This window comes from Glossina fuscipes, unplaced genomic scaffold (genome assembly GCF_014805625.2).
Source record: "Glossina fuscipes isolate IAEA_lab_2018 unplaced genomic scaffold, Yale_Gfus_2 121, whole genome shotgun sequence".
In the NCBI taxonomy this organism is placed as follows: Eukaryota; Metazoa; Arthropoda; class Insecta; order Diptera; family Glossinidae; genus Glossina; species Glossina fuscipes.
Window position 1 is genome coordinate 6,148,678 of NW_023998464.1, and position 71,613 is coordinate 6,220,290.

General features: G+C 34.4%; 1 protein-coding gene across 1 annotated transcript; it reads left to right on the forward strand.

The window, feature by feature from the left end:
- Positions 1-32,752: 32,752 nt before the first annotated feature.
- LOC119640552 (carboxypeptidase N subunit 2) lies at positions 32,753-60,730 on the forward strand. The gene is made up of 12 exons (XM_038038650.1): positions 32,753-32,894; positions 42,666-42,863; positions 44,838-44,965; positions 46,757-46,900; positions 46,979-47,083; positions 47,169-47,295; positions 47,457-47,653; positions 49,258-49,413; positions 53,255-53,401; positions 53,550-53,712; positions 58,973-59,104; positions 60,009-60,730. Exons 1-12 carry the CDS (start codon positions 32,753-32,755, stop codon positions 60,728-60,730), a joined length of 2,361 nt encoding a protein of 786 aa, XP_037894578.1.
- Positions 60,731-71,613: the final 10,883 nt, after the last annotated feature.

Below are 71,613 nucleotides of genomic sequence, written 5' to 3' on the forward strand. Positions count from 1 at the left end.
CTTGATTTCTCAATTTAAAAGCATGTGGGTTCGCGAAGACGGCGTTAGTTAATTTTTGTCAAACAAAACTTAGCAGTTGTTATGTTTTTGGTAGTCGTTGGCAAACAATCTTGATTGCTTTTAATAATATGTGTGTAACAAACATTTTCAGCCACAATATTAACAAAATTGGGTTAGGATTGCTTGCAAAGTCATCATCATCGGGGTGGTTTACATGATTGGGTATTCACGATGTTTACTCGAAATTTCCAGCTGGTAAAAGGGCCTCTTGTACAGAACACGATATCATCTTTACAAATTTTGTTCAATATTTTTAAATTATCAAATATGCTTGAAAAAGTAGAGTTCAGTAAAAGAACACCGAAATACGACAACCCAAACTAAAAGTATAGGCACTGTTTTCACGAACAACAATCTATTGCTCTTTAAGGTTTTCAACCGTTGGCCTTTAAGTACATGACAATGAATTAAGCCTTTCTTAAGCCAGGAGTCCAACATTGCCATCATTAGCTCTATTCTTTGTGAAAGTTCCCACTGAAGCACTGCGACGTTCGTTGGGATCATCGGGCCAGTCTTCAACCTTTTTTCGATCGGTCGCGTATTTTTCAAAATTTGGAAAGGCCTTAAGTGAAATTTTGAAAGTTACTTGCGTTAGGCAGTCCTTCACAGGACCCCTTCTTATACGCCTCTCTTAAATTTCACACAGCCGGATTAAGTACGAAACGATAACCCGCGCCTGCCACTGAATTAGACCATTTCCACCAATGAAGAGATCAAACTACTTCTGGACTGATCAAATAAATGGGCATGGTTCGTTTTTTGTTCAATTTTACACAAGATGTGACCCGTCTGAAATCTCATTATTTCGGAATAGTAGCAGTCATAACGAAACTGCTGAACGAGACATTTCCAGAAATCAAGAAAGAGATAACATGACCAGATTTTCTGCAAGGTGCCAAACTGTGAGCGGTTACTCTACGCGGAGTAATTCTCCTTGAAGTATCTAAGTAACATAATTTAAAAGAGTTCGATCTATGTAAAGTTGGCGTGAGTTTTTTGCAGCTTAGAGTTACTTTTACGTTTGCGTTAACCAGCTTCTTCCTGGGGTCCAAATCAATTTTCTGTCCATAAAATCAGACGCATTCTACAGTTTTCAATAATTCCATAATTATCAAGGAAATTATACTTATATAGCTTCCAATACCTTTTACACATTCATAGCTGGATACGCCAGCTATCAAACGAGGCTTCATTTCTTTTTATATACATTGCGACGTATAGTATTCCAAAGCGGTCCCTACCCGAAAGGTTACTATTTTTGCATCCAACGAGCAAAGTAAAGTACCAACTCACAAGTCAATATTCTATGATATAATTAATGTAGCATCGCACTGCTTTATCTTTAACATATTGCGTTGCACATATCAGTACCGGTTCGCGAACTAAAATGCCCTTCCACCCAAAACTTAGGTCACTTCTCGGCAAAGCTTTCTTCATGAAAAAAGACACTTGTTTTCCATGAGGGACGAGATCAACGTCTCTCGCGTTAAACAGGAAACCTCTTTGTAGTTTCTGCTTACCTACCCTCTGCTGACTCCTCCAAGACAACATACAGACGGCAGGGCGTACTGAAATATATTGTCGTTACATTGCACTACAGCGTAACTTTTCACAATCTACTACACAATCATGCACTGAAGATGATGCAAGCTTTCACGTAAAATCAAACTTTTCTTTTGTAAATTAGAAGAATTTTTCCACCTATACTGACTTTTTTATGGTATCATAATTCCGCACAGTCTAAAAACATACTTACACAATACACATTGCTATACCACATATTACTGTGCATCATACTTTATTATGACATACTAGAGCACGTCATATTGCGAATCATCAATGTTTTATTTAGACAGACAGGTAGACAGATAGCTTTGTATTAGGAGGGAAAGTGAAGTTGAACATTCTTATCTTTCACGGCGAATCTTAACACAGCTTGAATGTTTTCCAAAGTGCCCTTTCATTTTAGGAATCTGAAGATAATTTAAATAATAAATAAATAAAATAGGTGCCGACTATTTTGAAGATTTTCCTATGTGAATTCTGACGGGTGTTCCTCAGAGATGGTATTACTTTCTCTGTCAACATTTGTCAAACCGAGATCTTTCCGTAGGAAGTTCAAAAAGAACTTATTTCATAAAAGTGTACGCAAATTAACCTTTTGAATGACAAAAAATAAAAATAAAAAAAAAAACAATAAAATCATTGCAGCAAGCGGTCTACTGACATCCACGATAAAACTAAATATTCATGGTCGGTTGTCTCTATGGAATGTTAGGAACAATAATTGACATGACTGGGAGTCAAAAAGCCGGCGAAAATAACAAAATGTCAAAGATGCTCATTTTGGTTAAACATAAATTCAATCAATGATTTGTTTGCTCGGCCAAGACTTACCTTCTTATTACGATGCTCAAAGTATGGATAATCTCAAAACAACAATCGATCTTCCACTACGAAATTTACATTCTGCCTGAGGAAAGCAGCGGTGGGATAAACTTTGAATAAAATCCTTTTATTATTCAATTGAAATGAACGCTTTTTTTCATAAAGAGTCCGGCCAGGTTTAATGGTGTTTTTGCTCTTGTAGTAGATTTGTTAATTTTATTATTACTCCATTGATTCTTAATAATACAGGGTTTATTGTAAACCCAAAGCTCTTTTTCGAATCTCAGGACACTTTATATAGAACCTAGGTTGGCCTAGAACAACTTTTCATATTTAAGAGTGGAAGAGGAATATATTCGCATGTTTAAAATTTTTAATTGTCATAATGATTTTTCTTAATTTATTGTAATTATTTCTGGAAATTTGCCATAGTGTCTTGTACTTCAAAACACTACAAATTAGTGCCCAAAGAAAAGAACATTTGGCTTTTTGAAAGTAAAAAACCCCTTTGACATGTGTTAGGGACGAAGCAAATAGAAACAGATGTTTAACGAGAAGTCTCAGAAATCTTTATAAAAGACAAAATTTAAATAAATAAAAGCATATGTAAGTAGGATTCTATGACGTTGTGGTTTATATCACCCTTTATGTTTTTCATGGTGTGCGCAATACGCAAAAGGAAATTCTGGATGCGTATGTAGTCAGCAATTTCCTCGTAATAGTGGGACGGCTAAAAATAAAATAGCAATAAAACTTTACGCATACAAATTCTATGTAGCAATGTAGAATTTTCCAAGAATATATGAATGCCGTAAAATAACAACAAATGCCAAAATATGCATAAAAGGATACCGCAGTTGCATGGCATGATAATGCCTAAATGGTTGACTAACGCAAGAAGGACATATAGCATGTATGCAAAGACATATACGCATACAAGCATGCATGAATTAAGGACTGAACAGAAACCTCAGACACATCTGTAAGCTACAGTTAACTTTTCTGCATGCTTCTTAGTAATGCCAACAACAATGTTGCCAACTCAACAAGGCATGTCAAAGAATTAACAAAAATCAAGGAAGAAAGGCGAAAGTGAAGACGAGAGAGATGCACGGAGTACTTGCTATACTTTATATCGTCGTCAGTATATGCATGTCCTTACTCACTACATTGTGGAAAATCACTTAAATGCTTTCAAAATGTAAAGAATTTCTTACTACACTTTCTACGCTAATCGTGTTTATACGTATCTCCTTAAGACATTCAATGGCTTCAAGGTAAACATATATTACGCTTACACACGCATAAATGTAACTTTGTGTTCAAAAAATAAGGGGACTTTTAACTTTTGAAATGCGCTTGTTTAAGTTTCCAATAATTAATCGACAATGGCCGAGCAGGTCGTTGATTTTATTATTTTTTGCAGTCGTTCGGTTTGACGATTTTCCCACATGTGCTATGAATTCAATATATTCTCGGGTAAATATTATTCGGAAATCTGACATAACTAACTCGAATCAAATTGAATGCCGTCAAATAGCCGTCAGATGTCAATGACAATTGTCCCAAGCTAACAGGTATATTTATTTTTATATTTACGTTTACATTTAAAGTTTATAAAATTCATTTTTCAAAACACAAATTCTCCTTATTTTTCGAACTCTGTATCATGTTCATTTTATATAATATAAAATAGTCTTGCCGAGTTGTCTACGCCCAATTTGAACTTTCGTTTGTCTTTCCATGCAAACAACCACGTAGTTGCATGCAGAGAGTGAGGTGAATAATGTGAAATGAAATTATTTTGCTTTTTAACAGATCACATTACTAGTTAGTTAATTAGTCACCACACTCGATAAGCCTGCATACAATAATGAGTCATAGTGAAAGGTTGCCGCGGTTTTATCCGCGAATTCGAGCTTCTTTTTGTAGCCTGCTCTTTGCAAGTGATTCCAAACTTAGTTCTTAGAGCAGACAGGGCAATAATAGGAATGCACGTAACTACGCATCGAATGTACAAAAAGAAGGTTTAATATTTTTTAATCTTCTGCATATAAACTCATCTTCTTCAGGTTGAAGATTAATTTAACCGTCTATGACTACACGTCGAATATTTGTCCATACATTCGGGTTTTTTTCCTTCTTTCCCCTAAGGTCATCATTACTCAAGGCCGCAAGGTACGTTATATTTCGCAAATCGACAACAGTGTGCTGGGTGCACAAGGTTCAATGTGAGCGCGTAGTTCTTTGTCTGAGCCTTAATAAAGCTAACGATTAGCTTTAGTTGTAGATATATTTTCGCGTCTCCTCACGCGCCTCACACGAATGCGATCAGCTTATGAAAAGAATATTTTTCGCTTATTTTATTAGGTCTGAACCATCATTCTCATAAACAAAAGCCCGCCAAAGCTAGAAAACTATTTTCCCCTCGGTGAAGCCGTAACTAAAACATTTTCATGCTAGTTTCCCATTAATTTATGACCTGCAGAATATAGCAATGTGTAGCGTCCATATTTACCGCCAAATACCGAAGGTACCGCCTCGGGTTTATTTCCTATTTGTACTTCTTAATGCGCGACACGTCTTGATTAATTTATTAAATTATGAATGGTTCATTAGTTTGTTTATTTATCATTTCTCGTTCATTAAACTTGCGTAATATTGTTCAAATTAAAATTAATTTTTTTTTTAATACAAAAACAAATCAATAAATTTGCTTTGTTTGTTTTCGAATGCCTTTTTTCGAAGTATGCAGCGCGAGAGAAAAAAGCGAGTAAGTCTATTTTTACTTCTTTAAAGTAGGACTTAATGCCGTACATTCAAATTGATTTCCTTGCTTGTAAGGACTTTCTTATTATAAGACTTAATCAATTCAAATTTATTTACTAACTGCTTAACCTGTTTAAGCTCCTATGTAAAAATCTCAAAGATATCTATAAATTGATCGCATAATCGGATTTTTGAAATACCATAAAAACTATTCTTCGCATTATCTGCAAACTTAAATAAAATTTTTAATGTATCAGGTTGCATATGGTTTGTTTGTTAATGCGCACGTGCGAATTTTATTCGGCGATAAATTTAATATAATCGGTTACCAAGCCAAAAGCTGTAAAACTAAAGGCCTACTAGTTAGTCACTATATAAAGTGCTCTTCCCGTACACTAACATACACTTCCTCTGCAACTTGCTATGTGCATAAAGAAAACTTAAAATTTTAAAAATATATATGTGAGCGTGATTTAAAGGCGCGCTGATATTGGCTAAATATCGTCCCCGCTAACAAGGAAAAGGACGTTACGATTGACCAAATGCTGACTTTTTAAGATATTTTTGAAGGCCAGTTTTCATTAACTAACTTCGTATCAAGCAAACATACTCAAGGAAAATTCTGTAAAATATTTATAATTTTGAGAAGGTGAGAGAGCACATGCGATCGTGTGTGTTCTTTTCTTTAATCTATTTATAAAGTTTTCAAAGTCGTAGATATTAGAAGAGAAGGTGAAAAATTTATTCTTATGTTCTTTGCGTGGATCCATAAATTGAATCGAATCTCAGTGAAACGAGTCATAGTTCTATTGGTAAAATCCAAAAAAAAAAAACTCTAAAACTAAAGTTGTTAAATTAAAATTGACAAATGTCTTAATTGATATCATCCAGTACTCGTTTCAGAATGAAAGCAGTTTTTTATACATGTATTTTTTTTATTTAATATATAGGGTTTTTTTTTTTTGACTTGTATGAAATCAAAGAAAAAACCTTGCAAAGTTGTGTCAGCTTATTAGCATCAATATGTCCTTTGGCTTGCATGATTTTAATTAATTAAGATTAAAAAAATTTTCTGATATCTGATATCTCCGTTTTGTACGCATACTTTCACGTTGACAATAGCGCGAGTGAAAAAAAGAACACTAAAGTTATGGTCGCCTTCCAGAGATCAGTACATAAAAAAGTAAATGTTTTTTTAATGGCGAGTGCGTTATTTAGACGGTTAATTTGCGTTTAGCGTTTGGGTGAGTCTGCGAAAGATTTATACCGATCATTGTCAGTTTCACTTTCTAGTTCAATTTTCTCGACCGCAGGCATTCAATGAGCGTACGCATGAACGGACAGATGTACTTAATTTGACTCAGAGTAAATACATGCGTGGATCTGTTATGCGATATCCGAACTATCACATATCACCCCCATTCTCCATCCCCTTTTAAATGATGGATGCAAACGTCGAGTTACCTAAGTTTCGCTAACCAATATCTACCTTTAAAAAATGCACATATACGTATATACAAATGCATAAATCCAATTGACGCATTAAAATTAAATGAGATTTTCTAAGGTAGAATATTTTTTGTAACCAAAGGTAAATAAGCTCCAGTTGCAAATGGTATAAGTTGCCCTACTTGCGAAAATAATTGAGGGACTTTGTTTATCAAAAATTAAATCATAAAATAAATCAAACCCACTGTGATACTTAAAACGTAAGCCCGCGTCACAATGTCAGCTGTGCTTCAAAGTAACGGTTACTTTATTATTCTCTTGCCCTTATTACGTGTATAAAAAGAGAATCTAAAAAATGATTTTTTTTGATTAAAATAAATTAATTAAGTAAGAATTCAATGAGTATACAGGGTGTGACATAGAAAATGCCAAATTTACATACATTCCTGAGGATAAGTCTGTCACAAAGAACTAAGTATTCACAAATGCAAGAATTATGAACTTGTCTTGTTTTTCGAATTTTTTCAATTGCGTTATAAGAGGGGCCGATGGACGGACGGACGGATAAAAAGACAATCATATATATATTAGCTTCGAAGCCCACATTAATCAAGAGCACAAGTAGCTGATACACTTACTGGATCCTTACGTAGGAAATTGTTCGGCGGGTAATACTCATAGATCGAATTGATTTGATGATATTAGCTAGAATCACTTTAGTAATGTGAAAGAGCGAGAGAAATCAATCAATTTCTTAAATTCTTTGTTTTAAAGTGGACTAACAATAAAGTAGAACAATTTCGGCGTTACGATCACTCAGTAGTCAGTCACAAGCGATACCAATGTGTTTTCTTGTCAAGGTTTTTGTGACTTGGTATCAAATTTGATATTCCCCAAGCAATAATTACAATAAAACTTTGAAATCGAAATTTAGTTAAAAAAGAAGTCCTTTAGAAGACAAGCTTGTTAACTCACAAAAACCACAAAGAAATATGCTTGCTAGCTGTGACTTCTCGGTGATATTTCCCAGAATGCGGATATGATGATGATGATGATGATGAAAATCTCAATTCTACTGAATGGCTTATGCTAAGAAAAAATTCAAATCCTGAAATAACGAATTGTAAGTTGCTCAAATAAAAGAAACGAAAGAAATTACCACTTGAGAAATAATATCTCGTCTCGTTCGCTGAAAATTGGGCTGTTTTTATAAACTTATTTTAAAAATACTTTTTTTTTTAACACTTGAACTGCTGAGGACGTCATCTTGATGTTTTTTAATTTGCAATCCCCAGAAAAGCGGTTATAAAGCATGTAATGTCCCAAAATTTACTTGAGACTTTTTTTTGGACTTGCCACAGGTCAAAAGATGGCGTGACGTCGGCAAGACAGAAGAAATCGAGATAATCTCGGAAAGCTTAATTCCGATTTGTTTCGAATTTATTTTCCGTTTATTGCAACTTACATAAGCATTTTTTCCAGTCCATTGAAAATTATTTAGAAATGAATTGGAATTAAAATTTCATTTTTAAGTCAAGCTTGCGTATAAATTTGGTAAGTACTTGGGTTTTTTGAAATATCATAATATGAACGAAAGTTATAGGCAAAAATATGAAAGAATGACCATTTCATAAAGTTGGTTTCAGTTTCTCATTTATAGTAAGCGTATTCCTTACAATGCAATCTCAATCGACAAAGAAATGTTTCTGTCAAACTTTCACTTCGCACCTTCGTTTTTACGATAAAAATGTGGGACCAAAAGGACGCCTTTTGATACAAATAGGTACATATGTAAAACATGGGCGATTCTAGTATTGATACATTGATTTTTACATCTGAAAGCACGAGGCATAAATTACGCACGCAACAGGAAGACGAAAGGTAGACTGGACGAAAAGTCATATACTTATGTATATATAACTGACGTAAACATTCCAATATTTTAATGGATGCCGTTTGTCTCCCGTTGTTGTTGTTGTTGTAGCGTCTTGTTTATGGTAGCGCCTCTCTACATATGTATACCGTTAGATGACGCCTGTATCATTGGAACGGAACGTGCTATCTCCTCGCTTCATTCGCCGTATGGTGTTCTTTCTGATTAAGATTGATTTTGAGCAGTGACTTCTTGGTTGCTCGAATGGAACTTCAATTCGTATGGGAATACACAAAGAGTGATTTCTTTCGAGAATACGCCATAGAGATCAGTTATCCGTTCCGCATAGAACTGATATACGGACGCAAAGGCACATAAAAGTAGTTACATTTCCTTTTGAAAACAAAAAAGAGCTTATGCTGGCGTCTAATAAATCACTCTCAACATATATTGTTGTTGGCGCAATCCGTTGCTTCAATTGCTCCGACGGGCTTTGAAAAGCAAAAACCCAACGTTCCGCTCAAATTATTCATTTTGCTCCAATGAATTCCGAATACATAAAATTGTTTCTTTACACTTCATGCTTCGGTACAATATTCTTCTACTATTTTCTTCATAATATCTATACAATGAGAAATTCAAAGTTTAGGATGACGTCTTTATGACTATTTACAAGTTTGGTAATTGAAGTGCACACTTCCTCGGCATATGCACCTAGAGAGGCATTCTAGGGAACAAAATCTTCAAATAAGGCGAATAAAGCAGAATCTTTAAACATGAAAGGGCTTTGTAAGAAAGAGTTTCGAACATTTATTTATTTATTTTTAACGTCATCAAATTACTTAGCAGATATCCCCTATATGTGTAATAGGATGATAAATATGCAAATATAGATAGGAAGGAGCCGCAACCTAGTGAGTACGTTAATTGGCAGGTGTCATGCTTTCACCAGCTGGGTTAGTATAGCTACGATCATGTAAGATCTACCACATTGAGATTTGAGCGCTCAGACTTCATAGCCCCTACTCTCTTCCACTCGATTACTCGGTGCGGGCGGCAAATAAAAAATTTATTAAATTAAAACAACATGTCAAAACTTTAAACTGTTGTGACAATTTTTCCAAAAGGGCCTACGGACGAACTCTCACAGTTTTCGTTCTTTTCATCCGGTTATTTTACAGTAACTGCGAAATGAGATTAAGTTCTCTATAGAATTCTTCGATAGGTTTATTTGAAAATGTTTTATTAAGAAAAGAACGTGCTTTTCCAATCGAATGTTAGCCAATCATCAATCGAGTTATGGGCATGTCAACGAAATTATTCTTTTTTCTTTCCTCTTTTTAATTCAAATTAGCACAAAAATAGGTGTAGTCCACAGAGCCCCTTTAACGAAAGTTGCCTAACATGAAAGGTGCCGCTTTTAAATATTTTCCGAAGTAACTTTTCTAATACTTAATACTTATGGTATGATAATGATGAACAATTGTCGGTCATTCTGATGGAAGCAGTGCTCAAGATAAGACTTGTTCTGAACTGAAAGTATCTGTAAAGTATAAAGAAACGAAATTTGGTATTGGTTTTAGCTTAGCTCCTGCAATGTAGATATTAAGGCGGGAATATCAGAATGCAGGCAGCAGTCCGTGACAATGAATTGAACAGAGACAGCAATCTAAATTTTTGTCATTATAGGTAGTGATAGATATTTGAAAATTGAGGAAGACATGAACATGAATATTGAACTCTTAGACCATGAGGTATTTTAGGGAACTGATTCGGACGATTGCAGTGAAAATGTGATAAAAAGTGCAGAATTTGTGGCAAGGGTTTAACGTGGGTTCCTGCCTGAAAGGCTTAACCCCACGGTGGCCCAAGCCATTTTTAAGAGTACTACGCCCCCTGGCGAGTTAGACAATCCCCACAGAGTAGGGGCCTAAACAGCACCAGAGTCCAGAACAGTTTATTGTGTATACAATACACCCCACTCTGGTCAATGGCGAGGCCTAGCTGCACTCAATTGTTCCATTTTAGCTAGGAACTCGCCAACCACAACCATCACGAGTACTCCCCGAAGGGCCGCACCCAAGCAGTCAGGACTCACAAATTGATCAACTGACTGCTTCCGCCATAAGGCTTCCACTGTGCTGTTGATCAATTACCACCATTACCCGCAGGCATCCGTGACATGTGTTCAAAAGTAAAAATAGGTAAAAGGGGAAAACTTATTCGTCATATCCCTTTTCCATTTTTGCATGTATTAATTAATTTACCAGACATTTTCTATCAATCGGCCAAAGGGAAGGCCGTCCGTCAATTCCTTTTTGCATTAATAGTATAATTAATTTATTTATTACGACTTAAGGACAAAGTCCATCATATACCCGCAGGCATACGTGGCTTTGTGAGGCGAGCTTCCTGACCCCCGTGGCTCCCAGTTTGTTTTGCAAAGCCTTACGGCATACTTTGGGCGGTTGTTAAAAACAACCGTACTTGCTTCGGATTCTCCATACTTTCCTGGTTGCCAGCCCCAAGTGAACTACTTTTCTTCAAGATACATAGGTCTCGGGTATTGCACTGAACATGGTAGACTAGTCTAATGCACTCTACCATGCACTCGCTAGATTACTACCTTCATTGTACTTAAATACCATTCAATATATTTCCTCGGTAGTAACTAGTTTATTGAGTAAGAGCTCTTCTTCCAGCCAACCCCTCCACCATCTCTCAGAAACTCGTCGCCGAGTTAGCAGCCCAAAACCTTAAACTCTTCTTAGCCGGCCGAAGCCGTTGCCCGGGGATCACCGCTGGGAGGTGAGAGTTTCGGCACATCTATGCTTCCCATCAAAGCATAGTTCATCTCCGCCATAAGGCAGTTGGAAGTGAAATTGAATAGCATTAAAGTGAACTTATTAAACTTACGGGCATGTAGAACGATAACGGTTATCTTACAAAAACCGCCAACAAAATTTGCCACCAAAATTTGCCAAAAACCGTGATTCGTGTGACTTTTTCATACGTTATTTCACAATTACACTCCTGTCCTCGTTATTGGAAGGAGAACAACGAATTCATGTTATCTAAACGTTTTTGAAATACATTTTTTCAATTTCAATGACGATTTTACTTTGCACCGATGGTGTTCAATCCACTCCTCGCAATAAATTTTCTGAATAGCGAGCTGCAGGCACGGTGTGCACTCAGATTATTTGTGCGAACGGAATGTTAATGAGTCAACGAATTCTACAATTTTTGTGAGCTCGAATTTCTTCAACTGACCGGAACGGCATCACATCAAAGGCTACCAATGTTACAAAGAGAAAAATTAAACTTGATATTTTACATTCGGCAAATCTTAACCGAACTCAAGCTACATTCATTCGATTCAATTGAGATTATGCTCGTGGCAGCAACATGTGTGTTTGCGCCAAATTTCCTTTTACAAGTGAAATATGAATGCATTGAAAATTCTATTCAAGGCCATCTCTTTTTTTTGCCTATTGCGGGCACACCTTCAATCAAGTGCAATCTAGAAAAGCTTGCTTCGATTTGGGTGAACGTTCAATTTTTCAATTCAAAGTTTTACACCTCTTGCGAATTTCCAAAAGGTAGTCATTCTTTAAATCATGCCCGTGTAAAAGTTTATAATTTGGCATTGAAATGTCTTGACGTCAAAAATTGTGCAGGAATTTGATTTTAATTTGTTGTCTTCATTTCTGAAACAGAGTTAAGCGTAGTTTTGTAAATTCTTTTGGTTTTCTATTTTCCATGTAGTCATTGACCTGAATATTTTGATTTGTTTGTAACAATTTGTGCCCGCACATTTTTTACCGCAACTATGTTGCAAAAATTTATCGAAGAATAAAACTAAAAATCTTTCGTTCGTAGTCTAATAACGAAGCCATATGAAAGTACTTTAAATTTCTTATAGCGCTTGCAACGTTCAAAAGAGAGATGCAGCGTAAACAACATATGTCCTAGTTAACAGCAAATATTTTATGGTAGGAATTCAAACGATTTTAATACATGTCTTTCTTATGTCTGCATGACTCATACGCAGCATTTGCTCACACACTCTTCCCCCTCAATAAGTTGCGGTTCAATGCGGAATATATGGCGTTGGGTATACAAAATTCGTCCTCAGGCAAATTTAATTTTCTATTTGTTTGTTTGTTTGTTTTTTTTTTTAGATTCTGTTTTCCCTTTATTATTATTACTTTTTTTTTTTTTGGTTCGCAAAAAGCATTTGTCAAGCCATCACCGTAATTTATCATTTCAAAGGCAAACTAACATAATCGAAATGAAAAACTTTGATGACATTTCTAGAAATAATTTGTTTAAAAGTATATGGAGAAGAGCGGGGCTACGTATGGATTTATGTCTGTCTGTAACATTGACTGTTTATTTTCGATTATAGTAATTGATTGAAAGATTTTTCATTTTTTGTTTTCTCAATTTGAATCCTTTTTTGTTATTATTTATGATCGTACGTCGATTGAATGCTTCGATTTATGGTTTCCGTGTAAAAAGAGAAAAATAAAAAATAAAATGAAAAGAGGGGTAAATATAAAGACCTAGGAAAAATCATAATAAAGTAGAAAATTGGATACAATTTTATTGTTTTGTTTGTAATTAAGTGTAATGCAAACGTCGATTACTGTCGCTACTTAAATTTTAATTAATTTCTGACTTTAATAAACAAATTTTTTAATAAAGACGGGTAATGACCTGGACAAGCGTCAGTAGTTTTCATTTGAAGTATCGTCAATTAAAGAAAATACCAAGTGAAGGGAATAAACAAAATTTGGCTGTTGACAGCAAAACAGCGCCTACCTAGTGTTTCATAGAGAGAACACCACATAATGTTCATCGCATGTAGACTAGCACATCGGACACTTTTTCACTATTAAACCTAAACCCTCGTGTTAAACGTTCATGTTCGCATGGGTAACTTTGCAGAGAAATAGTCTTGTAATGTGCCTCCTGCAGAACATTTCGCCACTAGTAAGAATAAGTATATGTCAAACATATCGAGAATACAAACTACGATAGATTGCTCCTATAAGGTTCAAAAATGATCAATGCCGCGTCGAGTGTTCAAATTGAAATCGTGTTATAAACTATGTCGAATAAGACGCGTTGAATATAAGATCTATTAGGTACACATTGCGCTTACAAAGGGTACACATAAAAAACTTCGTTTATGAATCATCGAATCGTTTGCATTATAAGGGCTAATCCTCTCACACTAAACTAATTTCGTACTGAGTACAATTTTCTATTAACCATCTTTGAAAAGTGAAAACTAGCTCTGACCTACGAAAATTCTAATTCGGACGAAATTCTTGTACAGTTACAAAGTCAATGACCCACACGGGGATTTTCTAATGCTAAGAATGCCAACTACATGCAGGTTCTCTTCCATGCTAAAGATATGCCAATGGTGCGGAGCTGAATATAAATTTCACTAGCAAAGGGGCGAAACAGAACAACAAGTTCCATTAAGCGAAGTCCGTGAAGATGTAATATATTTTTTAAAAAACTATTGTAAATTATTGAGAGTATAACGTAGACTGGTTGGTTTTATTTTGTTTTTTTTGTGGTCACAACAACATTGAATAAATCGATTACAAAAACATTGGCCGTCGCAGACTATTAATTTTTCCCGCCTGTCGATATATCGCCATAAAAAACGGGGCACCTTGAGCACAAACAAATCGTCTATTGAAACACGAATTGTTCATAAGAACAACTATACGCTGCTGATAACAGCGGGCAAGATAGGATATTCCAGGTTAGAACTGCAAACATTTCCTGAGGGATCACGCTTAGCTCAAGTTAGCTGAATTACTTCACATCGAAAAATCATGATATCATAATATCACGTTCATTTTTTGTCACAATTAAATCCATTGTTCTCGGTAGTGTTCCTTAGTGACGATTTCATTTGGTTGCAAGAAACTAAAATAAACTACGCTGAGCTGACGGCTCGAACGGGGCCGTCACAGGTGTTTAGCTTTATCGTCGATATTATTGGTTCCCATCATGGTCATTTAGACTTCAGATATCGGAGCCGATTCACTATCAAATGCGTCTTTTTGGCATAGAAAACTGCATTTATTCAAAGCTCCGTGAAGATATATTATGTGCGTTTTAATGCGATAATTTATGAATGCAGCGCAAAAATAAAAGAAGCATTTTGTGAATTTTTGATTATCGTTTGAATCCCTTTCTAACAATGTTTAGCTTGTATTAAATAGTTTTTAGAAAAGTCTCTTTGTTTTGCTTTTGTAACATATACAGCGTTTTTTTCGGCAAAATCCAAATCGAGAACTTTTCGAGTTTTATGGAAATAAAAAAATATCTTGTTTCCCTTTCCGTGTGATGTAAAAATAAATTAAGTGTGCAGCTAAAATGTGGTTCAAAGCCATACGTCAATCAAGACTCATAACAAACAGACATAACCACTAGATGTCAAGCATGGCAAACAACAATAATTAGAACCAAACTAAAGGCTAAGAAACTAGCTTGAGTGATTACTTTGAAAGCGTGCGAACGTCATAAGCCACTCTTGACTACTCAACTATTCACACCGTCGTAGAGATTTGCTAACCTCAAACAGCAAAGGCTATAAAAAAGCACGTATCCAACTTACTCAAAATCATATAAAGGGAAACAAAAGATAGTTATGCCTTTAAGCAGAGAATGGAAAAAAAGGCAACCAAAAATATCCTAATGTTTTTGCAAAAGAAACATCCTTAGCACAAATGCAGTCCTTAAAAAGCAGTCACATACTAGATCATAAATTCTTTATAGAGATTTTTTTATGCAACTAAAAAAAAAAAAAAAAAAACCAAGAACTATCTGGGTTGGGATAAAAAGCCATACACTTATACGTTTGGCGTAGAACATTAAGCCTACATTGCAGGGATTTCTTATACACATGTGTGCAGCCATTAGCTACACATTAGCATTTAGTAACATGAGAATAAAGTGTTTGTCTACATTTTTATAACGAAACTGGATCATTTTGACTGTTAATAAATATATGTATGTACGTAGTCGAAAATTTTGCCTTAAGTCTATTTGCATCGCTTTATTTTGCTTATGTGGTATAATTTTCCTTTTGCTTTTTCTTACTTTAACAAAATACGACGGCAGACAACTTCTAGGAGAATGCGGGAAATGGTAGAAAAAACCAAGCGCACCATGAAATGAGAAATGAAACATTAATAATGGTACGACGGGGACAAAAACATAAGAACACCCACAAGTCTCACTAAAAATGTAAACCAGATAAAATATTCTCCTTTAAAAGCAGTATTAAATCAATTTACGAGCAGCTACAATTTATTATCTAAAAAATAAGAAATGAATAAAAACACCGAAAAACGATTATAACGAAGGTTAATGAATCTTTGCTTTTCAATAAACTTCATTAATTCCTACATAATCGTCACATGGGTGATGAAAAGAACGAAAACCTTTCAATTGGCCAATGAAATACATAGTTAATTGCAAGGAAAGGTTTTTTTTAAAGCAACTACACTCATTTCTCTTGAAATCGTTAAGCAAAGTCAATTTTCCTAATTAATAATCAACCTTGAAATTCAATTTTATTTCACTGCTCATATGAAATCAATAATTTGCAATGCAAACTTTAAGCATTGTCGTACAGTTTAGGCACTGAGTGAAAAGAGAACAATTTATCGAAATTTCCCTTTTCCTTTTAGAAGTATTTGTAGGAATACATTTTTGTTTATGAACATTTTTAACTACTTGTTTTTCTTACTTTTATTAAAGAACAGAAAAAGAAACGAAAAACTGTAAATTCTGTAATTCTCTGAAAAGGCAAGGAGAGAACACAAGTTTTTAATGAAAATTGAAACCTTTCTCGGTAAAAAGCACCCAACAACCAATCAACTTTAACAAATGTTTTTGCCAATTAGAAATCAACTGTAGAAAAATATTTCGATTTATAACTATCAAACTTTAAAAAGTTCAAGCTAATTTTCTAAGAACAATACCGAAAACCGAAGAACTCGGCACCTTTGATTAAAAGTAATTTGTTTTTGATATAAAAGCATATTGAAAAGGTTGTTCAAATTTCTGTTGGAAAAGAATAAATATTCAATATCCATAATGAATTAAAGATGTCTCAATAAATATTCAATATCCATAATGAATTAAAGATGTCTCATATTTTTAACATTAGACTATAGACATTCGTAAGCAATTTCTTATATGCATATAAAAAAATTGATAAAACGTAAAGTAACGTGGAGAAAAATTAAATGACAAAGAAAGATATTTTTCGTAGAATTTCTTCATCTCAACGACGTCTCGATAAATAAGGTAAACGCAAAATGGTATAGATTTCTATTATCTCTAACGAAAAAGCAAAGAAGTAAAGATAAGATAAGAAACGAAGATAAAGAATACTGTGGTAAGAAAAGGGAACAAAAAAGAGGAGGAAGAGATATGAAGTGAATAGGAAAAAAGAGGAGAATAACAAGAGAGAAGAATAGAATAGAAGAGAAGGGAGAAAAGAGAAGAGAAGAAAAGAAAACAAAAGAAAAGAAAAGAAGAGAAGATAAGAGAAGAGAAGAGAAGAGAAAAGAAAGGAAGAGGATTCCATAATGCGGCTGTCAAATATGTCGAAAGGAATCCTTTTTATGTTGAAGTAGGTATTGTGAGGATTCGTAAAAAAATCAAAGCACGTACACATGCATTACATTTACAGGATGGGATTTTCATGATAATTACCCTTGCCTTTACCCTTGCTCTGGGACCTTGCACCTACACAAAAAAGGTACAATAAAAACTCCATTTATTAAGTCCTTTTTTTTTGATCGAATATCTTTGTCTCCCTTGACTAAAAAATTTATGTACGTAACTGCTTTTCAGGAGCAAGCTCAAGTTATAATAGGTCTAATGGCTGGATGGAAAATAGATTTAAACTTGATAAATAATGAATGTGAGAATCATCTCTTACTCTATTATAAAATGCCCAAAATGAATTGGCTCAATTCCCATAACCCTTCTTCTTGCCTGCATTTGAAAAAAAAATTCGTATTAAGCAGCATTTAGAGCAGTTACTTTCAAAGCAGCCAATGCAGCCATGCATATGAAACAAGTAAGAAAATTATATTCGGTCGCGATCGAATCTTTCATACTCGTCAGCGTCATCATAAAAAAGACAAAACAACTAAAAGCTAAATTTTCATATTCTATAATATGGAGCGGTGCGGCCGATTTTTTCTATTTTCAAAACAAAAGTTCTTGCTTGGCTTGTTGTGACACTCTCAAATTCTTTCTTAAGTTTGTGGGCGATTCGTTAACGGACGAATGCTTACCAGAAATACTATAAAGTTTAGCCAACAGACAGACCGAGAGAAGAATAGGCGGACATGTTTACATGCAATCCAAATTTAAAATTGGCCAAGAATTTATATACCTTACGATGTCTTTGAAGCTTATTTCTGCGCTTTATAATGCTATCGTTAAAAAAATTAAATTTTGATACACTTTAATACTGGCTAAGCGTGGTCAAAATTTTCCATTTTTGTAAACAAATGCTACGGCATCGCCCATAGCATATCTGTTAAAATTCTTTTAATATTTATTTGTTATAGTTTATTCCTTTCGGAAAACAGAGGCGTTCTCAGCTTACGTGATACTGAATGCGTGTCCTTCGACCGATTTGTCCGGTTTTCAATATTACCGGACAACCGGATAGACCGGCATGCTTGAATCGATTCAGAATTTGATGCCGCTCAAGAACATATATACTTTATGAGGTTTCTGAATCTTCCTTCTGGGCACTGCAAACGTTTTGACAAAATCAATGTATCTCTCATGATTAAGTGATGGGTATAATGAGAAAATAATTGAAAATCCTGGGAAAAAACATTTCCTACAAAATGATCATAGTTGCGTCACGTATTCAAAAACCCGTAAAAAGCATACGTGTATATATATATAAATATATATACATGAAGCTATGAAGCTAATCGCCGGCTTTATTAAAGTTAAGCCAAAACACTTCATGTTCACATTGAACTTTTCTTACTCAGCATCATCTGGTGTCGATTTACCTGAAAAATAGAAGTAAGAACAAAAATTGAGCAGTGGAATTTCTAATTGAGTGTAACGTTGACTTGTAATTTTTATCGTTTTAGATGATTCCTTAAGCATCTAAGAATGGCATACAAAATTTTTCATATATTTGCTTTTATGTAGAGTGTAATTTTTTATGGGGTTCAAAGATTCTATTGTCCGAGTAAACTATATTTTTCAAACTTACCGTACACCTAACCTCTGACCGCTTGTCTTCTTGTTTCAACTATAGTTTCATAACAGCATTCTCTAGTGAAAAATGTGGTGTTTCATGCTCATAAGGAAGCATTGTCTTTTAATGTCCTTTACACATTTGAAATTAACGAATGTTGAATAATATAAATTTATTTTTTTTTAATTGTTTCGAATGTATGGCTGATTCAAAAAGGACATCTTCGAAATTGCGGTATGAAACGTTATAGCTTTACTGTGCGAGTATTCTCGCATAGTCATCGGCAATCGCCTTTTAATAACGTGGTAGATTTCTGACATTTCTTTCGGTCATTCAACAAGGTCCAATCATTCTATGCCTTTGTCGTAATTATTTTTTGCGTTCAGTCGTGACCAGCTTTAACGTTCCTTTTGAACTTCCTTTCGCAAACTTCTGTTCGCAGCAACTTGGGCTCCTATTTCCCTATTAGTAAGCGGTTACTTTTAATTTTAGTCTGTGAACATCAGCGCTTTGATCTGCTTTGTGGATCCAACGATGTGTTTCCGGTTTTGTCACTGTATGAGCTATGAACTTTAGTTATACATCAATGGAATTATTGCTGGAGAATTTCAGCCCCCTTTGCCAAAACCCACGAATTGTTTAAAAAACATTTGTTCTTGCTTGCCTATTACTAAATAGCAGAATTTAATTGATAAAAATATTTTAATAATATTTTCACACATCCTTATCTCTCCCAACTAAGTGAAACAACCAACACAAATGGCGACAAACATTTTTTTTTTATTCTCAAGTCGACTCGTCAAACATAAAATTCGTGCGTTTTCAAGCGTTTTTCCAAGTCATCTCTACGAAAGTATGCATAATAACTTTGCTCGCCTGAAACCTACTTTCTCTTAAAATTATGTCGAAGATATTCCACCATTATTAAGCCGTAAAATTACTTGTTTCATATATAGTGAAAAATATATATATACATACATTTATATACATATATACATATATACATATTCACACGGTCTAGCGAATTTGAATAAACCAGTGTTCTTTTTGTTGTGCAACTGTTATTATTTATGTTAAGGAATTATGCAGAGAGAGAAGAACAAAATACTATTAGCAAAATTAAAAAAAAAAAACAGAAATGACACCCGACTTGGGCAAAGCCTCTTGATGTCTACCAAATATGGCATCATATGTAATAGAATGTCGTTCGAGGGAAGTGAATTTAAAATGTTTCGATTACTGAAATGTAGTTTACCCACGCACAGATCTACGCACTGCTACATGAAGCCATTGTATATCAGTGAAAAAAATGTTAGTTTTTTAGGTATGTAAAAGTTAAGACTCTGGGCAATAAGAACCATTTCACCCTAAGTATTATGTTGATCAACTGACTTTACGTACTCATTTCCTTTTTTATTGATGTGAGGAAAGGCAGTAAGCAACATATTTAACGGTTAAGAGACTTGCAGGAAAATTCAAAGTTAAAAAAGTATAATTAAGTAGATATTATACCTTAAGTCAATTAGCGCAATTTTATATCTTACGTATATTGTAACGTAGACCCCTTTTGTGATTTTACGTTTTTATTCAACTCCTTTTGAACTTAAATTCATAGCACTAAATTGCGACTTTCAGCATAGTATGGATTTTATTTACAAAACTTAAGAGATCTATTTACTAACTATTTAGAAGAACTCATATATACAACGCTTTGTCCGTTCGAAAATTGCAATTGAACTCTCCTGAGTCAACTAACTTGGTTTCTGGCAGACATTCTGCTTACATACCCTTTTACAAGCAAACCACCATTTCTTAAATTCATTGCAAACATTTTGTGTGGATCGCTTTCAACGCTAAATTCGCGATAACTGTTCTTGAAATAATCTCTTCGCGAGTCGCGAGTCGCGATCTGCAAAACGCATGTGAAACGTGACAATTATATCTTTTGTTTTGCCTCTCTTTGGAATTTTGTTTTTTGGAAAGCCGCGTAGTTTCCATCAAAGCTCGAATCATTAAATTTGCGATTTTCATAACAACATAGCAATAAATAATATAAGCCAAAGGCAAAGAGATTTATTTTGCAAGTTTGGATTGTAATCCGATAGGGGAAACAGCTGGTAGATATGTAGCAAAGTATATTATTATTACTATTATTATTATTAATTTCGCCAGAGAAATAAATTCTAAGACTAAACTCTTAAAAGCACTAGCATCTAAGGCTATCGGCCTTTATTAAAAACTCTACCGCACTTGAGATTCGAACCCACGACCAATGAGTTGCTAGTCGAGACTCTTGCCTACTCGGCCACCCAGGCGGATAGCAAAGTATAGAGCACAAGACTAGAGTGATGTAATTAAAAAGTGATAAGGACATATATATATATATATATATATATATATATACGTTTATAGCATGTGGGATGGAACATTGGAGATAAGTATTTGTGAGTTGCTTAGGGCCATTCTTATCACGTATCCCCATAAGCTAGGAACGTACACATCATGCGTACCTCAATAATTCAAAAATTCAATGGACGAAAGAATAGATGAAACAATGTGCAAGCGTACGCGAATCTCCTCACTCTCCTATTCACATATCCTCTTCTACGTTGTAAAGTACATGTTTTTTATGAGATTATTTGTACGTATTTCTTCTTATTACCGGCAAGTCTGAACTTTTCCGTCCTTCAAATTTCAAAAATCAATTCTAATAGATCTATTTATGCTTTCAGCCGAAGAAGGGGTAAAATATTAATTCTGCCGAAACGTTTTCAACACCCAGATAGAAGTTCCAAAGGCCTCAAAAAGTGTAAATTTTATTAGACTTTGTCAAATTGAAAACACACCTAAGCATGTCCGCATTTCTGTTTGGTTGTCCGTCCGTTCGCCTACCAATCTGTGCAGAATCTGTAGTAAGTATTTCCCCGTTCGCGAGTTTCCACACATAACCTAGAAAAATGGAAAAAATAAGTACATCTTCTCAATAATCTTCTCCTCTTTTGTTCTTCTTTTCTTAAGGTTTTCTTCATAAAGCATAAAGAAGGTAGGTATAAAAGAATACAATTTTCTTACTAGTTGTGTGCCCCTGTTTTATCTGCGAGAGAATTCAACATACATTGTTTGGGTTAATTTTCAGAATCTATTAATCAGGTTACAAAAGCTGAAGTTAAGGTGATTACTTAATGAAGCCAAGTTTTCTTTTAGTAGCAAATACGACGCTGTTGTGATCTTTATAGCATCACCAAACTAAGGATGAAAAAAGAAAAAGGGGCGGGTGAATAGCTGTAAGCGAAAAATACCATCACAAAATTCTTTTTACCCGACTTCAATAAAAGGCACACTAAGTTTTCTTTTTTTTTTCTACTAACTGTCATTAGTCATACGTATACAAAAATGATGAAAATATATTGAAATTATTGGCTTCTAGTGATAAAGACGTGGTTTTATATATTTTTTCAAAAAATTTGATTTTTATAACCGAAGGATGAGGGATATATACATTTCAAAACGCCTTTGCAACGCCTAGAAGGAAGTTTCAGAGATCTAAGAAAGTATACATATTCCTGATCAGCATCAAATTCTGAATCAGTTTAAGCATGCTCGTCTGTATAATGTCTGTTGTAAATATTCTCCTAATCTTTAAAAATGAAGCTATCCGCTCCAAATTTGACGGAAACGTTGGCAGTTGTCACTCGCTGTTTAGTATTGAAAATGGTTCAAATCGAAGGGGCCACACGCTCAGTACCACGTACATTGAGAACACCTCTTTTGTTCAAAAGGAATAAATTGTTGGTTTTTTGCTCATTACTCATAAACTATAGCAGATGAATGCACAAAAAATTTGAACGCATATTCTACGAATGATGCTGTAATACTTATACAAAAATTGAGAAAATTCACTACACCTACCCAGTATTATCATGTATCGAAGTTTAATTTTTTTACACTGCCTTCATAGCGCACAAAAACCAGCTTCAAAAACCCCATAAAGTATATAAATTCTCGGCCGGTTTCAAATTTGGAATGCTACTAAGCATGTGTGTTTGTTCGTCTGCCCAACTGAGCGCTTTACACATGCTCGCGTTAGCGGAAATGGAGATATCATGTACAAGTTCGCAAAAAAATTTCAAAGTGAAGTAAAGTTTTCAAAGTCACGCCTAACAAAGACTTTTATTTTGAAAAAGGAAAAAATCGGTCGCGTCACTCCATATTATAGAGGATGAAAATGTAGTTTTTTTTACTTTACACAGACCGATGTTGAGATTAAGTGATAGATATCAGGAGAGATCATTAATGCAGAGAATAAATAAAAAGAGCCCTAGGTGGCTGCCTTGGGGTATTACCAGACACGGGAAATTCGTCGGCGGTGATTAAAGTAAATAGAACTCTAAGAGTGTGTAATCTGTTATTAAGATAAGAGCTTAGCCACTTTGCTAAGCAAATTTAAAGATCAATAAGTTACGGTTAACTAACTCAAACGTTTTACTAAAATCAATATATACGACATCTGTGCAAAAAGCAACAGGAAAAGCCGTGAAAACATGGGAAGTAAATAAATAGAATAAATAGATTAGTAACAGTGGCGATTAGTAACAGTTGCTCTTCGTGTCAGAAACCAACGCTGGAATGGAGAAGTATAAGATTTGATAGTAAAAGCTAAATATGGTGTAACAATTCGCTCAAACAATTTAGGCAAAACACTCCATTTAGCAATGCCTCCATGGGTATCTAGTTCCCCATTTGTGAAGTGGAATAAGAAATTTACTCTTTCAACACAAAGGGAAAACATCTGATTTCAAGGACTGACATATTAAAAAGACCTCAAATAATACCATATGGCTTGTCAGAATTTGATTTGAATATACCTGATGGAATACCTTCGGGTCCAGGCCCACAACTGCATTTTAGAGACCACCACCAACGTCGTTTTCTGAAATCACCAAGTTAGGAATCGAAACAGAGTTAGCTGCCAGATAAGGATAGTTAAAAGTTGAAAAATATTGTCGGAAACGTTCAGCAAAGGAATTTGAGATTTCGCTATCACCAGAGGACTCGAAGTCATTGAAAGATACATGCGAAGGATACGTGGTAATTTTTCTTTTGGAGTCGATAAACCTATTAAAATATTTAGGATTAATGATCAGTAAGGATTTTGTCAATTGAAGGTATCCGCAATAATATTGATGGTTAACGTGATTAAATCTATGTTTTGATGCAAAATAGGCAAAATAGTCGTAAGCAGAAATTTTTGGAAAACTTTGTTTTCCTTTTTTGTTATGTGTAATTCTCTTGTTAAACCACGGCGGGCACTTGCTTCGAGGGCGGGGTCGCTTGAGCGGAATGGATGCAGAAATAGCTATGATCAGTACATTATAGGAGGACGATGGTAGGTTTTCAATATTCCCAGCAAAAATGTCGAGCGTAATGTGCGAAAGATGAGATTTAAGCAGTAAAATGTTGATTTTATTAAAGTCATAATATTTATTTGAGCAAGTTGGATTGCACTCGTCAGACTGATTCAACGGGCGATCATACCTGCGGAAATTGGCAAAGCAAAGATGTAACAGTCTGCCATTACAATAATGAGTAAAGTTATACTGAATCGAATTACGATCAAATAATTCGTTGAAAAACACAGTAGTTCTCTCCGCTGTTGAAGTGGGCGCCATGCAGCCTAAATTATCACTGCAACGCCAAGTGACATGTAGCCAAACGCTGTGACCACATCTGCAGGTTTAGATTTATTGGACACGTCACAAATAAGACCAGCGTGCTGCCAATTGGCAGGAATATCTGCATTTGGGTGAATTTAGCAGCAAACTGCGTATAATTTTCAATTTTCGCCCGAATGGCAATGAATTCAACGTCGGGAGGAGTAGGAAATTCAATTGCATAGGACGGGACTGCAGCAGATAAGTCAATTAAAACACCGCCACCAGTGCGATAAAATCCGACGAATGTAAGTCACGCTTTAACCAAATTCACCAAAAGTTAAACAAGAAGACTCTGTGCTCACTAAGTTTAAGAAAGTAAAGCGAATTTCCTAGTTCAGGCCCCTAACATTTTTGTAAATGAAAGTTACTAGGCTTGCAGAAACATTTAGATTTTTGAGGGTGGAAAAGCTATCGAATTGCTATTACGAGGTCGATTCCGAGGAGTGAATTCCTCATTTAACAAAATTTTCATGTTTTCAGTCGAAACTAAGAAGAGATAGCTTCATTTTGAGATGGAGCCAATTTAAAAGCGCTTACACACTTCAAATTGACGGATGGGACTTTTGCAGCAATATAACTTTTTATGTTACTCTTAGAGGTGTCTGGGGAGTACTCCCGACAAGTAGACGTCATCCTTACTAGGAACTATAGGATTCACAGTTAGAGAATTTTGTGGTAGGGAGAAAATAGAGCCAGTGATCACGCCTGCGTGTGCAACTTGAGCGACTTGTGCCAGCGAGAGAAGCGGATTTATTATTTTTGTTAGTCTTTTTTGGAGAGATCAACTGACTAGACAAAATCGAGGAAATGCCTTTGCGCCTCAACATAGCTGACACGGGGAAGGCTTTCCGTCTTATTTGTAATATTTGCATTATCAGCTAAGTTGACGATAGAGGAAATGCTAATGTTCTTTGTAGGCAAGGATGAAGCACTCGGTCCTTTATCAGGATTCGCCGATGGTCGATCGACAAGCCTTATCGTTGACGACGAGAACAAACTGAAATGTTGGCAAGCAAGGCAGACGTTTTAGATAAGACATACCTATAAGCTTTGGGCAAAGACGGAGATGAAGTACAAGCTCGAGGATAAGGTGGGCGAATGTAACGAGTTTTTTACTTAATTCGGAAAAACCATTCTTTGTTTCTGTGAAGAGCTTATCAAAATCAATGTTCCGCTTTTTACAGTCGGGACACAACCCACATAAATCTTTCAAAGGGTCTAGGACCGCGTCTCCGTCACGGCCAGTAATACCTGCACATTTCGCATAACAATAATGTTCGCAAAGCCAAGGTCTAATGAATTAGGCCTGTTTTCATTCGACATGATGTAAATAAACAATCCATGTCAGAAAACAACAGACAAAATAAAGTTTGTGAAGAAAGAAAAAAAAAAAAATTTTGTCATGTATTCAAAACGTTCGTAGCTGAGCGCGCAAACTTCACGCTATTAAAAACACTGTAAACAAAGAGAAAAACGACAAACGCCGAAAATCAAGCAGATTTTTGGAATCAACTACAAGCAAGAACAAGAAAGACACTTTTTGACGAGAACATCAAGTGCTGATCGTAAAAGCCAACATGTTTACATCACACAGATCAACGCGATACATATTAATTATAAGTAAAGTTAAATATAGTTTAATAAATTTTCCCACTTTTACAATTGCTTTAAAACCATATAGAACAATAAAATAAAAAGGGGTTTTACAACCGATCTTTTCAAAGTCCTAAAAATGACGTATTAATGTGATATCACTGAATATACCTGTTTGTAAATATATACCAAATCTAAATGTATGTAAGCAAAAAAAAAATTTTTGGACGTTTCAAGATTCCCTAGTGCTCACGAAGAGCATATCTAATTTACATAAGTACAAGAGGAAATATTAGCAAATCGCCTATATGTGATCAATATAAGTGTCAACTTTCGCGTTAACGATCATTGAACATTACTCAGTTATCTTACCCAATCTTAAATATTCGGCCTATAGTAAGGGAACTCCTCCTATTTAAGATAAGTCGTTGATTTAAGGATAATAAAGAGGTCGAAAAGGACTTTGCACAGATTCTCTGCCGTTTTGTGTCAAATTTCAAACTGTCATCTTTCGCAATAATAATTATTCATCAAAATTTTTGTCTCCTGAGCTGTTACTTGGCTTGAGATAGATCAACGTTTATTATACCGATTGGTTGCCAAGGCCTTTCAATCCATACGTCCGTCTTATGTTCAACCCACAGACAAGAATTTTTGGGATAATGTAGCGAAATTTGATACACTGAAGTGTTTTGACCTAAGGGTGAACGCTATCGAAAAACTATTCGAATCGGCTTACTTCTTCCACCACTTTCCTTATAAACGCTTATTTTGAAATACCCTTTTATGAGTAATTGTATTAAGCGAAGTGGTGTAGGGTGTTTAATGGCGAACCGTGTCCCACTATAGTATCTCTACTTGTTTGCAAATTCGTCTCTTATTGTAATACTATACATCAAAATTTTGCAGCTAGAACCGCAAGCGGCAAATACTATCGAAAAAATTGAGAACAAATTTGAAGATTTTTCGAAAAACTTCCCTCGAAAGCCGACTTATCTTATTAATAAGATATACATTAGATTATCGAAAATATCTTACGATGGCCTCAGCAAAATCATTTCGTCTAGCTATGCTTAAGGTTGTAAGGAAATCCTACGTAAATTGAAGACACAGGTAGAGCGGTAAGGTCGAAATATGTAATTTCGAGACAACAACATTCAATTTTTCAACATTTCAATTTTCGAACTTGAAGAGCTTTGATTCTAATTTGCTATTTCTACACCACACAGTTAATTTAATGATTTTGGACCTCTAACCATAGACACCGCAGAGATTTATTTATTTATTTATTCCACTTATACAAGAAACTCAACTAAACAAAATGGCAGTCGAGTTCAATTGACTCTTAAGTAAATCTTAAAATTATTTAATAATAAAACTTAGTATAAGTACAATAAAACAAAAAAGGAGGAAAAAAAAAAAGCATGTACACAATTAGCATAGAGCCACGCCCACAACCGATACAGGACCAAATTGCAAGTGAACCCCTAAGCCATCGCAAACATGCATAAGCTTGGCAACCGATAATTGTTAACAACAAATTAATTTTCGACTCATAATGACAAAATCTAAGGTTAAATCAGTTTAAGTACGACATAGGTAAATCGCGCTTGTTGAGCAATATTGCTTTAATAGACTTTAAAGAGTCCGTTAATGAGAATAGATGATAGACATCATTTAGGTTCTCGCAAACAACTCTGAGCGGGTTAAACAGTTCAAAGTTATATTTGCATTGACTAAGCTTTATCAACATAAAGTACCTAGAGAAGCGGTTAGGGACATTAAAGCAAATCTCACGAAGTAATGCGGGCGAATCAATTGCACCATTTATTAATTTGATTAGGAAGGAAACCCCAAGAACAAATCTACGTTTCTCGAGTGACGGTAAGGATAACAGAAGCAACCTATTTTCATAGGGTGGAAGAGGGGAAATCGGGTCCCAACCCAAATTCCTAAGTGCAAACAGCAAGAATTGCTTTTGTATAGATTCAATTGAACCAACGTAGCATCTATATGAAGGAGACCACACAACAGAGGCATACTCAAGAATAGGTCTAACCAAACACGTGTAAAGCCTTTTAGTAATATAAGGATCATCAAGCTCTTTGGACCACCTCTTTATAAAACCAAGAGCGGACCTAGCTTTGCTTAACGAGGACTCAATATGCAAATTGAAACGTAACCTATAATCGAATAGAACGCCTAAATCAATGAACGAATCGACGTCTTCCAACCTGTGCGAATCAATGAAGTATTGGGTACTAAACGACTTCCTTCTTAAGAAAGAAAGCTTCTTACATTTATTTAGATTTAGCTTCAGAAGATTGAGGGAGCACCATGCAACCAAATTGTTCAAATCACTTTGAAGATGATGTGATTGCGATTCTACGGAAAAAGAAGTAAACAGTTTCACATCATCAGCATACATTAAAATCTTACTGAATTTAATCACGGAGGGCAAATCATTGATGTAAAGATTAAATAAAATAGGTCCCAAGTGGCTACCTTGAGGTACGCCAGACGTCACGGGAAATTCATCCGAGGTAATGAGGTTAAACAAAACCCTGAATGATCTACCATACAGATAAGAGCTTAACCATTCAACTAAGAAGAGAGGAAAGCCAGAGGTCTGGATTTTAAATCTAAGAAGTCTATGATTAACCATATCAAACGCCTTGCTAAAGTCAGTGTAAATGACATCAGTGCGAGAACCACTAGAAAAAGCCTTGAAAACATGAGAAGTAAACTCCAACAGATTGGTCACCGTAGATCTTCCCTTTCGAAAACCATGCTGGAAAGGAGAAATATACAATTTCATGGAAAAGGCTATATGCTGAGCCACAATTCGCTCGAACAGTTTAGGTAAGACACTCAACTTGGCGATGCCTCTGTAGTTCTCTACAAGTTGCCTACTACCACTTTTGTGAATAGGAATAAGGAAAGAAGTCTTCCAACACAAAGGGAAAACACCTAAATTCAAAGACTTATTAAAAATCTTTGAGATAACATCACAAAGCTCGCCAGCACAAGATATAAGTACACATGAGGGGATGCCATCGGCTCCAGGCGAACAATTATATTTCAGAGAGTTCAATCCTTCAAAAAAGTCATTTTCCGATATAAACAAAGTTAGGAATTGAAACCGAATTAGAAATCGAATATGGATAATTTTCCGATAAATCAAAATTGGCAGTTGAAAAGTTCTGTCGGAAGTATTCCGCAAAGAGATTTGAGGATTCAAAATCATCCGAGGACCCGGAGCCATTAAAAGACACAAACGACGGGTTTATGGAGATTTTTCTTTTGGAATTAACGAACTTAAAAAAGTATTTAGGGTTAGCAAACAAGGAAGATTTAACAAACTAAAGGTATCTGCAGTAGTATTGGCGGTTGAGGGAATTAAATTTATGCCTTGCAACAGAGTAAGGGAAATGATCGAAAGAAGAACCACTTTTCGAAAATTTTTTGAACAACTTGTTTTTCCTATTCTTGTAGTATTTAATTGTCTTATTAAACCACGGGGGATCCTTACTTCGAGGACGGGACTGCTTGATCGGAACGGATGCAGAAATAGCTTGATTTAATACATTGTAGAACGAGGACAGTAAGCTATCAATGCTTCCCTCTGAGAAATCGAGCACAAAATGAGAAAGATGAGATTTTAGTATGGAAACATTGATTTTATGGAAATAATAACGTTGATATGAAAAATTTGAATTTGGAACGTTATAGAGGTTCAACGAACCAACAGACTTGTAATGAAAGGAAACACCCAATGCTGGATGATATGGATCCTCAGGTAAACTAAACGGAAGACAACGATTAACGCAAACCTCAGGAAAATTTGCAAAGCAGAGATCAAGAAATCTCCCATTACAATTAGGGGTACCATTGTATTGAACTAAATTATTATCAAATAATTCATTGAAGAACACAACGGCTTTATCAGATGTTGAGGAAGGAATCAAACAGCCAGAACTATCACTGTAAAACCAATTGACTTGAGGCAAGTTGAAGTCACCCAACGCAAGGAGATGTGTTTAAAGATTCGTTCTTCAACAATTGCTTTTTACACTTACCAAGTTTAATATCTTTGAATGACTTGTAATACTGAAAATTTCCCAATAAAAACTTTCGAGTATCGCTCTTGGACAATTAAGAAATTCCTTAAGGCTACAGTGTCAAGTCATCTTAATGCATCATCAGCTTCCCACTTTAATTCATTTTCTTGCATGGTATCATATTTACCATCAAAATAAAAAATTATTATCGCAAACATAAAACTAGTGCCTCTAACCACGAAAAAGAAATCTCCAAGCGATATTACCACTTGAGTTTCAAAACTGATTTCTTAGGTTTATATATATATACAAGTCAAGTTACAGCTTTATATTTAAAAATCGAATACTTTGGTCGTTGCAGCAACGTTTATTTTTACTGTTTGTAAAGCTACAAATATTCGCTTGAGCTTTGGTTTTTTTTTTTATGCAACACAACTGATATTTACTAAAAACTATTGCATATTACTTCTAGTGAAGAGTTATATAAAATGAATGAAAATTTCACTTACATGCTGGCATATGTTTGGAGGCCGAACTTTTAACTCTGCAGTTTTATTGTATTGTTTTTTACAAATTGTTCGCGCTGGTCTGTATTGGTATAATCCTTCTGTCTTGCATAATTGGAAGCGAAAAAAAGCGCAAAACTTCTTTACAAAACAAACTAAACGTCAACAAAAGTTAAACAACTGAAAAAATACGAAAAATAATAGCAATGAAAGTTCCGGTATTCAAACTGAAATCATAGTTAAGTGTGTAAAACAAAAATTTTTCGAAAAATTCCAGATGTACATGCAGGCTTATTGCAGTTTGTTTATGTGCAGGCACTGAAAAATAAAAGTGAACAACATAGACATTGTGGGAGGTTCGAGACGAATCGCTAAAAAACACTACAAATTTTCTCAAATCAATAACTTTGTGATATAAATAGTACTGAGTCGGACATATATCTGCCTTTATTTCTTACGCAAACCATAGAGTTCCAACATATACCGGAGGAAAGATCACATACAATGCATATCGTTTCCCACATAAGCGAGGGTTTTAACAGGACTCGGAAGCGTAGATTACAAAGAATTTAGATACATAAATACATTCATTAGGCCGCCTTAAATGGGCTGAGCCCTTTTTCTTATGTTCTTTTGGAGGTTCCCATGAAATTCACTCCATGCCATCCATGTATAAAACAAACCAAATAACAAAATGCTTCTATTGCCCTCATATTTGGCGGATATAAAATTTGAATAGAAAAAACTCTTTTTTGAATTCATCGAATTCGTAAATATAAAAAGAGATATTGCAACCCGTTTAGACGAAAGGATAACAAAAAAAGCAACATAAACTGTTCCCTATGCGCCAAAAAAAGACATAAAGGCTTCAATTTATATATGTATTTGAAAAGTTTCAAGCAGAGACGGAAAAGCCCGTTTTAATACGAATCTTGGATGCCCCACCTGCTTCGAGCGAATGTATAACAATTTGCAAAATATCTTACTAACTGAGGAGACGTTACTTGATGAATCAAAATTCTTTCCTCAGTGACAAATTAGATGCGACTCTAACGATCATTCTTATATCTATATTGTTTATCTGTATGTATTTATTTTTTAGCTATGGTAATTGGAATTTTGATTAAAAGCCATTTTGCTGGGTTAGTAAAACTTCCTTTTAGAGAATTGACATCTTTTGGCAATGCTGTAAAGTTCAAGTCAGATTAATTTTCAAAATTGATCTGAAGAGTGCTGAAATTAGGTCACGACTTTTATTTCGAAACCTAAGACTTTTAGGGTTTAACGAACCAACCACCTATGTATCACCTATTCAGAAGCTTATGGTGATCAGAATTACACAATTACTTTTCATTTCTTCTCAACATTTTGCTTCCGATCACTGATTTAATGAATCCGCAGCTATAAGAGCCTGATATAAACTCGAGCCTCAAGTAGTATGGATAGAAAACCGAACAAGCCCAAGAGAAATATCAAAATTCGCCATTAAAAAATACGTGCCACAATTTTCGTTGTGGTATTATTAAAGACTAAAAAGAATTATCAAGGGACAGCATGACTAAATAATGAAAATCATTTTTGGCATTTATTCAGTCCATGCAGAGGGAAATTTATGAAACTTGACGATTTTTGTTGTTTTAGACGAAACGCGTAAACTTAAGCGTCATGGACCGTTGTGATTAGGCAAAGTTATTTTCATCATTGTCAAAAAACCCTTAATTAAACATTTTGCCTAGTTTCTGTTGTCAACCCATAATTTTGGGAAATAATTGGGCAGCTTTTTGAAAGCATATGTAAAGAACACGCGTACCCGTATCTTGTCCAGGATGCAGAAACGCCGAAAGCAATACTTTTTCACATTGTAGCAGTAATCAAGGATCGAGTGTTCACTTCTTCTACTAAAATTTCATTTCATTTAATTTTAATTAGATATTACGAGCATTAAAGTTAAATTTATATAACATAATAATAATTGAAAAAAAAAATAGCTCTCTTCAGGTTAATTAATTTTTTCCCATTACCTTTATTCGGTTTTGTATTTCCAATGCTTACAGATGCTGGTCAAATATTTTACTCTTTACCTTTACGCTGTGCTCGTTTTATTGGCTGATGCCAGCAAGGCGATACGCAAATGTCCTTTGGAATGTAGCTGCAATCTGGATGAATATTTACGTTATCAAACCATATGCACCAAAGGTAAAATATAAATAAGTAAATAAATAAAAGAAATGAACGTGAACCGATAATCATTCATTAAGTTGTAATGAAATAATAATGACTAAAGAAAAAATAAATTCTTTTATGTTAAAATGCTTTTTTTGGAAGGCATCGAGAATGCAATCACTTCGCATAGGAATAAAAACAAAATATAAATTTCAATATATTTTTAACAGTAACAGACGTAGATGTTAAATTTAAAATATTTGTTGTTTGATAATCGTTCCAATGAAGTCACTCTCCACATATCAACAAAGTGTTTATTCATTTTGTTCAATAAAATACATTTAGATTGAGTTAAGATGGCCAAAGCGGTAGCAATAGTGAAGTCAATAACCAATGTCTAGACTGGAAAAGATATAAAGCATTCCGATTATTGAAAAATGTCGTGTTGCTTTTGAAATCATTTAAGAAAGGAGAGAGTAACTTTGAATATAAATACCCTTTGGCTGGGATAAATTGCAAAGAAAGAAAGTCGGATGCTAGATTCAATTCATACGTGTTTAGCTCGAACAAATTCTGGCAACTATCACCCGTTATGCTTATAACGACTTCTTTAGAGGCAATCCTATGCCATTAGTATTGTTACAAAATTCGCTTTCCTCGGATACGGTTCGTATCACTAGATCGTGGATGTTCTTTTTAAGAGAAATATACTTGCACGTTTTCGCCACAAGACTCTTTTATTCACAATTAATTTGTTTAAGGTTAGGACTATTTACATTTTACTTTGGCAATACTCTCGACTTCTCGACTCTAATATTCTTTTTCGACTGAATGTTCTTGTCCGACTGACTGTGCCTTCCACAAATAGTCTATTTATATACATTTTTGCAAGCATAATACTATTACCTAAGTACATGGTTTCATGTTTAATCCGGTAACCGGGTTTTCCGCTAATCGTTCCCCTCGGCCTGCAGCTGCAGGACGCGTCACGAATGTGCACTTGGGTTTTCCCTCTCTAGGCAATTTATTTTTTTTTTTTGGGAAAATCAATTAGTTAGAATGAACTGGATTTGTGATTTCAGTAACTGTGTCTATGACCCATAAGTCCTTCTTCATTAACTCGAGAAATATTTTACGGTAGACGCAAAGAAGCCTCTAAATGGAAAAGAGTGCAGGTTGCCATAATTTTAAGCCACCTTTTTTTTTCATTTTATTTTACTGTATTTATAAAAGAAAATTCAACTAAAATAAATGAACAGCTGAACTCAATTGTCTCTTAGAAGTAAATCTTAGGTTAATTATTATTAATAATTAATACAAAATATATAAAGAGAAGTAAAAAAAAAAAATGACGGAAATATAAAACGAATGAAATATATGTTTATAAAAATAAGAGGGAGAGAGCAAAAAGAGCATGTTTACATCCAGTACAGAGGCACAACCACAGCCGTTCCTAGAGAAATGATTCGGGACATTAGACTTTATATCACCAAGTAATATCGGCGAATCGATAGTACCATTTATTAGCTTTATTAGGAAGGAAAGACCAAGAATAAATCTACGTTTCTCAAGTGGCGGTAAGGCTCACAAAAGCAACCTATTTTCATAAGGAGGCAAAGACAAAAGCGGATCCCAACCCGAATTCCTAAGGGCAGACAGCAGGAGTTGCCTTTGAACGACAAGGAGACCACACAACAGAGGCGTATTGAAGTATTGGTCTAACTATTCGCATATATAACCTTTTTGTAATGTAAGGAACCTTAAGCTCTTTGGACCACCTGTTAATGCCAACTAAAGCCGACCTAGCTATACATAAAAAGAGAGCATAATGTGCAAAATAAAACGTAGCCTTTGGTCGAATAGAACCTCTAGATCCATCAACGGATCTCCAATTTCTGTGAACAGATGAAACACCCAGTAAAGATTGGATTCTTGCTTGAAAAACTTTTGCACTCTTTTAGATTTAATTTAGTGAAGTTTAATGGGCGCCACGTAAACAAATTATCTAAGTTACTTTGAAGCTGGTACGAGATCTGCAGAGACATCGTCGTGGGGAATTCATTAGAGAGAAATAAGGGGCTTGGAGTTTAAATATTTGTAATTTATGGTTAACTAAGTCAAACGCTTTAATGAAGACGGTGTATACGGCATCCGTGCGAGAGCCACCAGGAAAAACCGATCTACGTATATGCACGTGTAGTCTATACAACTTAACCCTGCCTTAAGCACTTTAAAACTCCTCGCCTAATGTATATTCCATTCTATCCGACAAAAAAGAGTTTTTTGTAGACAAAAAGCCAAATATTAACCTAGGTCTGACATTCCATGTTATATATCTGAAACTTGTTCAGAAAATAACAAAGATTCCCCTATGAGTTGCAAATACTATGCACTGAGTATGCAAGCCCATATAAGAGAAATGATTGCCACTGTCTACGGTCGCTCGTCTACAGACTTCAATGGCAGTACTGCGATTAGTAAATGTTGCATATTTAATGTACGTATATATATTGGGATGGTGAATAAATTCTCGCGGTTCTTTTCCAAGGCGACCACATAAATGGTACAATAGGATCGCAAATAACTGCGACTCCTTCGTGTGCAAGTAATATCGTTTAGCTTTCTTTCTTTCATGCTTCCGTCACTGCGAAACGCTATCAATTAGATGTAAACAATACATCAAACTCATGATATCACTATCTTCCCGTATGACGATCGGCCCCTTATGACAAGACTTGTTCAGCGAACGCTGGGAACGCAGAAATGGAATCTTTGTATCTCTCTGCCGTACTCCCCCGACATTACTGTCTCTAACTAATATATGTTTCAATCGATGAGGCAAACAATATGTCTTCTATTCCATGGATTCTTTGGGAAAAGTTTGTAAAGGCTATGTCTGGGAATCCTCCCTGTCTGTCTGAATATCAACTATATTAACTTCACAGCTATGTTTAAGTGTTACTTGACGAGGATCGGAGATTGTAAAAACCGACGTACATGTCATTCGTGAGGTTGCTAATATGGAGATATGGACAGGTTTTAAATTTTTGTCCTGACCGTCCTACTGACCCTGAGCAATTTTGTACCCCACCCTGCCTATGGTCACCTTAAGCCCTTGATTTGAAATTGCAGACGCCGATTTTGGTTCCGACGACTCTCCTAATCTACCATCCTCTCACATAGCAAGAAGAAAACAAAAACAATATTAATGTCTATATATTATTTAAAAGTAAACGGATTAAATAAATTATAAGTAGATATAGATGATTCCTTATGCACTAAACATATTATATATATGCATGCTAGTACGATGAAAAACCTGACAAGCGGATTTTACGTTGCTGAAGACGATGATGTACTTGTTACTACGGATGATGAAGACATTGCATGAAGTTGAGGACGTCACAATGATAATTGTATTGTGATTTCAAAGTGCTAAAGACGGATAGTGTAAACTCCGCATGTAGCTATCGACAATTCACTTGTGTTTTTCTTAATTGTTTGTGTAAACTAACAATTTATTGTTTAATAGAAATGTTCACAATAATGTTTTCTAATTTTTTGCGCTGTCATAACGGCGTCCGGTACTTTTTTTTTTCTGTACAGTGCAAAATTTACAATTAAAACAAGGAAAATTCATTTTTAAATTTCTTGAATTTTTGTGTTTTCTAAACAAAATGCTATTAAGACATAATACAATTTTTAATAGTTTGCATCAATTTTTTTCCGTTAAAAAAAAAACTATCACTCGCCTGTCACAAACCACATAAGAATCTAGGAATTTCTCATAAAATTTTCTTCGTCTAATTATTGAAGCTTTTCTTTCCACTCTCGTTCCGTCTGTCGCCCTTTTTTTTCTCTTGTAATGTAACCGTTATTCACTTGTCAACGAGTGACACTAACAGTCTCACCTACTACAGGGTTGTATTTGTAACAAATATTACAAGATACAACCATATGTTACAAGTTTCAAAAAACTTGTAATGGGCAGCAATGAACAATACTTTAAATGAACTCTCTCTCCTCGTGTCTTCTTCATTGCTTTTATAATGTCCATTTTCTTACTAGGAAATCGGTAGAAACCCGTTGATACTCCTAGACTAAAAAGTATACAACTTTTTCATACAAGTTATTAAGTAGAACGGATGAAAAGAAGTCAAAATTATTTTAAATTTTTTTCCAAAAATGTTGTAACTCTAAGAAATTTCTTTACTCAGAATAATCTTATGAGACAATGCGTAATAAAAAAAAATGTTTCGCTTAAGAAGCATGAGAATTCAATTGATAATTGTGCGGAGACCTATAGCAAACAACGCAACATCGTTGTAATAACCCTCTTTGTTTTATTTATTGAAGGATATATAAAACAAATCCCAATTTTAAAATCTTTTAAAAGCTTCATGTTTTTCTCATTTTACCTACAAGCAGGAAATTCATTACATATCATGATCCCCTGTATGCAAAATTTTGTTATTGTTATTTTGTGCTAGCGTGCACGTACGCAATGCAATGTTGATGTAAATGAAAATTTTTTACAAGGATTTTAATTTTACAATAAACCTTTTTTTTCGTTTCGCATTGTATTTCTGTTCCCCGTTTTGCATGCGAAAGCACGAGCGCAAATCTATACAGAATTTTTTAAATGCTGATACATACGCTTGTAAAGTAAAATTTTATAAATGTGTTTCAATGAACCAACACCTTTTTACGTATGCTAGGCTACGAGTTGTGAAATAAATATCTGAGATTAGTTCTATTCGTTTCAAGGGGAGTTTTGTTTACTCCACAATTCGAGGTCTAAGGAAGTTAATATTCGCCCAATCTAAAGCCCGGAACAAATTCTATAAAGCGGCGCTCTTGATAGTTCGAAGCTTCGAACTTTGGGAATTTGCACTTTTTTAAAACCACTTATAACTCACACCATTTGTGGTACACGGTGTATTAAGTTTGTGCGAGCGGTTGTAACATCCAGAATAAACTACCTTATATTCTCTTATTACATTGGTTCCGAATCAATCTAAGCTTGTCTATCCAGGGATTTTTGTGTCCGAACAATTTTGCTAATTTTTTTCAACTTAACCTTAACTTCAGCAACTTTAATCCCTCTTATACTTACTTATTCGTATCAATTAAATGCGAGTATTGTAACGTCCCCAACTCGAAACTCTTCTACCGTAAACCCCCCTCCTGTTCCAAATAATGACATTTGCTTGACGGCAGTTCCTCCCAGAAAAGCAATATTTGTGTCAAGACTGGCACCTGAAACATCGGTGGATAACATAAAAGGTTATCTGGCGACGAAAATCCCATCAATCAACTTAAAGCGTGTTAGCATCTTCAAAATGGCTCCTTCTCAAGCTAGGGCAATCTCTTCTTTTAAAATATTAGTTCCGACTGAAAACAGTGATATGTTGTTAAACAAATCACTGTGGCCAGTAGGATCCTTAATTAAGGAATTTATCCCTCGTGATCGTCCCCGTAATACCAAGGCAATAGTCTTGTCGCCTTCAAAAAACTAATTGTTTCTTCAGGCCCACTATCTCTCATTTATCAAAATGTTAGGGACCAAAATTCGAAAATTCGTTCCACTTTTCTAAATTCAGTGAGCACGGAATTTTTCTGTTTGGCCTTTACTGAAACTTGGCTAAAACCCGATCTTCATTCGTCGGAACTTTTTCATAATTCTTTCCAAGTGTTTAGAAATGATCGAGTGAATCGCATTGGTGGTGGTGTATTAATTGCCACAATATTGTATTACTAAAACATCGTCTTTCACATCTGACGCTTGATTTCTCAACCGGTAGTATTGAAAGCTTATTGCCATCGTTCTACAATACATTAAATCTACCTATTGCTGCATCTGTTCCGATCAAGCATTGTCGACCTCGAAGCAGGTGTGCCCCGTGGTTTAACAAGACAATTAAATATCACAAGAATAGAAAAAACTCGCTATTCAAAAAATATTCGAAAAGTGGCTCTGCGCTCGACTATGTCGCTTACTCGGTGGCGAGGCATAGATTTAACTCCCTCAACCATCATTATTACTGCAGATACCTTCAGTTCATTAAATCCTCTCTGTTTGCTAATCCTAAATTCTTCTTTAAATTTGTTAACTCTAGAGGAAAAATTTCCACATATCCCTCTCATGTTTCATTTAATGGCTCTGATTCCTCGGATGATTTTGAAATCTCAAATCTATTTGCTGAGTATTTCCGACGAAACTTTTCGATTGCCATATCCTATAACTAACTCGGTTTCAATACCTAACTTGGTTATTTCGGATGATGTTTTTAGAGGGTTGAATTCTCTAAAATACAGTTGTTCGCCTGGACCTGATGGAATTCCATCATGTGTACTTAAATCTTGCGCTGTCGAGTTATGTGGTGTGATCTCAAAGATTTTTAACATGTCTTTGTATTTAGGTGTTTTCCCTTCATGTTGGAAGAGTAGTTTCCTTATTCCTATCCACAAGAGTGGAAGTAGACAATTTGTTGAGAACTACAGAGGCATAGCCAAGTTGAGTGTCTTGCCCAAGTTGTTCGAGCGTATTGTGACTCAGCATTTGGCCTTTGCCATTAATTCGTATATTTCTCCGCACCAGCACGGCTTTCGTAAAGGGCGATCTACAGTCACCAACTTGTTAGAGTTTACCTGTCATGTTTTCAATGCTTTTTCTAGCGGCTCTCGCACAGATGTTATTTACACTGATTTAAGCAAAGCATTTGATATGGTTAACCATAGACTGCTTATCTTTAAACTCCAAGCCTCTGGTTTCCCACCCTACTTAGTGAAATGGATAAGCTCTTATCTGCACAATAGATCCTTCAGAGTTTTGTCCAGAGTCCATTAGCTCGGATGAATTCCCCGTTACGTCTGGCGTACCTCAAGGAAGTCACTTAGGTCCTATTTTATTTAGTTTATACATTAACGATCTCCCATCGGTGGTTAATTCCAGCCAGATCTTAATGTATGCTGATGATGTGAAACTGTTTTCTTTCTTCTCTGTTGAATCGCAATCACATCAGCTTCAAGGTGATTTGAATAATTTTGTTGCATGGTGCTCTTTGAATCTTCTGAATCTAAATCTAAATAAACGTAAGAAGCTTTCATTCTCAAGAAGAAAGTCATTCATTACTCAGTATTTCATAGATTCGCATAAGTTGGAGGACGTCGATTCGATCACAGATTTAGGCGTTCTATTTAACCATAGGTTGCGTTTTAACTTGCATATTGAGCTCTCGATTAGCAAAGCTAGGTCCGCGCTTAGTTTTATAAAAAGGTGGTCCAAAGAGCTTGATGATCCCTACATTAGGAAAAGGCTGTACATGTGTTTGGTTAGACCCATACTCGAGTATGCCTCAGTTGTGTGGTCTCCTTCATATAGGTGCTATGTAGATTCAATCGAATCTGTTCAAAAGCAATTCTTGCTGTTTGCCCTTAGAAATTTGGGTTGAGATCCGATTGCCTCTCTTCCTCCGTATCAAAATAGGTTGCTTCTGCTGTCCCTACCGTCTCTTGAGAAACGTAGATTTGTTCTTGGCGTTTCCTTTCTAATTAAAGTAATAAATGGTGCTATTGACTCGCCTTCATTACTTGGTGAAATAAGCTTTAATGTCCGTAACCGCTTCTCTAGGCACTTTATCTTGGTTAAGCTTAGTCAGTGCAAATATAATTATGAGCTGTTTAATCCGCTCAGAGTCGTTTGCAAGAACCTAACTGACATCTACCACTTATTCTCGTTATCGGACTCTTTAAAGTCTATTAAAGCAACATTGCTTAATACGCGCGATTTACCTATGTCGTGTTTAAACTAGCTTTTATCCTTAAAAAGTCGTTACGTTTCGAAAGTGAATTATTGTCAATTTATTATCGGTTGCCAGGCTTATGCATGTTTGCGATGGCTTAGGGGTTCATTTGCAATTTGGTCCTGTACCGGGTGTAAGTGTGCTCCTATGCTGATAGTGTACATGCTTTTTTTTCTTTTTTCTTTTTTTTTTTCTTCTTATTTGTTTTATTATGCTTATACTCAATTTTATTGTTAATTAATATAAGTTTTGTATTAAGAGCCAATTGAACTCGACTGTTATTTGTTTAGTTGAGTTTCTAGTATAAGTGGAATAGAATAAATAAATAAATAAAATAAACCGTCTTTTGTGGATTACATGTTTTCATTTAATTCCTTTTAAGAATTAGTTCGTACCGTTGAACTGTGATTTTTAGGAGAGCATAGATTTGCGGTCATACGAGAAACATCTTAAGCATCCGTTACCAAACTTCTTGATAAAGTTTATAAATAGTGCCATTGACCCGCCTGTTTTTCTAAGTGGGATTAATTTTCCTGTTTCTATTCGCCCGACTATGAATTTTCCTTTTATAAAACTTAGCCTATGCACCTTCAATTATAAACTTTTTAACTCAATTAGTGTCCTCTGTAAAAATCTAAATAAGTTGGTTTCGTTAAAACTGCTGTTTTCAATACCAGCGTATTGCCGATGCCATACTAAAACCAAAATTTAAAATTTCGGTATTGATCACGAGACAGACTCTAATTTGATGATTTTCAGTTGTTGAATGTGTATGGCGAGTATACGATTTTCTTTTTGCTTATTCCTACATGTCCTTCTAAATCTCACAGTTTTAAGATCTCTCTTGCTTTAATTGTAACTAAATGAAGCTTTCAACTTAATTTAACTGAATCTACGCCGTAGCTGAATTCTGCATATTGAAATAACAAAATGAAATGTTTTCGAGACAATTTCATGAAATTTGTTATGCCGACGTATTTTGGCAATTGAAAACGAATCGGATCGGCCTTATTTTGAAAAGTGGGCACGTGAATAATTATAGGGTGATGTAGGGTATTTATTGGCTGGCGCCGGCCAGCTATAGTGTTTCAAATAGCTATATATATCAAGCCGTGACCTTTAACGGGAACGCACAGCCGAGTAGATAAGCGTCGCGATTGCCAAATCCGTGAATGGCTGACCATGCTTGGATCGCAGCAACAAGACAGTGCTCGGCGGGTAAAGGGTTAACACCTCTCTCTACAGTGCAACACATTTAGCACACATTCCCTGAATGATTAGTAATATCAGAAAGAAGTGCTTTTCGTGAAAGCAAATAAACATCCGCCATCTGCCAGTTCTGACGAGTACCACTTATTTATAGCTTAATCGTTAAATTTAACCAACTTGAGCTACAAAAAACGAAATGGAATTGCTTCGTTAATAGAAGCGGATTTGTACGATTAAAATCGTTGTATGTACTGGAGATTGAAAAATATTCACTAAAACTACTTCAAAATAAGCAGTTTTTTAAGGTCTTCCTCCGCATTGTTGCGGAGTCTGAAAATTTATCAAAACATTGATAGACAGGCAGACAAGTCAATATGTACGCAAAGCAAATGGACGGATGAACAGATGATCTATATTCACTTGTTTACCGAACTTATTGAACAAAAACGGGCGCATAGCCGCCTTTATTTATAAGAGTCAAAGAATAACTGGTGCGGATATTTTTCCGGGGGATAGAAAAATAAGTACACCAAGGAGCAGATATACACATAGTTCAATGCAATTAATTAACCGCGATCGCGCTGCCTGGGATTCTTCGACAGTGTTTTGTCAATACCGTCTGTGACTCAAACGGTTAATTAACTAATTGAAAGAAGAAGAGAACATGATTCAAAGATTGAACTTAGTCGGAGCGAGAGAAACTCGAGAAGGAAAAATGAATATTAGGGAATATTTTCATTTATAATATTGTAAATGAAATTGTGATTTGTTAACATTTAATATTTTTTAGGTGGTTTGAATAAATTTCCTTTCGAGAGCATAGATCCTGAGGTCCAGGTAATTATCATCCAAGGCCCACGCAATTCTGTAACGACTGGTAACTCTTTAAGGAAATTTCCCAAATTGGAAGTAATACGTATCACCGACTCGAATGTCCCGGTCATAGGTGCCGAATCCTTGTGGGGTTTGCAGCATTTAAAAATTCTTGGTAAGTTCTTAAGTTATTAAATTCGCTTAAAAATTATACACGACAAGGCTTGCTAGGATTAATATAAAATGGAGATGTGAGAATAAGTTTATTCTGTGATTTACATATTTTTATTTTGAATAACATAAAGTCCAACTCAATTTAAATTGAAATATGCTCAAGTCGATCATATTCAAATCATTTTTTTTTTTTGTGTGCTCATTATCCTATGATTTTCATTTTATTATTTTTTCTTTTTCTTGTTATTGATTATTTTTTACAAAGAAGCTGCGTCCTACGCTTCCTAATGTTGTTCCATTTCTGATTTCTTCATTGTCCATATCCTAAAAAAAGCTATTCAAGGAGAATTTAGATTCTTTGAATTTTAAAGCATACGATATGATGTATTTTCTAAGACCCTAAGTGGCCCTATAAACTTCTTCGATGTGTCTTTTTAATTTCAAATGGTTCTTTGGCGTATTGATAAATGTACATATCATTGTGGATGATTGTGGGTTAAAGTTATTTTAATTTTAGAAATAAAATCTGACAAACTACTCGTGGATTGATCTTGCATTAGTGCTTCTTTTAAAACTTACGGAATTTGATCAATTGCTTCTTCGTATATGAAAAGAAGTGAAAGAAAATTCCAACATTTAACGAAATTTTGATGACAATAACTGTGCTATTGCTAGAGTTACATCTTTCATCAAGTTATCAGCAGAGCTCCGCTTAAGGCGAATCTTGTACATACACTATTCACACTTGATAGTTTTTACTAAGAAGTTTTACAGCACACTGGCATGCATATGTGTGCGGCATCACGAACGACGATCTTGTGCTCATTGAATTTGAAATACTTTCCAAGTAACTTTACGCATAATTGCACACAAGGTTTTTTTCTCAAGCCAAAACTAATTGGGCTCTGTTCTCATTGTCTTACTGCACCAGCAGCTGCAAAGAGTAAAAGATAAGTTTAATTAATGCATAAAAGATCTTTAGTTTTCGTATATAGTTTATAGTATTTAAGTAATTTTGGTGTTTATTAGCATTTCATACCAGTTTTTTTTTGTTTTTTTTTTTTTTGTTTTTCAAGAAGAATGCATTACTCACAACAATTAAGCAGCAAACAAGTAAATTAGGATGAATGCAACATGATTGACGTAAAAGAAACTTATTTTAAAAATTCGAGAACGAAAAAAAAGAATTTCTGTTTAATTTCTGAGAAATTCTTGTGCTTTTAATTGAATTTTTCTGAAAAGAACAAGAAATTTGTTGCTAATGTTCAAAGAATTTTGTATAGAAAATATCAAGAGGAGTCTTTTGTTTTTCTTAAAATCTGATTTCAATGCATACAAAAATCAAAAAAAAAAGGGAAAACCATTTTTATAAAAAGAATTTTCATACAAAATCAATCTTTAATTAACGTGTATAAGAAAACTCTGCGAGAAAATCGAAAAATCCTTTAATTTGCTATGTACACGCAAATCCCGGAAGACTACTAAATATATTTACAAGATCTCGACAATTCTCTTAATGACTTTTCATTTTATTTCTTTTAACGAGGTCACGAAAACCGTTCTTCGAATTAAGCAAATTGTACATGCACATACATACGTACGGCGTGAACGCCAATGGTACATCAACGTTGTTGGCGTTGTCGTCTTATTTCAATAATAAAATTAAATATTGGTTACTGCAAGAATTTTCCGCTTTCGAATTTCGAAGCAGCCTGAGCAGCAATGGTTTTAACACGAGAATCATTGTAGAGTGCTGAGAGGTTCTTTTCTCCATTTTTTATGTTTTTATATCTGATTAACCTATAAAAAAACTTAATGAATATTTAATTTTTTCTTCTTCTTTTCTTTTTTTTGTCGCTGTTTTATTCAATTTCCTCTTAATTTTATGTCTTTATGCGCTTATCGATGCTGCTGTTAAATGAAAATCACTCAACTCTCGCCTATCATTGCAATCGTTTGATATACGATACTGTAGATTTTTCCAAGAATAACATAAGTCTTATCATGCAAAAAGATTTTCGTGGGCAAAATAATCTTCTCGAATTGGATTTATCGAAAAATAAAATTATCAATATCGCCAGTTCAACGTTTTGCAATTTAACGGTAAGTAAGAAAGCAAATTATTTTTACTGTCACTATTTTTATTTGTCTCGTTTTGTTCTGCCCCGATAATGAATTAAATTGACAAATATACTCAAACTTAAACTTGTTAGATTTATATCTAATATGTACGATTAAGTTGTTGGAATTAATTGCCTGAATTAAGGAACAAACAACATATCAAATGTTATTGCCTGCTTTGGCGACCACCTATAAATTGTAATAATATGTTTGGTATGGTGTGAATCTGACTCCTTGGCTTTCTAAGACAAAGTGTAATTACTACTTTAGGGTGATGAATAAAACTTCATTTTAAAGGGTTCTCTTTAAACTATATGCAACGATGCGATCACATTGGAGAGGACACAACATAGTTTCTTGCAGCTTTAAATACATATAGTCGGTGAGCATTTCCGGAAAACTTTGATTTTCGTAGTTAATTCTCAGGATTCGAAGATTGCTAAGTTCCTACGCGTGATGAACAGTAAATGTATTACGATATGCAGAGCCGAAGAAGTGTTCGCAATTCGAGCCTAGAATATCCCATCGTCCTCGCTGTTGACAACAGCTATTATTCCTTCCGATCAACACGAGTTTCAATAGATGACCGATAGAAATACCGATCATCGAAGGACGAGGAAAATATCTATTTGTTCATTTGTCAAAACGTTTACAACGCCCAGAAGGAAGCATCGAAGATCCCACAAAATATATATATTCTTGATCAGCATGAAATTCTAAATCGATTTAATCATGTCCGTCTGTCCGTCTGTGTAATATCTGTTGTAAACATATTCCTGGCGCCAAAAGGGAAGCTATTAACTTAAAATTTGGGAGACACATTGGAAGTTCTTGCACGCAGGTTGGTATTGAAAATGAGTCACATCGGTCAAAGGTCACGTCCACAGCACCACGTAAACTGAGAACAACTCTGTTTTTCAAGGAGAATGAAAAATTCGTTTTTTGCTCATTACTCATACTCTTTAGCTGATAAATTTACAAAAATTTGAATACTCTATGAGCGACGCTGTAGTATCTGTGTACAAAAATGGAAAAGATTGACCGCGCCTACCCAAAAAGTGTAGCAAAATTGAACTATTTTTTCAATACCTTTATAAAACGCAGAAACAAGCTTTAAAAACCCCATAAAGTGTACAAACTATTGATTAGTTTCCACATAAAGTATACAAATTATTGACCAGTTTCGAATCTTGAATGCACCTAAACAGGTCCGTCATGTTCGTCTATCCATCTGTCCGTTTGCGCAACTTTGTAGTATTTGTAGTAAATGTTCTCCGGCTAGAGTAAATGAAGATATCACCTAAAAATTTGGAACAGAATTTCGAATTGACCTAAACTTTTCAAAGAACACGCCTACAACGCCCCTATGACTCTACGACAAAACTTTTATTTTGAAAATAAAAGAAATCAACTGCCCACGCTCCATATTACAGAGCGTAAGAATTTCATTCTTTTACTTCTTTTGCCTTTTTTTTGGGGTAAACGTTGACCGGTATAAAACCGAACTTAATGTTCTTACTTGTTGTTTATTCGAACGGTGCGTCTTTTCTTGATGGTAACCAAATATTGATTGAATCATATTATTTGCAAAAGACGCCAAGACAACATTTTGAATTTTTTGCAACGAAACATCGAATGTAGAAAGAAACCTATATGGTTATATATTATTTCCAAATAAAATAGTTTTCCTTTGAAAATGATTTTCACTTTATAAATAATAATTCTTTTTAACAAAACATTAACCTAATTAACTTTTATTCCTACCGATGCTAGGAGCTGCGTCGCTTGAGCTTGGCTGATAATTCTATTGGTGAATTGGTGCAGCGCATATTTTTTATGCTAAGTAAACTGAAATATTTGGATTTAAGCGGAAATCCTTTGCAAGATTTACCACCAGATGTGTTTCGCGACGTACCAGTTAGTAGCAGAAAATCGAATCCGAAAATGTTCATCTTATATAATTTTTTTAATTTTCTTTTCTTTATTCTCGCTTAGCAACTTAAGATATTCAAATGTCGCAATTGTCAATTGAAAAAAATCAATCCTCAATTATACAATTTATTGCCACAGCTCGCTGAACTTGATTTAGGACGAAATGAGGTATGGCGCAGACAAAATATAGCTGAAAGAGAAAGAAGGAAAAGCTAAAGAATAAAAATCCAATTTTTCCATTATCTCTTAACAGTTCAAATTTCTCGATAAGGATGAATTTCGTGATGTCAAGCATTTAACAAAAGTTCTCCTAGATGGTAATCAGTTATCTGTGGCTGTGGATGAACTATTTCGTATGCAAAAATCTCTTAAGCATTTGGGTAAGAAAAATGGGAAGCACAAAAATTGAACAAATTTGGTATTCAATGATTTTAACAAACATTCTCTTATGTCTTCCTTGTTCCATTGTAAATTTTTTTTCTTCCATTTCTTTTTGTGTTTTTGCTGGTACGCTTGTGCTTGTGTTTACATATATATATAGATCTGTCCTATAATCGTTTGGCTAAAGTTCCAAACAATTCATTTTTAAGTTTGACTAATTTAACATTTCTGGATTTGTCATATAACAAATTGGTGCGTTTAGAGCCACAATCTGTTCGACGTCTTAACAATTTAAGGACTTTAAACATTAGCGGTAATATACATATGGATTTGCATGAAATTCGCGAAACATTTGAGGTAAGTTTACGTTTTTTTTTTCCATTTCGATTGGATTTTTCCCATTAATAAAAAAACCTACAAACTATGTTGCTCAGCTAGTGGAAAAATTTTTCCGATTTTTTCAATAAAGCGATAAGAAAATCCCTTCAAAAATCGAAAGTTTTAATTTTTTTTTATGTTTCTCGTTAATCTTTGTTTTTCCAAAGGGAAGTTTTTACATATTTCATTGCATCTCATCTTAATCTCAACTGAAATATTTCTTCCTTTTCTTTCCATCGCGTTACGAAAGCAACATTTTATGCCTTAAATTAATTGTGGATTCTTTAGTGCAGTTTAGGTTTGCTGCCGTCTATTTACTTTTTGTGTAAACTATTGACAGCCTTAAGATAACGACCTTCGCAAGCTAGTAAGTGAACTATACACCTTAGGGTTTTTAATGCACAAACTATTTCGTAATAAAATATAAATATTTGCCTAGTGTGTTAAAGTTAAGAAACGTGCTTAAGCAATTTTAAGGCTGAAAGCAACGAAATATTGCTTGGTTTCAACGAAATATTTGGGTACACATAGTTAGTAGTTGGCTTTAACGAAAAATTGTTGTTACGATGCATATTTATGTATATAGTAAATACAATAATATAAGATTTTAACCCGATGTGGACGCACTCTTCTGTCCATCCGTCCGTAACTGGTCATCTACGACTTCATAGTGTGGATGGAAGTCAAAGCCTGAAGGTAAGCAAGACCCGGTCCCAAAATTTCGATGTAGAGCAAAACTGCCGATAATTGGCAATCTAAAGGCTATAACATAAATTTTAAATTTAGAAACATTTAATGGATTAAAAATGTTATAGTTTTCGGGTTTCGTACTCTAAGGTAACCTTAACCTCAGGGGGCATGACGTTTCCAATTGTAACCGATCTATGAAGTAAGAGTGTCCCGGATCAGAGTGAAATGGCAGAATTTGCACATTCGACCGTCCGACGTCTCCTATCCTCTTTTTCCCTTTTACAAGTCAAAAATTGAGATAAACGCTTTTTTTTGACTACGATTTAAATTTTTCAATTCGCAAGAACAATGACTAAACATCCCTACGTCACTCTACACTCAGTATTAAAAATGAGGCTTTCTTGTTACATAAAGGCATACTACTCGCAGGAAACTTTTAAAACCTATGGTGAAATACTATTACTGAGCGATTTGTGTCACTGTATACGAGGAATGGGCGTTTAAAGGCGTTCGTTCTTCGATCAAAATAGGCCGATGTAACAAATTTCGCCAAAGTATCTCGAAAATAGATATCAGATGAACATATCCAAATAGAAATACTTTATACACGCTGGCCAAGTGCGGGATTTGTTATCTACACTTCGAAAATCTTTCGAATTTCAAGTGGATATACATTCGATTTTTGAATTTAATTGAAGTTCACTATCGTCTTTAACAGCATTTTCCGATACGTATATCTACGAATCGCAAATGTTTTATCAAGTTTATATGCTGCGTGCGGCACGTCTAATAAATTCATTAATTACGCTACGTTGATACTCTGTCGTAAAAGTCCAAGCTTTTCTGAAACGTTATAATAAAATTCATTATAATAGGTTTTTATTTCTCTCCAGCTTTTGCCGCACCTGACACATCTTTCTATTGCTGATATGGGAGTATTGCCAGTTGGTTTACTGGTACCATTTAAAAACTTACGTTACTTAAATATATCTGGCAATCATTTGGATAGCATGTCCTTACAAGTCATTGAACCCTGCCAAGAATTAGAGGTAAATGTAATTGTGAATATAAAATAAAAGGTAATAAAAATAATCGGTTGGGCTTATATCAAGAAAAGAAGAACATTTATAATATAAATAAAAAACAAATAATAAATGAATTTGAAAAGTAAATAAAAAAAAAAAATTAAATAAAAATAGAAAACCATGTACTGCTTGCCTACTAGTCCTAACCAGATATTATGTATGTGCAAGCCAAGGCACACTACACCGCAAACATGGTTAATAGAAAAACTAAAAGGTTCAAGGTTTCAGGTTTGAAAAGGAAATTGAAATGAAATAATAATTTTTACTCGAAAGCGCAAACAACAATTTTTTCAAAGGTGAAGGGAAGAAAGACGAGTAAGCATGAATTGAAACGTATATCTATAAATTCCTATTTAGGTAATAAATAAAATATTTATTTATTGAAGTATGTTTTTTAAATAAAACGATTATTATTCCGACTCTCCAAAAATCTTAGAGGATTCTTTTTCAAAAGGAATTTTTTTTCTATAAAGTATATAGAGACTCTATTTGCGGGCGTTCGTCATTTTTTTTTTTTTTTTTTAGTACTTCTAATACTTACAATATTACTCTAAATTTTTTATGTGTACAGATATGGTTTAGTACAATTATGTAAATTAGAGAAGGAGAAGCTTTTGGGACATACAAATTGATTTATAAGCTTATGAGAATTTTCTGTTAAGAAAGATTGCCTTCTAAACTGATTATCAAAATGATTTTCATTCGTACGGCATTTGTAAGCATAAAGAAAACATGTGTTGTTAACTTTGTCTTACCACAAAATACCAATACACTAAAAATAAAGTGTACATATATTATTTATATTATGTATGAATATCTAGGCATGTATGAATTTCTGCCCACTTCCTACATACATGGTGTCAAATAGTATCGGGAACATTGAAAACTAAAGGACACGTTCCAATTATTATTGAGCTTTCGCGAGCAAAACAAAGTCTAACCCTATGAAATGCCGTGTTTGTACCGTTCCCTGAAAGACTTGTAGGGCTTTGGTAATAATTACAAATTCGATGTCACATGCATACGCGATTCGGTTGATGACATATATAAACGAGTGTTTCGAACAGAAACTCCTGCTCTAATAGAAAAAAGGCTTTACTCCCAAAGCAAAATGCTGCGTACAGGGTCCTAAGATTTCTGATCTACCCCTTTCAGGTTAACGAATTTCTAACACTTCTACTTTCTCTTTTAATTTAACCAAGAAATCTCTATCGTTGGTTGAGCGTGATGGACGACCAAGATCAAAAAGTCAAAATTTTAATTTCTTTGCTAAATACCTGCTATCCCTTTTATTGACATTCTTGCTATGATTCGTTCATTGCCTTTGAAAATCTTTACCCGATATTTTCGAAAATTTCGTTTACGTAACGTTATCGGGACGTTTTCTTATCATTTGCAAGCCTAGCTCCACTGGCGACGACATTATATCGTAATGATAAAAAATGAAACGAAAGAGGAATTAAAGGAAAAGAAACGTACGTCCGCACTATGTCTGCTTAGCTTTAGGCAACGGCTAGCCTGTCTGCGCCGCCTGCGTTTAGTCCGCCTCCACTCGTGTATGTACTTTAAGGTACGAGCTTAACTTGAGCAAAAAAACTAGAACACACAACGGACATGGAAAGTTCTTGTCAAAAAATTGAATTACAGATGATCGCCGAGATTACAATTATCAATCAATCGAGCTACTAATTATAGAAACCCAAAACTACAAAAGTGATTAAGCAACAATTCCTGGTATTTTTTGATAATATCTCTTAGACTGGTAGCTACTGTTTAATATGATTTTTAAAATATTCACATAAATATATATGTAGCAAAAGTTTAGTTTATTTGTCTGTAAGCATGCATATGTAATGCATGGACATTTTTTTATATTTTCATACTATTTGCTGTGAAACGTTAAAGGACTGCGCAGCTATGCTATTGTTTGCAACCGTCTGTCTGAGGACAATGTTGAAATGCATTGCAAAAGTTTTCCTCGGTACTGCCTGAACAGTATCACATAGTACCGAAAACCATAATAATTGCTACAAAAGAAAAGCAATTGTATAAAATTTTGGGTAGAATTTGTTTTAAACTAAGCAATAAATTTTACGAAAAACCCTTAAACACCCGCCACATGTGTTCGTGCAAACACCCAGTAAAAGTTTGCAATGCAAATGCAAAAGGAAAGGGTTACATTTTTTTACGGCACGCTTTCCGGCTTACTGTCTCTTTTGTTTCTTCCTCTAATTTGATGATGATAAGGTTTTTATTTTCAGTCCTTTTCTTACAAAAATCGCATACGTTTTTTAAATTTACTTTTATCAAAAATAAGTTTAAAGACAACTTTTCTCCAATTCAAAAATTTATATTCAGAAGGAATAATCATGTAGACACCTTGAAGGCAGTTGCACAACGTAATATATCAGTAGAATATTTAACTTTATTAAAATGGCTAGACTAACCAACCATCTATTAGTGTCTTTATTTAATATAGAGCTGATAGTCTTAGTCGTGCTAGTGCTCAACTTTCTCGGAGAAAATTTATCTCTTATAATGGTAGTTACATGTTTGGGGAAATTAAAACATCTATCTATATAAGATATAATTGAAAGCATCGTCTTTTTGGAAAGAAAAACATAGTTTTAGGCTTTAAAAATACCGACATTAATTAAGCCACAATTTCGGTGACAGATTTAATTCATTTTAACATATTTCTCCAAAGGTTTATTGAAAATAGTATGGAAAAAGTAAACTGTTATTATTATAATTTTAGACTAATGAAATAAGTTCTTAAACTAAAAGAAAGACATTGAGCACTAGCAACACAGGCTATCGGCTCTAATGCATAAAAGCATATTAGGTATTGAGCCTGATAGTTTTGATAAGGTATTATATTGATATTCTGTTCTGTAATAATAATTAATTTATACTAAGCCACATAAACAGTTTGCAGTAAGCGATAGCGATCAAAGGTAGGAGAGCGGGTTTTCTTGTCGTCATTTAATTTAATGAACTAATAGACTTCGGTCACTCCTTGATTGCCCGTTTCGCGAACGGTTTTATCTTTAAGCACATGCATAAATTACGCCTCTAACTTAGCTCAGCTTGTCATGTAATTTAACGGAAATAGCATATAAATTAGCTAATGATTTCGACTTTATGAGGTTTTCGGTTGCACGCGAGTTCACAGCGAGGACAAATAAATTGCCATGCTATCTAGAGCTTTTTTTATAAGGAAGGGACTGATATGTGAAAGTGTTATGCTAGCATCCGTTAAAGAAATAACACCTTGTTTTTTGTCAATAGAAGTGATGTTACTGATTGTCAACACCGCAAAGTCCGAATAGACGAAATCTATTTGAGTTTATAATTGGCGGCCACGGGACCATTACGCCTTATGGTTGCCTATTATTTAGTAATTTGGGAAAACACCACTCGCTGGAAAAAGATTGGGAACTACTAAAGGAAAATGTCAATTGTTTTCAATTTTTTTATTTTAATTTTGGTTTTTTGTTTTTTTTTTTATTTTTCTTATTTTTTTACTATACACAGTTTTAGCAAAATCACCGAAACGATTAAAAAATCGCAGGCGAAAAGAAAACATGCTCTACTCAGAACACAAATCGAGTTCGAATTGAAAAAAAAAAAAATAAATAAAAATAAACTAATGAAATATGATATACAAAAAGTCTTAAAATGAACATTTTTTGTGAACAATAATAAAAAAACTTGTTTTACAACATCTTTTTTCATTTTGTCTTATTTCATCAAAAGATATCTGATCAGCTTTTTGTTTTTAACAATTTTCTGATCCCTATAGTTTTTGGATTTGTCACGCAATCAATTGTATGGCATCAATGCAGAGATTGTGTTAAGAATTCAGGCAATACGGAACGTAAGATTGGATAATAATCCGCTTATATGTGATGAATGCCATATGGGCAGATTAATCGATGTTATAAGGCAGGTAAGCGATAGAAGGACTACATGCAAATTCATGTCGACAAAAAAGACGAAATGATAAGTAAACGTTTAAACCAATCAAGATTGTTGTAGAGGTCTACGATGAAAACAGTTTATTTTTATCTTTACTTTAACTATGTTTTTCTTATCAGTTGCAGTGGAAATGGGATACATATCCTATATGTTTTCTGCCAAAAACCCTACGCGGCGCAGAGATTACCGATCTGGATGCAAATGGCTTAGACTCTTGTTTGGAATATATTACTGACGAAGAACAGAATGCTGCCAGCACTTCGCACAATTTTCTTGAAAGAGGTAAATAATCGAGAAAATGTAAAAAGTGAGACAAAGGCATAGAAAATGTAATGCGTTTGTTATATTTTCCACAAGTGAAGAGAAAACGAAGTGCCGTATGAGCATTCTCCAAACTTGGATTTAAGTGTGTGAATAAATTTGCTTAGTTTGCTTAGTTTCTCTTTTTCATTGCCTTTCCGGAAGAGAGCATTTTTTATGAGTTTTAAGCGGAAAGCGGGGTTTTCTGGAAGTTTGAACCATATGATAACTGGATGGGTACTTTTATGCATTCATTTATTATTCACTTTAGTATACGTACGTATGCAGGCAATGTTCCTAGACACATCATTAACTAGAAAGATTGAAAATTAATATATTTTAGTTAGCATGATATATGGACTCTTAGATGTACTTTTTATCTCTACCCATACAGTTGGCTGTCCAGTATACATTATATCGAGTAGACCTCATGCAATCTGTCTAAGTTAATTCTATTACGCCCGAAGCAGTTTGCGATATAAAGGTGTAATAAAGGTGTAACACTGATCAATCCAGGCTTGCATGCTCGTCGTATATTTGTGCTCAAAATACAATCCACAATTTTTGAGATATTTTCATTTTCAAATTTAGTACGTGCTGTGGCACAAGGACAAATGCTATTGAAAATGATTCGACTTGAACCGCTTTTTCACTTAATTTAGTGTTTTTATTTATTTTTATATCGTCATATTTCACTATTCATGTCTTGTTATGTTACATAATTGTTCATTACTTTTGTTGAAAGATTGTTCATATAATTTTAATCGTCGACATTAAGCTTAAGATAAACATAAGTATTTTGTTTTAAATTAATTGCTGCAACCTGATTGCCAACAAAGCTTGAACATTTTCTTCTTTTCCGAACAAGCTGAATAATTTATTGTACACAGACAGTTGAGATTTTCGTCGAGATAGGCAGCTTTACCTTTTATTCTAGAAAACTCAGGCTTTGTCTTTTGTCCTCTAATTTTCGCTTCTTTTCTTTGCTTTATTGCGTTTGTGGGAACTGTCCGTCTGATGCCTGGCCATGTATATTTGTGTTCAAGCTACAGCTCGCAATTCTTGAGACATTGCCTTCAAATTTAGTGCAGCGACATGCTTTGACCCAAAGACGAAACAGATGATTAACAAAAAATTAGGTATTATTGTCTTTATTATATTTGCTGATGTTTCACTTTTAAGCGTTGCCAGTGAATTTTTACTAACCGCCAGCTGCAGACCGCGTTCTGATTTCAATCCTTTGAGCCTTTTCCGTGTGACCACAGCTATGATATAAATGTCTATTTACAATGAAAATTAGTTCATAATAGTAATTTGGCCCGAAAATACGCTGCAGTAAATTTTGGATCACGTTACTCTACTTTTGAACCCTACCGTATATAAGACTTGTCAATAATGGTAACCCTTTACACGGTAAAGTCTACTTTTTAATATTTATGATGAGAATAAATGAAGGACATTAAACTATTTTTTTTTAAATTCAACATCGTCTGTGAACATGATAGGCATACTCGCATATAACAACATTTTTGATATATTTTGACCAAATTAGGGAAAAATTAGCATTACGCGTAGCGGCGCAGGATATTTAATAACAGGCCTTGCCCAAATTTAACTCAGGCAGGAATTCAAAGAAAATTTTATGATATCAAAGCATAATACTCCGCCCTTTCTGGGAATTAGGTTAGTTTCGATAAAACTATTTTTGTGACACTAACATTTTCAGGCTCGCTAACATTCGAAATTATAGAAATAGATGTACATTTTGAGAACGCATTATATGCTGGAAAAGTAATCATTGGCAGATTTTACTGTGTTTACAGCATCAAGTTGGCACTCAAATTTCTGTCACAAACTTCAAAAAAATTCGAAAATCATTCTGAAATTTGATTCGAAAGGTCAAAAAATACAGTTTAAGTTGTTCAATTCGTTTCGCTAAAAAGAGAAATTTCTCCCTTAAAAATATATCTAATATTTTCTGAACGCAATATGCAGGATACCAAGTCTCATTATCAACTCATATCAGTTAATCAAAACAGCTCTCGTTACTCTGAGCTTTAGAGGTTTGTTTATGATATATACTTCTGTTATTCAATTTGTTACTCTGATTAGTATTAAATGTTTTAGAGAAAAAACAGCCAGAACGAATAGTCTACGCATTTATTGTTCGTCGTCGTAAGGCATTGTATTCAAACAAATTTGTGTAAAATTTAAAAGATTTGCAGCAGAATTCGAAAGATTTCAAGCTTTGAGTTTCGATATCAAAAATCACTCTAATCCATGATGGACGCCTAAATAAAGATGTGTAAACCAGCAAGCATTTTACTAAACTGTACGAAATATAGTTTACCGATACATACATTCGAAGTTTTTTTGTTTTCAGTTTTCTGTAGAGCAATTTAAACGCCATTATATCGCCAATATAAATTAAATATATAAACATCTACAGAAAACTGGGAAACCTGTAATAATCTTGAAAAACTGCATGCATTACAGGAGGTAATAATATTTCGGAAATTTTCCTTTTTAAAATACCCCGAGTTGCAGGTTATCTATGAAGTATGTCTTTATGACTAAGAGATTAAATCTCTGCATAACAAAAATTTGCTTGGGTTGCTTATAAATCCCTGGCACCAAACCAAACAGGTAAAAATAATTACTTCGAAAATATGATTGGTTAAAAATTGAAGCCAATCCTAAAATAAATCACTAAGACCAAAGAACTACATATATATATATAAGTATTTGTTGCGTTCACAGCAACTATAGTTCCCATTTGAGCTGCAGAAGTTAAACGTTCAAATAATACTCAAACTTGATATCAACTCAATATGAGCAATACTTACGTTCAAGGTTGTGAACATATTGCAAAATCTGATGAAACTTCAACTTTTCAACTGCAAAGAACCCGATCAGATGACCTAAACAGTTTCAAATATTCATCGATGGACTCGAATATTTTCCAACGCATTTCAGAAAATATTTTTGAACGTACAAAGAGAACTGCCACCCAAGCCAATGGAAAGAATGAAAGTTCCAACGAAAATAAAAATATCAACTTGAAAAAAATTAAATATAAACATCACTCTATGTTGTGCTTAAAAGATAGTAACATTTGCGAACCGTTAAAGGACATGTTATGCGGCGGAAAAAGCACTGAAATGTATCTTTATTCAAAATGTTCCAACCCTGATAAAGGGGAGTCATCGCAAAATGTTACTATTGCAGAAGATTGGAATAACGACATAAGCTTAATTACTTCACACTCTGAAGGCAGTTATTGGCGTCATAGCTCGTTAAAAACTCAAGCAGTCTCCGCGGAAGTTCTCTCTTGCAGTTTTAAAGAAGGAGATGATTATCAAGTAACAAACAACGCCCGGCAACGCCTTTACTTTAACGGACCTTTAAGAAAATTTAAAGGTCAGACATGCTTAAATAAGTCAGCTGGTTTATCTCTGGAGGAACTCTTTCTGGATTTGGGTAAATGAAGCGAATCGGCATCGGTATCTTCCATAGTGTATATATTCTCATATTTAACCTCAAGTGCACACATATCAGATATATTAAAAATAAATGCAAATAATAAACCTTTAAAAAACAACTATCATATATCACTTTTGGCATTAAGAGCGTACCAATAATCCAAGCAAGCAGCTTTAAAACTCCATATCAGATAAGTGGTCAGAGGAGAATGTAGGACCCATGCCATTCATTGTTTAATAAAAAGTTAGATATCTGCTATAGGATGCAAACTATTGGGAGCATAATTTTAAACTGCATCTCTGCAGTTTCGGCAAACTTGTGGACGCTTCTTCGCTTGTCTATTTTATGACATTTATAAAGCAAGATTTTAGCAGCAGCAATGCGCGCAGTTTTTGTTACACCGGCGTGTGGTTGCTGCAGGTGTCTCCTTTGACCCGTTTTAATCATTTCCGAAACTGCCCCACTCGGTCCAGAAATTTTATACCAATTTAAATACCGCAATACTACAATTTCTTCCGACAAAATTTAAAAACTACTAAACGACTTCATATCAAAACTCATAATATTCGACCAGTACTTATTTGAGTTGCGTAGAAAGCAAAAAATATTTGAAATCTCTTTCGTACTAAAAAAAAAGACGAATATCTATCTTACTATTGTTAAATTCCGTCTGTTGAAAAAAAAGAGATCACAGGAAACCAAAGAAAAGCTCGATAAATGTTACGGCCAGTCTGTTCCGCCGAATGGCCGCACTTAAACGTGGTTGTGCGAGCACAAGCGATGAACAACTTTCAACATGAATAACAAAGCTCGTCAGTTTTGGGAAAATTGAAAGTACGTGTGTACGCTTTGATCGCGAACGTTTCGTATGGGATTGTGTTTAATATCCATTCACAAAAAATTGAATGCAAAAAGCGTTCGTAGAGGATGGATGCCGCGTCCGCTTGCATTTATATTGAAAAGGCGCAAGTTTGATCACTTCAATAAAAAGTTGAAATGTTTAAGATTAAGAGGTTACAAAATTTGAAACGGAACCTGAATCTAAAGCTGTACTCCGTTCACATCTGAACAGTTGAAAGAAACTTCTATTGCGTGCAGTTGTACCAAAGCGAGCAAAGAGATAAGCATCGTTCGAAACGATTGTAATCGTGACCTTTGCCAACTATCTGAAAAAAAGGTCGAATGATAACAAGCGTGCACTATTCAGGGTGACTGATTTGCTGGGATGACAAAATCAAGAAGAAGAGGCCGTATTTAATATAGAAAGAACTTTCCTAAATGACAATAACGCTCTTCATAGGCAGGCCATACATCAATCGTTATAAAGGCAGAATCGTATGATTTGCTTCCCCTAACACCATATTCTCCAGTGTTGGCCCGCGCTAGCAGTTGGTCGTTTATAAAAGATTGTTGTTTATTTGATGAAGGTTTTGGATTACAAGAGAACTTGGGATGAGGTACAGATAACAATTTTTAGCTGCTCTACAAATCATGTTACTGGAAAAGCATAAGAAACTAAAAAGTCAGAGTGCAGATCCAAAATAAAAAACTTCATTCTCTCTCCGCCAATAAAATCGCGCTTTCTTCTACGAGCACCTTCTTTATTGGCCACGCTAGTAATTGCCGTGAATACAACATGTACTGGTTAGAAAAATGAATACAATATATTTTATTCATTTTCTTTTTTAATATAATTATTATTTAAGTTTAATCCTAAAATAATGAAAATAGAAAACATATGTGTTTGTTCCTCCTTTAGGTGATCTCAACACTCTTGCGATACTGGGTGGAATTATCTTGGTTTTAATCGTAACTATTATAATATCCTTGGCTCTATGTTTCTCCAAGCGACGTGCTCGTTACTACACTCGCGAAGACAACTTGAATAGCAGTAAGTACAAAGAATATTTTAGCAGAACTTTTCAATTTTAATTTGGATAATTAAAAACATACAAAAAACAGCACCGAACGGATGAGTTTCTTTTTTTTTTTTCGTCACTTAACGTATTACGTATTGCGGTAATGTTTGAAATTTCTTTGGCAAAATTGCCCAAAAAAAAATTCTTGTCTTAGAAATATCCGACGACCTAAATTGAATTTGAAAACAAATTTACAAAGTTACAAAATGCTCCAAGCTGCAACACTTTCTTTCAAATCTTGCAAAGCAAGAAACGAGCCGAAATATCCGCATTTTTCTTAGTTTGAATGTTTCGTAGCAAACCAATCAATTCACTAAGTAGTTGGCACAAAGAACTTAAAGATTAAGGAAAAAAAAAACGAAAAAAAAGAAGTATTTTTTACTTCCTCTCTTTATGCAAGCAGCGCTTCTGCCTGTCTGGCACGAGTTAACTCTGAATTTGAAAATGACAAGAATACCAAAGTGTGTTTAAGTTACCCAGCTATGCCAACAATAAATAAATAGAAAAAACGAAAAATAGAAGAGAAACACTTTCCCCAAAGGCCTTTGTTAACCACCAAGTCATCAAAAAAAAAAAAAAAGAAATAACAAAAATGTCAAAGCAAAGTTTACAATCGTCACCAATTATACTTCAGACGAGAACGGAAAATGAACGACTCGAAATTATTTCTATATATTGTTTTAACGCTTATGCCTGAATATTAACATCGACTCTCCCTTAATTCGCTTAAAGAATATCCTGTAGAAAAACATTTAAATCACACTTTATTTTTTAAGTATATAAGTGTTCGCTTTTCGTAGTCTCCTTTAATTTTTCGGAAATGTTTTCTTTCCTTCGTTTTTCGTTTTGTTTTTGTTTACTCTTTTGTAACATCAGGCGAAGATAAATGTTTGGAGAAGAATTTGGAAGTAAAGGCTACAATTGTGGCTCAAGGCAATGGTAAAATAAACACTTGCATGACATTAAGTAAAAGCAATAAAACACATGCGTCAACATTGAGTGGCAACGGTTTGGAGACATTGGCGGAAGAGCCGCTAAATGTAGTCACAACGCCAACTACGACGACAAACGGTGGCACTAACGAAATAAATTTTAAATTTCCTATTGATGATCGTGTGTGCACCATAGATGATTTGATAATTGTGCCACCCGCACCACCGCCACCTGTTAAATCAGTCTCATTAACTCAGCAGGGCAGCGAGTTCACCAATATTCGTAACAGCAGCAATAGCAATAGCATTAGCAATAGTAATAATCTTGGTTTAATGTACTCAACAACACCTCGCAATTGCGGTAATACTACAGCCCGAGCTGCTGTGGCAGCTGCGGCCACCCTAATACCACCGGGTGCACCATCAGACATTGGTACACCCAATTCCTTAACCACAACGCCATTAACACCCGCGCGTTCACCATTACCGCCCGAAGCAATTGTAATGGTCCTACCATCACCGACTGCTTTAATAGAACAACAACAACAACAACAACAACATAAACAGCAACAGCAACAAAATCATCCCACTCAACAACACCAACGACAGCCTCAACAGCATTTGCTGCATTTAACCACACTTGAACCTTTGGTAAGCGTCAACTGACCTCAGTTTATAATGGGTCATGCGATAAAGATGCCTCAGTTGATACAGCAGCACCAACAACAACAAAATCAACAAAAAACCACTAGCACATAGATACAAAAACGTATATACAAGTGTTTCCATTTTTTTTTTTTTTTTTCCTACCAAACACTTCCACTGGACTTGTACACACATAAATGCATACACAATTGTACAGATGACGACTATGTATAGAGTTCAAAATGTTAAATACATATATGTATATTATATAACTATATATATACATGAAGAAATAGAGTATCATTGAGTTAAAGGAAATTATATGAAAAAGAGAAGGAAAAGTTGTTAATAACATTTCATTTGTTTAGTGAAATTATATTAAAATACGCTTTTTATCTCCATCAACCTATGAGAGAAACATTTTATAAATTTCCTATACTTTTCAGAAACTTCATAGTATACGGAAATATCTATCTATATCTATATAAGAAACTGTCTGGAAGAGTAGCGCATATATTTCGTGACTTTATATCGATTATGTAGATTATATTTCTCTGATTAATTTTAATTGTGCGATTTTTTGTAAATTGTGTGCTGTCAGTTTTTTCCTTTGGCAAATACCTTTAGCAATTGGCTTAGAATTAAAAACGACATGTTTTAATGGATTAACTAATTAGACGTATACTATGTGTATATATATGTAAAAGAGACAATTACGCAATGATGGATTGAAGTACGAACAGTAATTTCTCTTTTCAAACTCTCCCAAAATTTCTTTCTGTTATTCTACACACTTTTGTCACTAGTGTGTTGTATAGAATGTCAATTTCGACGTTGGAAATCTCTTTAGAAACGAAAATTATTGTATAGACATTATATTTTATCCTCACTGCATGTCCGATAATCTTATTGAAGTGCAGACATGCCTGCGTTTCGCTACGTACTGAGACACTCTTTGTTTAACTTACGCACAACAGTTAAATTTTTCTAAATCAATCCATTTTGAAGGAACTTTTTTGAATTTGTGAAATCTGATCTCGTGCAATGTCAATAACGCTACCCCGTGCAATTTTTCGCTGTTCATTTTAAAGGTTCAAAGACGACGAAGGCTTTACAAGAGTTTGACAGAGGTTTTCGAGGCACGTTACTACTTAAACGTAAAATTTTCGTTCGCCAAATGTGAGACGATATCAATCTCTGGTTAAACGTTTAGAAATTGCAATATTGACAGATTTCTTGGATATATAAAGACATTTTTTTATTTAAAACCAAGTTTTTTTTTTTTGTTGGAGCTTCTTTGTCGCCGGTTGGTTTTTAAAAAAATATTAACAACGTTTTTCATATACGTCAACAAATGCAAAGACATGGAAATACAGCGTGTTCCAACAGCAAATTGTTCCAAGTCCTTCGAGACTTTCGCTTTCGTAACTACAGCTGTTTTCGTGTCAAGTTGTTTTTTTTTTTTTTTTTTTAGCATTGATAACCCTTCTAACTCAATAAAATGTAAGGATACGTGTGTTGTCAAGAGTTCACACTTTACGTCGGAGACTTCCCTACGCACTTATTAATACTGACTTAAAGCAATATCGGACGCAGTGAAGCCACATATAAATCCGCACTTGCACAAACTGCCTGTTCATAGTAATAATTGGTAAACTTATGATGTTGTTTATTCAATATTTTCGAAATACAACCTAACTATGTTTCGCTTAAATGCGTTTTGCGATTATTATACGGGAGATGCAATACGGAAGGTGCAATAGAAAAGAAACATTTTCATAAAAGTTTAAACTGAAGGCTGGCCTAAGGAAAGAATAAAGTGTATGGCATTATACTCATTCCTATTGCTGTGTAGAGATGCCTATAAGTTTCACTGCATATTGCATTATTTCAAAAGTCATTATTATCTTTTGCATTACCTGTTAAGCGTTGGTAAAGGTTTATTATATACTTAAAATTAGGTTTAATTTAATATTAATTTATTTATCATATCGGCAGTCATATGAGACTGCATTGATTTCCATTATATTTCGTCAGCGTCAAAGTAGATAATATAACTGTAAGGTATGCCATAGTTAACTTTATATACAAAATAAATTGACCTAAATTACAGCAAGCGGATGTTAAGACGATAGTTTTAATAAAAAAAAATTATACAAAGTTTAATTAAGTTTCGCACAGAATGCCGTTAATTTGTTATTAAAGCGAAAGTTTCGCCCTATATTATATATTATTAATAAAATATTCTGTAATTCTCATAGAAAAAAAGCAATGGAGAAAATACAAGAAGTTGATTACTCAAAATTTTTACATTCAGTTAAATTGACTTTCATTTTTAGCAGAAGTATTTCTTTACCTATGCTTTGTATTTTCTTTTCGCAAAACAAGGTATTCTAAATGTTAGATTTCTCTTTCTTTCATTCCATATTTGAAGTCAAGAAACCAATATGCGCATAAACTTCGAAAACGTACAACAAATGAATCACTCGCAATTCGCAAACATAGAAGTTTTCTGTTCACTTCTCATGTTTCTTTGGAGATACTTGGAGTATTGAAAAACATAAAAAAAAAAAATTCGCGCCCTTTACCTTTACAGGTACAGAGCGTATACATGTACGAATAGCTCTGCCTACAACAGTTCATATTTGTAGATAAGTGCGCAAAGCATATATTTTCTCCGAGCATAAAGTAAAACGCGTCGATGGTCATAGCTTAGAAATGGTAAAAATAACGGTAACCACTACATCGAGATCGATTGAATAAACGTTTAGCTTACAACATTCCCATACCTGCATCCGGGATTATAAGAAATTTTCAGCTGTTTCGTGCGTGTCCACATTGCAAAAATTGAAATGATGCAACGTGTGAAAGTTGGATAATCGAAGAAGTGTACCAAATATGTTTACTTGAGATTTCCGATGAGGTAATCTTAAGGGGGAATCCATCAACGACACGTTATTAATTGCTTATTTTACCGTGTTCCAGGTTAATATATAGAAAATATTGTTTTTCTGATATACCTCAAACTATCCTGTATCATTTTCAAAAAGAGTAAGTTACTTTTTGGCTTTTACTTATGCTGCTAGTATTAAGAAGCAGTCAATTTATTGGTTTACAAAACACTCACAAGTAAGCAAGGAAGTAATTTTTAGCCCAAGCTTAGAGACCATGTTTTCGAGGAACCCTTAGCAAATATCATATCTTTCTCTCCCCTTTTTTCCTTTGGGAAAAAGGAAAATGTTGTGAGCCATTAGCATTTGTTATTCGTTTTTATATAAGCTCTTGCTTATACTATAAGCACTATAAGCACTACCATGGCAGCAGCCAGTGAATAATTGCCACAAGCAATAGTGGTAAATATCTTTGATTTAAAGCAGGATGCACCAGACATTTAAAACTTGTAAGAATAATTGTTTAACTTCCAATACACTTTATTTCCTACTCTCCATTTGGAATCTTGCATTGCCAGACGTACTAAGGAAGGAAGTATCGGCACACTTTAGCTCTTTTGGCCGTTTTTTTTTTTTTAGTCACTACTTCATTTAATAAATATTTTCCATCATTGTTCTTCTTTTGAGAGATGGTGAGTAATTATGGTGAGAAAATACCAAAATCGTGTATATATTAAAATGAAAAGATAATAAATGATTAAAAAATTGTTTTTAAATATAATTTCGACTACATGTACGACGAGAAGATGTATATATATATATATATAAAAAAAAAAAAAACAAAAAAGTGCTCCTATACAAATGAAATTTGTATAAACGGTACAGTGTAGCGTTTAAGCTGTAGCATTAGCTTACTTTTTATACACAAATACACTCGTAAATATATGTGTTTTAGAATAGTTATAATGGAAATGTATTAAGTTTTAAATAAAAGAATTACATTTTGAATGAATATTGATTTAAGAAGATATATAAAATTAAATAATATTATGCAGAAGTACATATAAAATTATAATAATACTTGTTAGTTGTTAAGTTTTTACATCAATATTAATTCTTACGATTTTTAAATTAATTTTTTTTCAAGAAATTCTAGACATTTAAAAGAGTTACGTTTCTTAACATTCATTTATTTATCTATAAAAGATTAACACACAATAAAGAGAGAGAACAAAAATTGACAATTAATAATGCAATCGTAGATTTCTTTTTATCGCTGGAGCATTTAATGGTAAATCAAGTTTTCTTCTCTTCATATATTGCTTCTCTATTACATATCAGCTTCATTCATTTTTCCATACTTATCTCTGCCAAGTATGTTAAGCTCACTTATGACAATGTCAAAAATGTACTTCGGAGACTTTAATATAATGGCAGCCGATTTTGTTCGAGTCAAAACAAACGACTGAACAAATTTTCTGCATAACTTACGGGTTTTGTTTTGGAGAAAAGGGCAAACGCAGCTTATTCAAGAGCTTATATTAAACAGCCTAAAGATAGCTGCAAGTAAATAAGAAATTAAAACAATTGTAATACGAAAATTTAAAAAGTATCAACTGAGGTAAATCCATTGACGCCTACACGCTACAACCTTTAAGACTCTGGTAAATGCTTGAACCATTCTATTCCTAGTCAAAATGAATTTAAAATTTGATCCCTTTTACCTATCTCTTACAGGCGTATTAGCTTATGCAAGCGCAACGTATTCATTGAGAATTTGAAAATAGTTTTAAATTTGTTTAAAGTTTTCATTCTCGCTTGCATACATACATACCCGCTTGCGCGCACGCATGCTTAGCAGTTGCTTTTAAGAGGCACATGTATCTGTCTTTTTTCAACCACGATAACTTTCAGTCGTTTAAATAGCAAATGGCGTTGTTAGTTTCGTTTCGTTGCAAAATAACATCAAAAGATCGCGCAATCTTCGCCCCCGCCTTTCATTCTCGTCATCGTTTTAATAACAAGGAATATTAATGTAAGGCAGCTTACACCGTGCATCGAGCAAAATTTTCGCCATGAAATATTGTACATTAGACCTTTTTATCATCTAAAGAATCAGTTTTCACAGGATCGATTATATGAAAGGGGGTTCAAAAAATTACCCCAGTCGAACCAAATTTTTCACACCAATCAAGAACATCGATAAAGTATTGCTCAGCGACTTTTGTCGAGAAATTTTGAATATTACAAAATCTTTGCAAATAATGGCTTTTCAAACTAAAGCTTGCCAGTATACCAACTTTCATCAAAATATCTTAAAAATTGCGACCTGTAGCTGGAACACAAATTTTCATGGACAGACACCAAGCAAGCTGATAGCGATTCAGAACATGATCCATATAATAAAGGGTGGATCTATCCTAAGCCCCTAAGTGTTACAAACGTGTGCATAAACTTTGTACACCCTGCACCATAAGGCGATTTAGGGTACAACTACTTTATTTTCAGGACGCGTCAAGTTATGACATTATACGTTAAGAAATATGAGGTCCTGTCGGTTTCTGTGACAACAGTTTACGACACGTAAGCACACGTTTATTTGGCTCATGTTCGGCTCTCCATTTTTTTCGTTGAACGTACACATACTGACGTAGTAAATTAACTAAAACAAAGTTGATTCAGGTTAGTGTGAAGCGATAGCCTACACCTAGCTACAGAAAAAGTTTATTTACGCCACTGTATTTTATACGACTTGGAACAAGGGCGTAAAGCTACAAAAGCATTTAATTATATTAAAATTGTTAGGTGAGGGTATAGTTTCTGATAGGACATGTAGAAGATGATTCCAAAAATTTGAAATAAGTTATTTCGATCTTTCTAATAAGCCATGTTCTGAAGCAAGGTCGTATTGTGGCAACATCGGGGATCTCAAACAGGATTCGTGATTTGTATTTTGTTTTATTCCGAAAACGGACTGAACTCCCCGGTAGATCTAATATTTGTTTGCAATGGAAATATGTATGCGTTTACTATAAAAATGTACAAGTGGCAATTTAAACGTCGTTATTAACAGACTTACTTTTAATGGGTTTCTAAGTAGACGACAGATTTGAGAAACTTTCTATTAATGGGATAAAAAATAAAGATGTGCGTTTATATACATATATATGAATGATAGTAGGTAAGTACATTTGCAGATATCACGAATTAGGTATAATTCATCATTTTTAAAACTTTTCCAACAACAATTTTTTAGTAAAAAAGTTTTGCGTTCGTTTCAAATCTTTTTTGCTCTATTTATAGGCAAATTTTTATGTGTAATATTGTTAACCAATAGATGTAAAGTTTATTATATTCGTATCAATTAGGTAAACAAATTTGGCTGTAAAAGAAATTTTCGTGTTGAAGGTAACACAAAACACCTGAAAATATTACAGTTTGGCTAAACCGACTACCCACACTACCTTGTCTAATATAACTCTTACTTTTGCTATAGAACACTAAAATTATACCCTGTTTTTATAGGAACCTACTATTACGTATGTATGTTAAAAAGTAGAACTCTTTCCGAATAAAGGTTTACTTTCAGCATAGTTAATTTTTATATCAAACTACTATTATAGTTCAATTTTTATCATAAAATATTAGAACTTGGACTTATCGGCCTTAAAAAAACTAAAATTTTCGTAAAAATTCTTATATAGGGTAGGGGAGTTAAAAACAGGCTTGGGTGGTCCAAGTTTGGCACAGTGATTTTTTTTATCTTAAATTACTATTATGGATTAGATTTGGTCATAACACATTGAAATTTAGACTTTTCTGCCCTTTTCTGAATCAATTTTCGCAAAAAACTGTATATAGGGTAGCCTGAGATGATGTAAATTTGGTGCAGTTAATATTCCATCTTAAATTACTAATATGATCAGATTTTAATCGTCATGATTGAAAGCATTTTTGCCATATGAACTTTAGTTTTCGTTACGTGAGAAGGGATTCAAAAATTACCCCAGCCGGTCCAAAGTTTTCATACCAGTTTAGAATGCCGAAATACTATTCCTTGGCCGCTTGTGTCGAGAAGTTTTGAAACATGCAATATTTTCAAAATAAGGCGTACATAGGGAGTAGGTGAAAAAGTGCAGCAATCCAAAGCGTTCATTTTAGTGTCAAAGCACGTCAGTGTGCCAAATTTCATCAAAATGTCTTAAAAATTGCGGCCCGTAGCTTGAACACAAATTTACATTGGCAGAGGTCAGACGGACAGACAAGCTTATCGGTATAATAAAAGATGATACCAAGCCCTTGTTGATGTTATATATGTCCGCGTAAACCACAAGTGGTAGAGGGCACAATCATCGAACGAAAACAAACTACTTATGCGTTTGTGTAATGATCACATATCGTCAATACAATCTACACAATATGTGCAGGTTATACGCTCTCGCATTGTTTGCAGTTGTCTTCTCTTCACAAATTGAGGTTAGCGCAGGTAAGCATTGAGGAGAAAAGAAAAGGAGTTCCTCTTCTGAATACTAATAGAGATCTGTTATAATTTTGCTTTAAACAGAAATGTTCTTCTGCTCGATTATGGTATAACTTTATGAGTTTCTTAAACGTCAAAGTATCGAGAGAAACATTTGCATTTATTGTCCTTTTTTAAATATTCACATCTTACAACTACAAAGTATTCATGAACGCACATCGCCATCTGTAACTATTGTACATTAGTGCCTTTGCGTATGCGTAAGAAGTGCGAGCAGTTTTTGTTTGTTTTCTTTCGATTCACATTTCCCTGTTAGATATTATTGTTAAAAACCTTTTCAATAACCAAAATGAATGAAGTTTTAATGGGAAATTAATCAACCAACAAGAATCCAATAACCTAAAGGAACCTGAAGGATAAAAATGCATTAAATGCTAAAACGATTGTCATCTTAGGTGACAATTTGATCAGTAGCTTTGCCTTCGGATATAATGATTTTCGTATAAAATAAATTAAAATATTTTATAGACTATATGGGATCAGATTGTTTTATCCTCACAGGAAGCCCTTTAAACTTTATATATCTCATTCCACTGGCATAAAAGTAATCATGTTTCCATTTTGTTTGTTGATTTAAATTGAATTAAACTTAAGTAATAAAAGGCATATTATAAATTGAAATAAATAATTTTATTATTTGCACAAATTTAATTCCGTCAAGTGCATCAAATGCATCAATGGCATCAAAATTAATTAAAGTAAAATTAAAATCCAAGTACGAAAGTTTAACTTTTAAAGAGACTGAATCATTAAAAGAAACAATTATAAACGTGGCAAGTAGTATATACATTAGATTAGAGTGGTGTCTTCCATTTCGGCAAATTTGGATTTTGGTCGATTTAATTTCTCAGAGCATTAATAGATATTTGCATGTTTTTAGGCTTAATCTTACCTTACACCACAGTCAAATAGAAATGCATGTATTTGAAGTGAAGTACATACGGAATATTTTGTCAACTAAACCAAGCAAACATATCCAAATTCATCGCCATCGGCGAACCACTTTTTGATATACATCCCGATCATTTTCTTCTCCTACGAGGCAAGCGATTCCGCTTACATCCGGCGATTAAAATTTTTGAAAATCTTTGTTCAAAGTTCATGGCAATTACCGTTTCGCGTGGAGAGTTGTTCCTTTAATCTTATCGTTTTCAATCAGCCTCTAAAAGGCCACAACAGTTGTTCATCGCCGCGTTACGGAAGTTGAAACTGATAAGATATCTTAGCACCAAGTTGGCGACACTCCAGTCGACCATATTGCTTTCATTATTGAATTTATTGAGTTCAATTATTTACTTATCTATTAAACTCAGTGCAAACAAACAAAAACAAACGATTCCAATTGACTCAGAGAAAGGCGTTTATTGAGAAAAAATGTTACAGTATATATTAATCAAAATATTTTCCATCATTTTCTATAACTTTGCCCATCTTTTTGGCAACATGGCGATACCATGTCGAAAGAACGATATTGGTTAGGCAGCGATCCAATCACTGACCCATTTTCGCACTTCCTCAGTATTTCGAAAGTGCATGCTAGCCATTCCATACTGCATGGATCTGGAAAAGTTATATCTGAGAAGGTTATATGTCCGGTGAGTACGCTGGGTGCGGCAGAACTTCCCATTCAAGCCGCAACAGTGTATCATTGTCTTCGAGCTTCTTTTTGTTCTCCAGGCCGTTCTTTGTCAGTCACATCTGAATCACTGCTTTTAAGCAGTTGAAGCGAAGACCGACAATTGGTACTTTGCATCACTTTATCATTTTCACCAATAGACATCTCCGATCAATATACGTGGAAGCACTAAACTTTTACAAAGTGCGCAAAGCGAAATAAAGAGAAAAAAAAAGAATAGAAAACTTAAAGAGACCAAAGTGCATGTATAAATAAACAAGGGAGAAAGAAAAAACACGTGCAGATTTGGCCAGTGCAGATCCGATTTGGAAGTCAACCACTAAGCCGGTACAGTCATGCAAAAACTTGGCAACGGATAGAATCAAGACTAAAAAATTAATTAAAATACGATATAAACAAAGGGCGTATATTAAGGAGAATTGATTTGAAAGCACTTAGAGATCCCGATATTGAGAGTCAACCATAGACAACATTTAAACGTTTGCAAAGAACCCTGAACGGATTGCAGGACTCATAAATATATCCACACTGACTAAGTTTTACGAAAATGAAGTTCCTAGACGAACGATTGCAAACATTGAAATTGATCACACCTAATAAAGCCGGAATATCGATTTTTCTAGTTCGTAACTTACCTAAAACCGAAACGCCAAGCATAAATATTATATCTACGCTTCCCTATTGACGGCAAGGCTAACGAGACCCGCGTATTTTGATGAGATAGGCGAGAGACTAACGCATCTCGCCCCGTTCCCTAAAGGCACAAAGCACGATTGGCTGCTGAAGCGGTTTCACAGCGTGTAAATAACATCTGTAGGAAGCAAAGCACACTACAGATGCGTATTCGTTCAGTGGTCTCACCGAGCCTATGATTAGCCTTTTTGTTACACGAAGTTAAATAAAACCTAAGGCAGATTGAAACGTACTTCTTAGTTGATTGCAATCCTAAATCAATGACTAATTTGAATTTTCCAATTTTCGCGAATCGATGAAATGCTCAGTAGTGAAGATTGAATTCAAGCTGAAAGTTTCTTGAATTTTTTTTCAGAATTAATTCCATAAAATGTAATGATCACTGCCCAACCAACTATGCTAAATCGGATTGAAAGAGGGAAGAGCGCGCTTCCAAGTGAAAGGAAGAAAACGGTTTCACAACGTTCGCGTGCGTTATGATCTGGCTGGACTTAATCATTGAAGGCAGATCATTGATGTGTACGACAAATAAAAAGTAAAAAGTGTATGGCCTTTAGGGACCGCTGACTCCTGAATAAGTATGAAAATGAATAATATATGAGGAATTTGATGCAAAACTTTACCAAGGGATGTGCGTACACGTGCGAGAGCCGCTAGAGGCGCATGACTAGATGATAGGACTGCAAAAACTAATGTAAATTGGCGAGCGACAATTTTAAACGACGTTTAGTTTACGCCTTTGACTTTTGACGGCGTTGCTCATGTTATGTATTTTCTTGCTTATGATCTCTCGTAAAAGATTACGATTAATGCATCTGATGTAGCAATCTGGTCTTGTTATTAGCTTAAGGTAGCATTGCTTCTGTCACACTTAGGCCATTAACTCGAACGTTAGAGAGACTTTTGAAGTTGTCGGCAGCTTACCATGTTCACTGAACGAAGAGTGAAACGTAAACGATTTCCTTTATGTTAAAGAATAAATGAACAAGATTGTTAGGCTCATGCCACAATGAACTTTGCCGAGCATAGCTAACATAATTAAATATATATATATATATATATCCTTTAAATGATTTTTTTTTGCTCGAAACTTCCTCAAAACGACTTGTTGCGAAACTTGTGCATTATTTATTCCTTTTTTGCT

Coding starts and splice junctions, on each gene's coding strand:
- LOC119640552 (XM_038038650.1), top strand. CDS start 32,753: ATGCTGGTCAAATATTTTACTCTTTACCTTTACGCTGTGCTCGTTTTA. Junction 32,895..42,665: donor TCAAACCATATGCACCAAAG/GTAAAATATAAA, acceptor AATATTTTTTAG/GTGGTTTGAATAAATTTCCT. Junction 47,654..49,257: donor AAATTCGCGAAACATTTGAG/GTAAGTTTACGT, acceptor ATTTCTCTCCAG/CTTTTGCCGCACCTGACACA.